Source organism: Arachis hypogaea, chromosome 12 (genome assembly GCF_003086295.3).
Source record: "Arachis hypogaea cultivar Tifrunner chromosome 12, arahy.Tifrunner.gnm2.J5K5, whole genome shotgun sequence".
NCBI lineage: Eukaryota > Viridiplantae > Streptophyta > Magnoliopsida > Fabales > Fabaceae > Arachis > Arachis hypogaea.
The window spans coordinates 6,664,324-6,736,412 of NC_092047.1; the positions used below are offsets into that span (position 1 = coordinate 6,664,324).

General features: G+C 32.7%; 4 protein-coding genes and 2 pseudogenes across 5 annotated transcripts; 1 reads left to right on the forward strand and 5 right to left on the reverse strand.

Moving 5' to 3' along the window:
* Positions 1 to 8,430: 8,430 nt before the first annotated feature.
* LOC112729577 (uncharacterized) lies at positions 8,431 to 10,377 on the reverse strand. The gene is made up of 4 exons (XM_025779750.2): positions 10,366 to 10,377; positions 9,156 to 10,022; positions 8,821 to 8,967; positions 8,431 to 8,652 (listed from the first exon to the last, which is right to left on the reverse strand). The coding sequence occupies exons 1-4, from the start codon at positions 10,375 to 10,377 to the stop codon at positions 8,431 to 8,433; spliced, it is 1,248 nt and encodes a 415-aa protein (XP_025635535.2).
* A 15,367-nt stretch (positions 10,378 to 25,744) lies between these two features.
* Positions 25,745 to 35,955, reverse strand: LOC112729579 (uncharacterized). Its single transcript, XM_072210429.1, has 7 exons — positions 35,307 to 35,955; positions 35,095 to 35,201; positions 34,760 to 34,906; positions 34,504 to 34,591; positions 26,384 to 27,102; positions 26,049 to 26,195; positions 25,745 to 25,840 (listed from the first exon to the last, which is right to left on the reverse strand). Exons 1-7 carry the CDS (start codon positions 35,953 to 35,955, stop codon positions 25,745 to 25,747), a joined length of 1,953 nt encoding a protein of 650 aa, XP_072066530.1.
* Positions 35,956 to 37,454: 1,499 nt separating this feature from the next.
* On the forward strand, positions 37,455 to 40,914 carry LOC112726602 (protein CURVATURE THYLAKOID 1B, chloroplastic). The gene is made up of 6 exons (XM_025776051.2): positions 37,455 to 38,215; positions 38,634 to 38,737; positions 38,965 to 39,051; positions 39,187 to 39,249; positions 39,859 to 39,896; positions 40,624 to 40,914. The coding sequence occupies exons 1-6, from the start codon at positions 38,050 to 38,052 to the stop codon at positions 40,679 to 40,681; spliced, it is 516 nt and encodes a 171-aa protein (XP_025631836.1). The 5' UTR covers positions 37,455 to 38,049; the 3' UTR covers positions 40,682 to 40,914.
* A 4,854-nt stretch (positions 40,915 to 45,768) lies between these two features.
* On the reverse strand, positions 45,769 to 50,883 carry LOC112726604 (cathecol O-methyltransferase 1). Of its 2 annotated transcripts, none has more exons than XM_072210128.1 (5): positions 49,935 to 50,883; positions 48,774 to 48,939; positions 47,383 to 47,690; positions 47,029 to 47,093; positions 45,769 to 46,327 (listed from the first exon to the last, which is right to left on the reverse strand). In XM_072210128.1, exons 1-5 carry the CDS (start codon positions 50,254 to 50,256, stop codon positions 46,031 to 46,033), a joined length of 1,158 nt encoding a protein of 385 aa, XP_072066229.1. In that variant the 5' UTR covers positions 50,257 to 50,883; the 3' UTR covers positions 45,769 to 46,030. The 2 variants fall into 2 exon arrangements, with proteins under 2 accessions (XP_072066229.1, XP_025631838.1); XM_025776053.3 differs by having other exon boundaries at positions 47,383 to 47,693.
* On the reverse strand, positions 50,830 to 53,464 carry LOC112726606 (probable protein phosphatase 2C 76; annotated as a pseudogene).
* Positions 53,465 to 59,581: 6,117 nt separating this feature from the next.
* On the reverse strand, positions 59,582 to 60,278 carry LOC112726605 (probable protein phosphatase 2C 76; annotated as a pseudogene).
* Positions 60,279 to 72,089: the final 11,811 nt, after the last annotated feature.

A 72,089-nucleotide genomic window follows, 5' to 3' on the forward strand; every position in this document is an offset into this window, starting at 1 on the left:
TCCAGTTGCTAGGAAAGGTCTTCCTAAAATGAGAGTTGCACTCTTGTGCTCCTCCATTTTCAGCACTACAAAGTCAGTGGAAAAGGCAAATGGCCCAACCTTGACAATCATGTCCTCAATTATGCCTGATGGATATTTAATGGAGCCATCAGCAAGTTGAAGACATATCCGGGTTGGTTTGACTTCTTCAGTCAAGCCAAGCTTTCTGATAGTGGATGCAGGTATTAGGTTGATACTTGCTCCAAGGTCACATAGAGCTGTCTTGGTGCAAGCACCCTCTAATGTGCATGGTATCATAAAGCTTCCTAGATTTTGAAGCTTCTCTGGTAAGCTTTTCAGAATGACTGCACTGCATTCTTCAGTGAGAAACACCTTTTCAGTTTCTCTCCAATCCTTCTTATGACTTAAGATATCTTTCATGAACTTAGCATAAAAGGGTATTTGCTCAAGTGCCTCTGCAAATGGGATCTTTATCTCAAGAGTCCTGAGATAGTCTGTAAAGCGGGCAAATTGTTTATCCTGCTCCGCTTGGCGGAGTTTCTGAGGATAAGGCATCTTGGCTTTATATTCTTCAACCTTAGTTGCTGCAGGTTTATTCCCTACAGAGGTGGTTGGAGAAGCCTTCTTAGAGGGGTCACTATCAGCACTTGCAGGTGTCTGATCCCTCATTGGCGTTTGAACGCCAGGATTGGATGCTGGATGGGCGTTTAACGCCAGCTTCCCACCCTTTTCTGGCGTTTGAATGCCAGAATTATTCCTCTCTGGGCTCTTGCTGTCCTCAAAGGGATTTTGGACAGTGATTTGGTCATCCTCTGTCAGTTGTTCCTTTCTTGGCTTTCTGCTACTTTGAGCTGATTTATTCAATGTCTTCCCGCTCCTTAATTAAACAGCTTGGCATTCTTCTGTTATCTGTTTAGATAGCTGCTGTCTTATCTGATTCAATTGTGCTTCCATATTTTTGTTAGCATTTTTAGTGTGTTGAAGCATCTTTTTAAATTTTGCTAATTGTTTTGTCATAAGGAGTAATTGTTGATTAAGCTCAATAATTTGTTCTTGAGGATTAGGATCAGTAGTTACTGCCCTGGCCTCTTCCTTTATGGAGGACTCACTGCTAGAGTACAAGTGTTGATTTCTAGCAACCGTATCTATGAGTTCATGAGCCTCTTCAATCGTCTTTCTCATGTGTATAGATACACCAACTGAGTGGTCTAGAGATATCTGAGCTTTTTCTGTAAGCCCATAGTAAAAGATGTCTAACTGTACCCACTCTGAAAATATTTCAGAGGGGCATTTCCTTAGCATCCCTCTGTACCTCTCCCAGGCATTATAAAGGGATTCATGATCCTCTTGTTTAAAGCCTTGGATGTCCAGCCTTAGCTATGTCATCCTTTTTGGAGGGTAAAATTGATTCAGAAATTTGTCTGATAACTGTCTCCATGTTTTTATGCTTGCTGTGGGTTGGTTATTTAACCACCTCTTAGCTTGATCTTTTACAGCAAATGGAAACAGTAATAACCTGTAAACATCCTGATCCACTTCTTTATCACGTACTGTGTCAGCAATTTGTAAGAACTGTGCCAGAAACTCAGTAGGTTCTTCCTGTGGAAGACCAAAATACTGACAATTTTGTTGCACCATGATAATGAGCTGAGGATTTAGCTCAAAACTGCTTGCTTTGATGGGAGGTATACAGATGCTACTCCCATATGCAGCTGTAATAGGGTTAGCATATGACCCCAGAGTCCTTCTGGACTGTTCATTTTCACTTATGTCCATGATGGAGAAAAGGGAATTGATATGAATTGTAAATAAATTATATTTTTAAATTTTTTCTATTTAATTAAAAGTAACCAAAAATAAAACAAAATAAATGGGAGATAAAATAAAACTTTCGAAAATTAAAAGAAAATGAAATAAAAGTAAATTGAAAACTAAATTAATTAATTAATTAAAAAGATTTTAGAATTAGCAATCAGAAAGATATGATTGAAAATTATTTTGAAAAAGATATGATTGAGAAGATATGATTGCAATTTATAAAAAAAATGATTGAAAATTATTTTGAAAAAGATATGATTGAAAAGATATGATTGAAGAGATTAACAAGATTTGATTTTTGAAAAAGATTTGAAAAGATCAATTTTTGAAATTAAAATTTTGACTTGACTAAAAAAAGATATGATTTTGAAAATCTTTGACTAATTTAATGCAAAATTTCGAAATTTATGAGTAAAATAAGGAAAAGATATTTTTTTGATTTTTGAATTTTAATGAGGAAAGAGAAAAACAACAAAATAACACTAAACTTAGAAATTTTAGATCAAAACAAAGAGAACAAACAAGAAAACTTTGAATGTTAAGATGAACACCAAGAACACTTTGAAGATCAAGATGAACACCAAGAACAAATTTTTGAAAATTTTTTAAGTAAATAAAAGCACAAGGGACACCAAACTTAAAATTTTTAGAAAATCAAACACAAATTTTTGAAAATTTAAAGGAAAACACAAAGGAGACACCAAACTTAGAATTTTTAAAGATCAAGAAACAACTAAGAACATGCAAATTCGAAAAATTGAAAGAAAATAAAAGCATACAATTGACACCAAACTTAAAATATGAAACTAAACTCAAATAAAAGACTCAAATTTAGTGACTCTAAACCAACAAAAATAAATTATTCCTAATCTAAGCAACAAGATAAACCGTCAGTTGTCCAAACTCGAACAATCCCCGGCAACGGCGCCAAAAACTTGGTGCATGAAATTACAATCACACTTTTGCAATTCCGCACAACTAACCAGCAAGTGCACTGGGTCGTCCAAGTAATACCTTACGTGAGTAAGGGTCAATCCCACAGAGATTGTCGGCTTGAAGCAAGCTATGGTTATCTTATAACTCTTAGTCAGGATATCAATAATTCTCAGATTTAATTGTAAAAAGTAAAAGAACATGAAATAAATACTTGTTATGCAGTAATGGAGAACAGGTTGAGGTTTTGGAGATGCTCTATCTTCAGAATCTCTGCTTTTCTACTGTCTTCTTCTTCACACGCGCAAGGCTCCTTCCATGGCAAGCTGTATGTTGGTAGATCACCGTTGTCAATGGCTACCATCCGTCCTCTCAGTGAAAATGGTCCAAATGCGCTGTCACCGCACGGCTAATCATCTGTCAGTTCTCACTCATGTTGGAATAGGACCCATTGATCCTTTTGCGTCTGTCACTACACCCAGCACTCGTGAGTTTGAAGCTCGTCACAGTCATCCCTTCCCAGATCCTACTCGGAATACCACAGACAAGGTTTAGACTTTTCGGATCTCAGGAATGGCCGCCAATAATTCTAGCCTATACCACGAAGGTTCTAATCTTAGATTAGAAACCCAAGAGATATGCACTCAGTCTAAGGTAGAACGGAGGTGGTTGTCAGGTACGCGTTCATAGGTGAGAATGATGATGAGTGTCATGGATCATCACATTCATCAAGTTGAAGAACAAGTGTATATCTTAGAATAGAAACAAGCGTGATAGAATAGAAAACAGTAGTAATTACATTAATTCATCGAGACACAGCAGAGCTCCTCACCCCAACAATGGGGTTCAGAGACTCATGCCGTAGAAGATACAATATGAAATGTGTAGAGTGTCATGAGGTACAAGATGAATCACTAAAAGTAATTTTTATAGTAAACTAGTGACCTAGGGTTACAGAAAATGAGTAAGCTAGAATAGTTAGTGTAGAAATCCAATACTTTTTATTATCATATTCATATAATTTATTTCGCATATTTTTTGGTTAAGCCAATACTCATAAATTAAAGATGAGTGAGAAATAATCATCGGTCTCTTGTTATAGGTTGACCAAGTATCTATCTCATAGTTAACTCGAGCAGATAAAATTCATTGCAGAATTATTTATTTTTATAAGTGCCGACATAAGAACCTAGCTAAGCTTAGGGCTCACTATATCATTATTCGCTTATCTTTTTCCCGAGTTATAATTCATTTTATTTCGAAGCTTAGCCTGGATCATATGATCGATAGACAAGGCTTGGGGGCTATGATCCGTTACCTTATAGCTAGACCTTTATTGTGCATTATGAGTCATAACTCAATTTTATTTGCTTCATTCTAAGTTTGTAATGGACGATCCCATTATTCCAACTTAATGACCAATGGTCACAACATCAACTCTATTCATCAAATCTATACCTATAAAAGGCACCTATTTCTATATCTCAAGGAGGACATTACATGATAAGTTTTACAAGTTTTATTTCACACTTGATTTGTGAACCTTATTTTAAGGTTCTCTATTCATTAATATGGTGACACATATAACAGATTAAAACAGGACCGAACCGCCAGGTTCGACCGAAAAACCGAATCCAATACCGATTCGGTCTAAGATTAGGACTGTTTAAAGTAGAGAATCGCCACAAACCGGTCAAACCCAGACTGAACCGACCAAAACCGGTCAAGTTGGACCGGATCGAACCGCTCATTCCAGTTGAAGGCAAATCTACGACGCACCACAGTTCTGCAAGTCCACCATGCTCCATATGTTCCAACGCTGCCAAGTGTCAAGGCTTGTGATTTATAAATTTTTTTTTAAAGTGCTTGACATGGGTTTTGAACCCATTAACCCAAAGTTGCAACAAGGACTCTCTTACCACCAAGCTGGCAATGCTTGTTGCCAATATATATACAAATTATGATACATATAGTAATCTTTTATTTTACTTATATTCAATTTATTTTAATGTTAAAGTCACTCATTTTTAAAACAATTATATTTTATTTAACTATAAATTTTATTAAATATATATAAATTAAAAAGATAAACAAAAAAAAATTATTAATCACAATTTATTTTTTCTTTTCATGATTATATGATATCTATTAATATTATTTTTTCAATAAATACTTATAGTATATAATAATAGGTAAAGACTTGTAACACCCTAATATTCATATCTTTATACTCGAGTCATAAGTCAATGATATTACGGTGGTACAACTTTCAGGTGGATTATAATACAATTATAAGTAAAAGTGAAAGGAAATATTAAACGAGAAGTCTGAAAAGGAGTAAAATAAAAATCGCGAAGTCGTATCGCTCACGTATCGACAACTAAAAGATAAAGCGTGAAGTCGAAAGCGATATACAGATAAAGGCATAAAGGAGAATAAGAAAAGAACAGTATATAGATATATAACATAAGTAAATAGCCACTAGTCGCGACCCACGAAGTTTAGGCCGGCTAGGGTACAGTATAATAGTAGTTGACAATAGTATCTCCTAATCTCTCCCAAAAAAACATAAAAACCTCTATAGGCAAGTTCAAAAGAGCTCAATACATAATATAGGCTTTTCAAAATAAAGGTGGAGAGATTCTAAGCAAAATATAAAGTAGAGAATATAAAGATCTTTGCCATCTCTCAGATGAACCACAGCTCACTTCTGAGCACCTGGACCTGTATCTGAAAAACAAGAGATATATACGGAATGAGAACCCCCAACCCATGGGTTCCTAGTACGGTAAAAATGCCAAATAAATACAATGCACTATAATAAAAACTCACTAAGCATTCTAAACTTCCTTTCATCAAATATTCATCCTATGTTCTCGCTAATCCATAAATAGGCAACTGTCCTAAGGGAATACTAAATATAATTCATCTTTCTTTTAAACTTCCCAACATCCTAAATCTCCAACAAAACAAAATCAAAATCTTAAACAAAACCATCACCCGCTATTCTGTCTTGACAATTCTATGTCAATACCTCATATCTGCACCTGGAGCAAGTGAAATTACTTCACTGCGCCTACCCAGGGAACTCAAATTACCTCATTCGATAATCATCATTTTAAATTAATCATATCGTTATTCCATCTCAACAAGAACAACCCTCAGCATCAACCGACACCAACATAAAGGACCTCTCAGTTGTACAAACACAAGCAATACAGACAAGTAATACACAATTAAAGTACAAGTAAAGCAAGTAGCATTTAATCAGGTAGCACAACATATATGCATGATTTGGCAATCCAAAACAAATAGGCAAACCCAAATAAGTCAAACCCTAAACCCTAAACCCTAAACCATCATTTTAAAAAATAGAAATGATGAATGCCTACCCTATGGCTGATGATATCATTTGTCGGTTACATAGCCAACCCGAGATGTCCTGGTAGCTAACCACGGACAGAAACACCCATGCAGAGCAAGTGGGCTTGAGCTACAACCCCTTTACTGCTACCCGCTTAACCCAGAGCCAGTGGAAAAACCACTACTCTGGCTACTACCCAGACGGGTATTTAAAAGCTCAACCTGGAGCGAGTGAAATCACCACTACTGCCGTTACTACCCAGGGGTCACAATATCTGACCTGGAGCAAGTGGGACGAACCACAACCCTTGCTACTGCCCAGGATCTCAAAACATACATTCATTTAGTTTAAAAAAAATTAATCATCATTGTTATCAAATCTCAAACATTAACCTGGAGCAAGCGGAACAAACCGCAACCCTTGCTACTACCCAGGTATCACAAATACACATTCATTCATAATCACTCTTCATTATTACCAATTCTCAAACAATGACCCGGAGCAAGCAGGACGAACCACAACCCTTGCTACTAGCCAGGTATCACAAATACACATTCATTCATAATCACTCTTCATTATTACCAATTCTCAAACAATGACCCAGAGCAAGCGGAACAAACTACAACCCTTGCTACTACCCAGGTATCACAGACTTACATTCATTCAAAAACTTCATAATTAAACTCATTTATCATAATTCTCCTTCCCTATCTCATACCCGGAGCAAGTGGACAACACCACTGCCTACTACCCTAGCTTCTTCTCTTTACTAGGAATACTATAAAAATTTAGGACTTAAAAGATGAAAATGGAAGCTTAGAAGTCTAAAAATTCAGCTTTAAAAACTCAAAAATTAATTTTTGTTGAAAACAGGGTCACACAATTCTCAACCCAATTATTAATTCACATTACATATCAACTATACATAATAGTACCAACCATTTATACAATCCAAACTTAATCCTAGGGGCATCTAGCCTAGGAATTCTCATCACACCACACGGTACTTAAATGAAACTTAAACCAATTCTTCTCTTGTAGCTAAAATAATTGAGCTTCTTCTTGCAAGTCTCCACCAACCCTTAGCTCCAAGCCTCACCAAAGCTCCACAAGCAATATGAATCTTCCAATTGTGCACCAAAATCACCCAATACTCTAACATAATCAATTTTCACACTTATAATCAACCTAGGGTTCATGAAATTAATAAATCACAAGAGTTAGAGGGTTCCTTACCTTAACCCATGAAATTGGTTAATGGAACTCACCAATAACTCATACTAGAGCACTCCTAAACAATCAAAACCATAAAATCACTCAACACCCATAACCAAATTTGAATTTAAGGAGAAAAACAAAAATTGGACAGAGGACAGTGGAATACTCACCACAAAACTTATATAAAATTGTAGAGGATGAGAAGAGCGAAGCATGGCCACAAACGGCTCGTTAATCGGAGTTCCGGAGAAAAAGTTTTGGTAATTTGAAGTTTCAAGGAGGCTAGGGTTTCTCTCTTCTTCTCTCTCCTCTCAAATTCCGGATCTCTCTCACAAATGGGAGAGTATGGTGGCTGAAAGTGTGCTTAATGATGTTATATATATGTGGGCTTGGGTCCACTTGGGCCCGGTTCACTTATTTTAGCCTGTTGGCCCAATTTTGGGCAAAAACCTTTAAGATTAGAGTTTTAAATCGTAATTTAAATATTTCTAACTTCCCAAATTATAAATTCTTATTTCTTAAAATTATTCACTTCTAATTAATTTTTTCAGCCACAGTACCGGACAGATCGCAGCCGGTATTGCCGGTCAAATTTCCAGTGCGCATTTTTTTTAGAAAACTATATTTTCCGACTCAGAAAAATTCATTGAGTCCAAATATCATATTTAAATTATCAAATTTCGATTGCTAGATTTTCTAACCATATTCACTCCTATTTAATTTGTTATTTAATTAATTACGATTTGACCAGATTTTACAAGACTCACATGTAGTTGTCTTCATATGAAGTTGATAGTTGAAAATTGTTATATGATATTTAGCCAAACTTGTCAAATCATCTAACTATTTTTAAATATCAACTTCACATGAAAATAACTGTATGTGAGTATTTTCCTATAATAATATAATAATACAATAAATATAAACTAATTAATAAAGTATTAAAATTTAAAAATGATAATTATTTTTATAAATACAAAATAAAAGTACTTATAATAAAGAAAAAATAATTAAAATTTATATAATTATTTAATTATACCGGGTTAACCGGTTCGACCAGTGACTCACCGGTTTGATCACCGATTCGGCTCTGACAACTATGGTAATTCTTCTGTCAAATACACATAAAAATGTCCCATAAGTCCAGTATTATATTTGTTTTCATGTATGAACTCAACAGTTAATATTTCGCCATCCTGAATCTTGATAGAGCCTGGTTTTGGATAACAACCAGACATTCCAACAACATAGCCTTTTTCATTTCCTGGCTCTTCTCCTGTGCCGTATGTTGGTTGAACCGCACATAATACCTTTCCATTCTGAAGAAAAACAAAAAAATAAGGACAAAGATATTTTAAAATATTTTACTTCTTAAGAAGATGAAAAATTAAGAAATAATATTACTTAATAAACAAATATAGAATGGTCAGCTAACAAAATAATTTATACGTAGTTGTAAAGACTATATATGAAAAATTGATAATTACCTCCCCATATAAAGTTGCATTAACGATTCCTGGATGCACGTGAGCTGTAGAGTAGATTAGATTACCACCCTTTTTCATTGGGATCTTTGTCCTTTTAATATGATAATGTCCAATATCAGTATTTTGCGGAGTGATAGAATACTCTACCTGCAACAAATTAAAAAGTTTTTATCAATCATTTACTATATAACTAAAAAAGAGATTAATACTCACTTCATTTCATAAAAAATATTTTTTGGCTAATCTAATTACCTATGATAAATTATGTCACCATGTGAAATACATGAATCATGCATTTTAGCATTCAATTGAAATGAAATATACTTGTCACTTACCATACAATTATGAATTGGTTCGGAGCCATTATATGTCACTTGATCAGTAACATCAAGTATGTAAAACTTAATAGGTACTTGGTATTGATCCCAATCAACCCATGTTATTGTATATTTAAGGGAAGCTTTTCTCTCTTGTCTGTTATTATATCCTTTTTGTAATTTGCATTGAGAAGTCTTTTCACAACAAAAAATTCCTCCTTTATAATCACTAGACATTGGTTTCCCATCAATACCGGTTTTGCTTACAAAGTCTTCACTTTTGACATTATAATGGTCACATCTGCATTCGGTGCAACCTTTTTTGTCTTCTGTACCACGTGTGTCAATAACCATGATATTGAATAACCATTTCTCTTCATTATACTCCTTTGGGACATTCTCAGGGTGCGTACCTACTTCTATTCTAAATGGATCTGGTAGTTCTAAGCTAGTTTTTCGTGCATCAACTCCAAGCCCCCAGGAATATGAATTAACACTACCCTGGCATACTCCATCGTTTCTTCTAAAATACTTACCGTATATGGGCTGACTTTGATTAGCTTGACGTGACATGGTGACATTTTCAAAATATCTTAAAACAAAATAATGGTGTAGGTAAGCTTCATATAATGGCAAAGAATTCCGATGTTCATCAACTAACTCGGCTTGAAAATTCTTGATTCCGATGTGTCCTCTTGGAAACTCAATATCGAATAAATCTGTTATCGTAACCTTTCCTGGTTCCAATACAAATTGCTCACTATAAAAAGTAGCCGTCTTGATATGATTTGAATTCTCATATTGTCGTGCGAATATGATGCTTGATTGCAACAGTATAATTGTTAATGATAGTAATAACACTTCAGGTATAAACTTCATGTTTTTCTGCAAATCGTCATATTTATATGATCATCAATCATATGTTTATATGTTAAACTATGGAAATATCAATCATATGTTTATAAATTAGGAAAACATGTTAAGGAAGACAAATAAAATATTAAACCATGTGGAACTTGAATAAGATATATGAAATTGAAATTCACATAACATGTCAAAAAGACAAGTACCTTGTTGGAGATTCAATTTTTGATATTTGAAAAAATAGTGGAAGTTGAATTTGTATTGATATGAAATTTTTGTATGTCTACTGCTTTTATAGTAGAATCTAATGCCAATTTTGTTGAATTCTCAATGCTAGATCCCTATTTTTGGTGGGCTTTCTAACTATGTGTGCCATTTGTTAAAAAACCTTGTTTGTTATTAGTTTCCAATTAATGTAACAATATTTTTTATTTTTTTGGTATACATTAAGAAACAACTTAATTCCAACTCAACTATGAATTCATCTTAGTTGCAAAATTGTTTAGATAATAAGATATTTTTTTAGATTTTGTCAAATTTGTTTTTTAACCTTATCCTCTTCTTATGCGACTCTTTTGATATTTTGGCCAAAAACAAATCCCCATGAATTTATGTTATAGTTCAAACTAACACAAAATTTGAAAGTTAAAAGACTTAATAAAGTATAAAAATTATTTAGTAAATTAAATACGATACTATCTTGGTATTGCGTATATTTAATATTCCTTTTATAATCTATTAATCTGATAGATGAATACCCACTTTCTATTTTCTTTGTATTTTTTTTAAAAATGACCTACTTAGCTCAGTATTTAGAGTATTGCTTTTATACGGCAATAGTTCAGCAATACCATAATGTGAAATTCAAAATTTTTTATTTATGATAAAATAAAATTTCTTAAGTTACAAATAACTTCAATAAAAATTTTATTTATTTTTTTGGAGCTTTATGAAGACGATTTCCTCTAATGGGGCATCTAAAAAAAGCACGTTTTACTTTTACTGATTAAAAAGTCTAAACTTTTTTTTAATAGATTTTTTGTGTCATTAACTGAAAATTTATATATCACTTTTGTTTTTATTAAATTAATTGTATGATATTGAACAAAAAAGAAGATGATGATGATGACGATAATGATGATAATGAAGGAAGAGTAAGAAGGAGAAGGATCGGAAGAGGTGGTGGTAAAGGAGGAAATGGTGATGATGATGATGATGATGATAATAATGATAATGAAGGGGGAGAAGGAGGATGAGGATGAAGAACAACGAGAATGAAAACGATAACGATAACATAAACGCTCGTATATAAATTTAACTTGGTTGAACTTAGTTAAAAAGATACTTGATTGTCTAAGATTTTGATGTGTAAAATTTTCGCACTAAAATATACATATTTTAACTTAACTATTGCCTATTTTTACTTACTTAATTATTACCTATTTTAACTCCTATTATAAGTGAAAACTATTTGATTAATTTAAATAATAATATAAAATATATTATTATTATTATTATTATTATTATTATTATTATTATTATTATTATTATTATTATTATTATTATTATTATTATTATTATTATTATTATTATTATTATTATTGTACTAAATTTTTATTTGCTTTTAATATCTTATTACATGCTATTAAATATTTAACTCATTACAAAAAAATTGAATTCAATTTTTTATATATATTTCATGACTAATGTAATAAATTTATTTATTTTTAATATTTTATTAATAATCATGAATATATAATGGTTATTAATAGGTATTTTTAGCAAAATAAATTGAAGTGTATGTTATTTTAATTCTTGAGAAAAAGAGAATATATATTTTCTAAATAGATAAAAGAGATTATTATTTAGAAAGAGAAAAGTGATCAATTTATTTTAATATATTATTTTTTTCTTTCTTTTTGTTATATTTACTTTTACATTTTAAAATTTTGCCTATATACCACTATGATAAGAGATAATGCACTACATCAAGGTTCTGAAAACCGAACCGCTCTAGACACTGGTTCACTGGTTCATAGGTTCAACCGATTTGACCGTGGTTGAACCGTAAAAACCGTTTTATAATAAAATAATAATTAAAATATAAATAAGCACATGAAAATATAATTATAGTCTAATCTAAACTTTAAAATATCATTCAAATTAAAAGTCCTACATAAACCAAATGTTATAATCTCATTCAAATACAAATTCAAAGTTCAAAAGTCAACAAACAACCAATCAAACATAACATAGCAGCATCAAAATGATCCAAGTTTGTCATCAATCATCAAAATCCTCCATAATTTGCTGCAGATTTGCCTCATTGATTTCATCACCTTCATTTCCACTAATCTCAACTCAATATTACCAGCAATCCAACCCAATAATCTCAACTCTCAAGTTCACAATAAATGAACAAACAACATCCAAATTTCAAAATCAGAGTATACAAACAACTGAACAAGTACAACATCTGAGGTTCAAAAAATTCTTATAAAAGAAATGTCACAAGTGCACATTAATTATTCTTACAAAATTCAAAACTAGTGGTACAATTTCTTATAAAAGAAATGTCACAAGTTCAAATAAATAAATGGAGATGCTCAACAACAACTGGCACACAATTAAAAAAGAAGACTCAATGAATTGAAGAACTGAACATAATATAATGTAGCCATTCTTATCTTTAATTTGTCGATCCAACCACAATTTTAATTTTCTCTTAGTCCTCACTCTGTTGTACACTGAGAAAATGAGAAGCATTATTTCAAAACTTGTTCTTATTATTTTTGTAACTGTAACACTTGATCATCATGTTGTGGAATGCCGCACTCTTAAGTCTTAACACTCTGAACAAGTACATCTCAGGTTCAAAAAATTCTTTGTTCACAAAAGCATCACAAAATCAGTTCATATTTCATCACAGTTTTATGACTTTCATCACAGTTCACAGAGTTCACAGTTTCATGACTTTCATCACAGTTCATAGTTCACAGTTCATCAGAATCAATGAAATCACAAAATCAGTTCATAACACCTTCAGAGATTAGATACTCAGAGTTCAGTTCATCAGAGTTCAGTTCATCGGAATCAATGAAATTACAAAATCAGTTCATAACAGTTTCAGTTTTCAGAGAGTAGAGACTCAGAGTTCAGTTCATCAGAGCACAGTTTCATCAGAATCGGATTGCATCACAAAATCATGTTCATAACTAAATTAAAAATTACCTGGAAATGAGGAAATCTGTTGCTTTCTCTCAGAGCTCGAAGGACAACGCTTCAACGCTTCTCTACTGCTTTCTCAGAGGCAGAGCTCGTCGGAGGTGACATGCGAAGTGGCTGAGGGCGCGACGGCGCTGAGCGCGCGGCGGAGCTGACGGCGGGAAGGTGCTGACTGCGCGAGGTATCGGAAGGCGCGACAGACCCAACGGCGCCAGGGAGCTGACGGCGCGACGCTGGTGACGGCGTCACCGTGCTGAAGGCGCGACGGAGGTGAGTGTGTTGAGGTGAGTGCGACGGCGGTGAGTGCGTTGAGGGCCTCCTGGAGTCGTGGGTAACTGGGTGGTGTTCTGTTCTGTGGGAGGCTGGAGTTGAGAACTGAGAAGATGGAGGAACGAGGAAGTGGAGGCTGCGAAGGAGAAAACTCCTCTAAGGGAATTAGGGTTCCCTCAGCACAAAACGGCAGCGTATTGAGGCAATGTTAAAAACCGGCCGGATCCCGGTTCGTCGGTTCAAGTCCGATTTTCAAATCCTGCGATTTTTCTTATTATCCGAACCGCTACAGCTACCGGTTCACGGTTCGACCGGTTCGACCGGCCGGTTCGAACCGGTTTTCAGAACATTGCACTACATGTAGCATATGAAGACGAGTTGATTTGGGAAGAAGTTAAATCACACGGGAAAAAAACAATTGTATGTACAGTGGGGACTTTTAAAAAATGTATTTTTTGTTTTCTTTTCTTCCGGCAATGTATATGTTCGATGTAATATTAGGAAGATAAAAAAGTCAGAACTTGTTTTATTTTGTATTTATTAATTATTATAACAATTAATGAATGATAATTAAAGTAAGTTTTGGCTATTTTTGGTTTTTTTATTTTGGTTCCCAAATATTTTCGACATATGTTAAGATTTTTCCTAGAAAAGAGATAGAAATTATTATTGTAATTAAATTTTTATTTATTTATATGAAATTATGATTGTTCCTACCAGTTCATAAACTAGAAAAAACATCACTATTGTTAAACAAGCAGTTCAATCAAAGAATAATTATATATCAAAACAACATTTTTGCGACCTTTTTTAATGCTTGGTGACAGTTTTAACCGTCAATAAATATTTTCACTATGGTTAAAAAAAGCATCATATATTTCAGCATCGACGGTTGACAGTAATAGTTTTGGACCACCGTTGGTAAAAAGTGTTGCTAATTTTGTGACGATTTTTGAAGTATAAAATCGTCAATAAGTTGTAACACTTGTTAAAGTATTTTTTATGTTGCATTTCGCGACGTTTTGAAACTGTTATTAAAATACTAAATCCTATGACAATTTTTTTCTTATATTGCATGACTATTGTAAGCCGTCATGAAATTTTTAGCGACAACTTAAAACTGTCACTAAGTTATTAGTTTCTAGTACAGCTTTTTTGTGACAGTTTTTCGATTTGAAACCATCACTAAATTACTAATTCTTGTGACAACTTTTTTCCTGTATTTAGTGACTGTTTTAAACTATCATAATCTCTCCAACATCAAATCTTTCTTTTATTAATTATTACAAAAAAAAATTTCTATTATATATAATAATTTATATGTCTATCAACAAAATAATATTTTATCTCTATTATCAAAAGTTGAATTCTCCAAAAATGGCATTGTATTTCAAACAAATCCAAACTCAATCCCACAAATTTTACAAAATGGCAACAATGTATTTCAAAAGTTGAATTCTACAAGTGTTATATAGTCATAATTCATAAGATGTATATTCAAAAAATCCCAACTTAATGCCAAGTTTTGTATATTATGGGAAAATTATTGAAATTACTTGCAATGAGCCCCAAAACACCTCCCAAGAGTCCACCAGATTCTCTAATTGGCTGACCACTTCCATTCCATTCTGTAAGAACTCGTTTCTTACTATGATAAAGGAAAAATACATCCTTTACCCTAAGATGCATATTCTTTTTAACTTCTTGCTCATCTAAAGAGAAAATAAAAGAGAAGTGAATCACTTTAGTTGGCATTGTAATATTTTAAGTATGTACAAATTAAGAAAAAATAATATACCTACAATAATAACAGATCATGTGGTGTTCCACTTCTTTCTAGAAATAGCAACCACATCCACCTCTTCATCATTAAAAAAATCAACATCTGATAGGCTATGACTATGAACTTCATTTTGAATAGATGAACTTTGAGCTATATGCTCTTGTTGACTCGTGCTTTTAGAAGATGTTGACCTAGAATGACTTGCAAGATGTTTTTTTTTCTCGAACCAAGATAACTTCAAAGTAAAAGGATTAGAAACTTAATGAAAGAGGCAATAACTACAATAGATCTAGTATGCTAAAAGAGGAGAGAGTTACCATTTTCATCATTTAAGGGATGAACATTTTCTCTAGCATATACAACATTTGGTTCAACATGTTCATCTTCTTCCTCTTCGAATTGTACAAGCCTTCTAATTTTAATACCTACAATAACATTAAAAAAATAAGAGAAAATAATATTAGGGGATGACACTTTAAGAATTGGATAAAATTGAAAACTGAGATATGAGAATTTTCTCTTACATTAGGGGATGAAACTAATCTAGCATTTTCAGCATCATTGAGGGATTTTTTAGGACTTTGATACTTCTTTATTAGCCTTCTTCTCTTCATACCTGTAAAAATATAAAAGAAATAAGAGAAAACCATATTACTTAAAACAAAGAATAACAATCATGTATAAATTCACACTTTATTAGTCTTCTTTTCTTCAATGAGTTTTACACAAGCATATTCTCATTCTGTCCACGTCGTTTTGGGGAAAAAAATTGCTAATTTGTCCTGTAACAATATTGTTTGGATTGAATCCTAATTACCAAATTTATATATCCTACATATATAACTTACAATTATTTACTCACAGCAATAACCAAATTAATACACAATCCTAATATACCATGATATCTATTCTTACGCATACTCATGCACAAGTTCTTATATGTATGATTGAATGTGTTTTGAAGGTAGAGAAAAGCCTCCAAAGTCATCCACGAGCAGTTAGAGTAATTCTTACTCACTAATATGGAATTCATGTCGGTAATTCTAATTTGGCTATGAATTTTAACCCCACAATGCAGAGGATTTAATCCTATTGGTTCTGGTCTATTGTTATGTGTAGATTTTTAGCTGAACTAGTCAGTCCTATAAACTTTATTTTTTCATTCCCATTAATTGTGTTCGGTTGAAAAAGGTAAGGCATGACAATGAGAAATGGCCTCCAATCCCAAAATGAAAAATAATAATAGAAACAAAAAGAAAATGCTTGATTTATAATTCCTTAACCATATTTAGATGTTGTAACACCCTACCATACGGAGTCTTATGCTTAAGTCATAAAAACAGAGATGGCAAGGTCTTACGACCTCTAAAATAAAATTTAGTACGTATAGTAGTGTGAAAAATGATTATAACTAGGAGCTTTTGAAGAAAAAGGGGTAAAACAAAATCGTTAAATTGAAAAGCGCAACACTCCGATCCACAACATAACGAAACCGATAGAGGAATAAGCTAACGCGAGATTATATATATACAAAGGAGTACCAAAAACATGAATATCAAAACTCAAGATCCGGTTGCGAAGATAATCGATCCGAGCATAGGAGTATATACATAAATATATAAAGCAAGGAACCCAAAGGGTGAATTACAAAACCTGCTCTCCAAAATAACCTCTAAGAGGAGTCAACACAGTATGTATTATTAGTGGAGATAAAAGTATCTAAGAGGAAACATAAAACCAAAAATAAAGTTCCGAGAACCAAGGATCTTCGCTAATCCAAAAGTCTCCAGCATGCATCAGCGAGAAGCCTCACGACCTGCATCTGAAAACCACAAAATTCGCATGGGTGAAAACTGGAGGTTCTCAGTATGGTAACAGTACCCACATATCTAACATGTAATGTCCTGAGAAAGCTGAAGGCAATCCTAGAACTTCCACCAGATAAATCAAAGCTTATAAACAGACTAAACCATAATTGGCAACTGACTAAAGATCTTCAGTCTAACTAACATTCCCCTTTCCAATTCCTGCAGATCTCCCATCCACCAGCAGTAACATAATATGGCAAACACAATTATATCAGATAAGGAGATATACAAATAGGAAACAGATACAGCATTTAGACAATTAGCAGGTAATATGCAGTCAATTAGGCCCTTCCAAACATAATTCACATAATATGCATATGATGTATGCCTATCCTAATGGCTAATGAGTCTCATCTGTTGGTTATAAAGCCAACCCAAAAAGTCCTAGGAGCTAACCATTGGACTGTCCCTCTATTGTGCATCCCCAACTCGAGTTATACTCAACATAATCATAATTCACATCCAACACCCTCAATGGTGTATATTCACAGGGGCGATCTCATCCGGAACTTTCACAATGTCCGGCCACACTTACGACATACGGTCAGCAGAGTATCGAGTCTCCACCTGGAGCACGTGGTAGCTAGCTATTGCTTTCACCCAGAGAAACTTGTATCTCAGAAAGTGGAAGTGCAACATTCACATTTCATTCAATAAGCATATATGCAATCATATCCAACCATAATTCAATATTGGCTCCACCGTAATACGGCAATAACTCAGTCATCTGGCTCATAATTCAATCCATAACTAGCCACTTTAGTACAAATACAGCCCTTCGGCTCGTGGCACATAAGGCACTTCCACCGCCATCCTTCGTATCTCATAAATCATCTTTGATCATTATTGATCATTAATTCTCCCCTTTCTTCATTTACAAGTTACCACATCCCCTAGCTCTTTTCCCATAACTAGGCATATCATAATAATTTAAGACATAAGGGGTGAGATCAAAGGCTTAGAAGTATGAAATTTGGCCTTAAAAACTCAAAAATCAATCTTGGGGTGAAAACAAGGTCACGTGCACGCGCAAGCGTGGAGAGCCTCTGTATCGCCCACGCGCAAGCGTGGAAAGCCAAACAACCATAGGGACGCGTATGCGTCGCCCACGCGTACGCGTGGATGGGGAAAAAGTAAAGTGCCGCCTACGTGTCCACCACGTGTACGCGTGGGTGCGTTTTGTGCCCCACGACCAAAACCAGCACAATTCCCGCACAACTCTCGGTAAATTTGGCTGGGCAATTAAATTAGCCCATCGACGCGTACGCGTAGGCCACGCGCACGCATGGGTAGTGAACATTTGAAAACGACGCGTGCGCGTCGGCCACGCATACGCGTGGGCGTGCTTTCAGCAAAAAAAAAATTACTAAGTTAAAAGCTGCAGAATTTATAGTTTCAAACCCCAATCTTCCGACTGGCATAACTTATTCGTTTCAAATTATTTTTCGGCCGTTTTCTTCAAATGGCATAAACATCCCGGATCCAATTTTATTTTTATTCAAGTTTGGCACAAATCGGAGATCCGGAGTCCAAGTTATGCTCCGTCAAAGTATGCCCAAAAACCACATTTTCATACAAAACCACAAAGTGTAATTTTTCAAAACAAACCAATTTCAACCCTTTTTAAAATCAATCTAAACATACCAAAATTAACTTCAAGCCTCCTCAACTCATGCATTAACATGTTTATCAAAATCACCAAAACACCATCCCATCATTTTAACCCATCTCACCCAAACAACTCAATTTCAAACACATTTTTATGTCATATACTCTTTCTCATCCCAATTTCCAACACCATTTTCAATCAACCATCATTACATATAATCAATATCACCCTCACCATCAACATGGTTTCACCCACGATTCAACCTCAATCAATCATCAAGCATATATCAAACATGCATATTTCTCATGCATCATACCACCAAAACATCAATATTTATAATCACATATATGACCATACAATATATCTCAACCATTCAACAACATCAACAATTCAATTCCTATCTTAGGGCCTCTAGCCTAAGTTTTCACACCACATTACATTTTAGATACAGAAAACCGAGACCATACCTTAGCCGATTTCCCCGCTCAACCCGGAGCACTTCCAAATCACTTTTCCACAAGCTCTCAAGGTTCTAATACCTCCAAGAACAGATTTTTATTACACCAAAGCTCTTTTTCAAGCTTTCCAAAATCCCAATCAGGCTTCAATATTCACATACACACTACCTAAGCCACAATTATCATATCCAAATACAACAACTCAATACCCAAACATCATAAACCAACAAATCCACTAGGGTTGAGAATCTTACCACACCCAAGGATCAAGAAGACAAGATTAATCTTCTCCTTCAAGCTAGTTGGACCCTATAATATCGAAGAGTCCAAAATCTCAACACTTTTCACCCAAAAATTCGAAATTAAGGGCTGAGTAACTGAACCAAAATCGTGGCTTACCTCAAGAATAAAGTAAAGGATTTTGTAGAGCCTATCGCGGTGAACGCGTGGATGCAAACGGTGCGGCAATCGGAGCTCCGGATCAAAAGTTATGGTAGTTTGAAGATCAAGTGAGAGATAGAACTTTGGAAGAGTGTTCTTCTCCCATTCTTGCCTCATTTCAGCGTGTTTGAGTGTCTAGAGAGAAGAGAGAGTGCTGTTTTTAGGGTTTTAGGTTTAGTTTGATTGGGGCAAGGGCCCAATATAGGTCCTGTTGGCCCGGTTTGGCCCGTTCGGTCCAATCTTGGACCGATTTCTATAAAATTGGTATCTAAATTTTTGTTTCAATCTCCTCTATCATATTAAGCAATAAAAATCACATTTTTGGCCTTCTAGAATAAATTTTCATTTATAGATTAATTAGTCATTAATTAACCAGATTTTACAGATGTAGCTAAAGTATAGTTCGTTATTACATGAATTAATGCATATGTTCCTAAACTTCATCCTAAAAGATGTTGCCTAAGAATGTTTAGTATTAAACAGGACTTTAACAGAAAATGAATTGCATTCATAAACACCAATACAAAAAACCAAGAAAGAAGAGAATGCGAGTAAATTAAATACATTAAATTAAAATCAATTGAAAAAAATAAAGTCACTTTAGAAAGAAGAACAAAAAAAATTTATATAAAATTACAAGATAATACATCAAAGAAGAGAAATCCTCTAAACTTAAAAGGGTGAATAAAGCAAAGAAATATTAACATGAAGATTACAAATACTACTATAACAATTAATTAGCAATGCGTAACAGGTTTAATACCATCTCCTGAACTAAAAAGTTCATCGTACTACTCATGTGCCAAATTGCTTTGGACCAACGAAAAGTAATTACAGAAATCAAATTAAAATTGAAGATATTATTTCCTCGCTCACCGAAAAGTAATAGGCTAATAGCCCCTTTCTTATTCAAGTAGTGCCGATCTGTAAAAAAATTGAATCATCACTACGGCCAAACTACTTATAGCAAATGCATTGAACATGAAACACAGATAATGGATGAAAATACTTGGACCGGAAAACTTTTTAAAATGATTGAACACCACTAATGTTGATTTGTCTGCTCTATGTTAGTACAATATTAAAAATGTTTGTATGGTCACAAATGTAGCAGAAATGTCAAACACAATGAAATTTATATAAGGCATAATTGTGATGTATGTATATGATTGCATATTAGTTTGTTATAAAAATCCATCAAATATATTGAAATAGAGCTATATTACTACAATGTACTTTAACTTTTATGAGTAAGATGTATAAAGTTAAATAGAAATATTTTGTAATAACTCTAATTTTTGCACTAATACGAGATTTTCTTAAAATAATATTTTAAAGTGATTAGTTTTATTTTGATGAGTCGACTTCGAACCCCGAAATAAAATAAATGGTAATATAATTTTATTATTATTTTATTTATTTATTTTACTTGCTCTAATTATAATGGAGCCTAGATAATAATATTAATACTATTAGCAAGTCCAATTTTTACCGATAAAATTAATTATTGGTATTTTTTGATGAACTTAGAATTGCTAATGCTTCGTTAAATATCTTTTAATTCTTAAGTTACTAATGTCATTTATATTAGTAACTTATACATATTTAACTTATTATTATTATTATTATTATTATTATTATTATTATTAATGACCGAAAGAAGAAAGAAAAGAAGGAATAGAAACGTGAATCACATTAAGCAATGTTATCCCATTAATTATTAACATGCCTTTCTTTTAATTCAATGTGACCGAACTGGAGAAAGAAAGAAAAGAGAGATTTCAATCCAAAACCACCTAGTGATATGACATTGACACATAATCCTTCAATTGACAACTCACCCTTCCACTAATATCAAAAATACTTCCCTTAATCTTTCATTTGCTGAACATATTGCATGAAGAAAGGGTAAAGTGACCGAGAGCTTTCATCAAAGAAATCGTAACCCTCCACCATTTTCTTTCTTTGATTTCACTTAATCCGTAATCCTAATAAAAAATCTAATCTGGTAAAAATATTCGTATCCTCTTCCTCTACATGTTGACATTGCTTTTGTCCGGTGGAAGTCAACGGTGACGTAGCTCCCCTAGCCCTTGAGTTCGGCCAACTGGAGTTCTAGGAGGCACAGACAATTCCGGACATTTTCTTCTTCGACGGCTCGATCAGAAGGCTTCTCCGGAGCTTCGAGTATTTTGAATTCGTACAAAGTTAGGATTTTGGTAAATTCTCACCGATTAAATTGATATTGGACAAGTGAATTGATGTCGTGATTACTTGTTGATTGAATTTATATTGAATTTTGTAATATATTGATCTTTGTGATAAGTTTGAGGTTCGGAGGGTTTTAGTGCAGTCCGGAACTGAGTTATTCTGATGAATTTGATTTCTGGATTACGATAGGATAATTTGAAAATGTTGAAATTTTTCTGGTTTGATCTATTTGAAAATAGTTTGAAAAGAGTGTGAAAAATGCTTTGGATGGAACCCGAGAAGGGTGGCAAAGTCCGGGTTTTAGGGAAAATACCGCCGAAATTTTGTTTTAAGTCTTAAGAATTTATTTAAAATTTTATTTAGAAGAAAAAGATTGAGTTTAATAATATAATTATATAAGTTTTTCGAGTATTTTGGGAAATAAATAAAGTTTAGGGGTATACGAGTATTTTATAAAAGTTCAGGGTTATTTATATAAATATGAAACAAAGTGAAGGTTTAAATATAATTTTATAAAATATTAACGAATTCGTGATTTAGAAAGTAATTAATAAAATTTTGAAAAATAAGGTTTTATAAAATAAGTTTTAAGAGTATTATAAATATTATTTTAAATATTAGTTTAAAATTACTCATTTATATTAGAGTAAATTATTATTACAAATTATTATTTATCAAGATATTATTTTATAAAAATATTATTGTATATATTATGAAAAATAAAACCGAGAGTGGTAAACAAGCAGGTTTTTTCTAAAAGCTTTAGAAAGACAAATCTAAGCTAAGGATCTCATGATCCCCTCTTCATAAAACATTTAGGAAAAGATGAGAAAATAGTGTGAAGATAGTTTTTGATGTTAAAAGTAAGGAATTAAAAGAATGATGAGAAAAGACAAGAAAGGATTATATTAGTTAAAGGAATTTCTGCCACAGGAGAGCAGAGAACAGAAAAGAAAAGAAAGAAATAATGACTTGAGATGATTGTCTACCTGCTGGGAACGAGTAGAGATATGGTGGTGAGTCCACCGAGATTTGCTTTCCAGAGATACACCGGCGAATCCAGGGGATGGTCGCACCTGTAAGATAGAGGTTGCTTACAGAAGTTATCAATACATACATTGGCCAGAGAGAGCCTCACCTGTAAGACAAAGGTTGCTTACAGAGGTTATGTTTGCATACATCGGCTCAAGAGAGTCGCACCTGTAAGACAGAGGTTGCTTACAGAAGTTATGACACTGGAAACCAAACTCAGACAAAGGTTGCTAAGTTACGTCGGGAGCAAGTCGAAACCGACAGATGAGCTCATTACCTGCACTAGGGATAGACATGCATCATGATTGATTGAGCATATCTTCTATGAATTATGTTTTCCGTGATTGTGTATGTGTTGTGTTTGTTTTCTCTTTATATTCTTTAGTTATTGTGTTTGATGCATGATTCGGTTGTTGCTACTGACTGGGTATAGTATTAAATCGAACTTAATTAACCACCGACCCTACTAAGAACTCTCCAGTTCTTACCCCTGCTCTTCCCCCTTCAAATGGAAACAGGAACTCTAGTTAAGATTTTATATATATATATATATATATACGAGGACCCAGCAAAGGATGCGAAGGTGATAGAGAACTCGTCTTTTGGCTGCATGGATCGATCAGAGACAGTAATAGTTGGTAACGTATTTTGGGTGGCGCCTACAGTATAGCCTAGATATTTTGAATTAGTCTCTCACTTTTGGATAGATCCACCGAGAGATTAGGAGCTGTAAATATTGGTTAGGCTAGTTTCGGGTGCCAGCTTAGGGGCTTCCTATATGGACCAGGGCCCGGAGCGTTAACTATGTATATAATAGCAAGATATGAAGAATTGTACGCTAACTCATGCGATATATGGTAGTACCTTTATATGTATGTATGATCTATGCTATATGATATGTTGATATATGATGTTGGCCTTGTGTATGTTTTATTTGATTCCCTATTATGACTTGGTACGTTTAATTAGTTGTCCTCGCAAATCTTTTTATAAAGTAAAAGTCTTTCCAAAAACTCGATAGTATGCTAACCCGATTACAGGCTTAATAATAAATAGTAAAATTTTTAGGTGAATAAGTTGGTGACACTTGATTTCTAGTATGATCATGACTTACTGGGAATTGGGTCGTTACATGTTTGGTAACAAAAAAGAATTAACCAAAAAGAGCCAGAACTTACCTTATTTAGCATTCATTAATTGTTATTTATAACAATTAATGAATGCTAAATAAGGTAAGTTCTGACTTTTTTTAGTATTACCAAAATTAAATATGAGGGTTCTTGTCTTTAAATATTTCATTATTTCTTATGAAATTTTTATAATATTTACATCATAAATTCGCCTAAAACTTTCGTATTATGAAAACCAATATAGTTGTCTACCATATAGTTGCTCTTTTGATTGCTTATTCAACAGTGAAATAAATAAATAAATGAGAAGTAATGGGTGTAAGACCCTAGATATCCTTGAATATATAAAAATAATGGTTCATGCCTTTTAATATTTTATGATCTGTAATACCGATTTACTAGGTAACATACTATTAGAGTAAAGCAATTTATTTTGAAATGATTTATTATGATTTCATAGTAAATCATTTTAAGTTATATCGATTTATATAAAGATATTTTTAAAACAAAATTTAAAATAGGACAATTTAGTAATATTGATAGTCAAATAATTTAAAAGGATAATTTATCCAATTTATTATATATAGTATACAATAATTATAAATTTATCTAAAAATGTTATCTTACAAAAATCAACGAAATCAAAAGGATAAAAAAAGTCAATAGAGTTGTTTGTTGTCACAACACTAAATTGACCATATAGTTACACTTGATTTGTGAACCTTATTTTAAGTTCTCTATTCATTAATATGGTGACAGAGATAATGGATTAAAATCGGACAGAATCAGCCGGTTCAATTGAAAAACTGGTAAACCAGATCCAATACCGATCCGATTCAAGATTAGGACTGTTTAAAGTAAAAAACCGTGACGAATCGGTCAAACCCAAAATGAACCGGTCAAAACCGGTCAAATTGGACCAAACCGAACCGCTCAATCCAGTTGAAGGCAAATCTACGACGCACCACGGTTCTACAACTCCACCCAAAGTTGCAGCAAGGACACTCTTACCACCAAGCTGGCAATGCTTGTTACCAATATATATACAAATTATAATACATATAAAAATCTTTTATTTTACTTATATTCAATTTATTTTAATTTTAAAGTCACTCATTTTTAAAACAATTATATTTTATTTAACTATAAATTTAAAAGATAAACAAAAAAATTATTAATCACAATTTATTTTTTCTTTTCATGATTATATGATATCTATTAATATTATTTTTTCAATAAATACTTATAGTATATAATAATAGGTAAAGACTCACATGCAGTTGTCTTCATATGAAGTTGATAGTTGAAAATCGTTAGATGATATTTAGTCAAACTTGTCAAATCATCTAATTATTTTTAAATATCAACTTCACATGAAAATAACTGTATGTGAGTTTTCACCTATAATAATATAATAATAAAATAAATATAAACTAATTAATAAAGTATTAAAATTTAAAAATGATAATTATTTTTATAAAAACAAAATAAAAGTACTTATAATAAAGAAAAAATAATTAAAATTTATACAATTATTTAATTATACCGGGTTAACCGGTTCAACCAGTGACTCACCGGTTAAACCAATAACACAGTAACCTGATCGGTTCGATCACCGGTTCGGTTCTGACAACTATGATAATTCTTCTGCCAAATACATGTAGAAATGTCCCATAAGTCCAGTATTATATTTGTTTTCATGTATGAACTCAACAGTTAATATTTCGCCATCCTGAATCTTGATAGAGCCTGGTTTTGGATAACAACCAGACATTCCAACAACATAGCCTTTTTCATTTCCTGGCTCTTCTCCTGTGCCGTATGTTGGTTGAACCGCACATAATACCTTTTCATTCTAAAGAAAAAAAAAATAAGGACAAAGATATTTTAAAATATTTTACTTCTTAAGAAGATGAAAAATTAAGAAATAATATTACTTAATAAACAAATATGGAATGGTCAGCTAACAAAATAATTTATACGTAGTTGTAAAGACTATATATGAAAAATTGATAATTACCTCCCCATATAAAGTCGCATTAACGATTCCTGGATGTACGTGAGCTGTAGAGTAGATTAGATTACCACCCTTTTTCATTGGGATCTTTGTCCTTTTATTATGATAATGTCCAATATCAGTATTTTGCGGAGTGATAGAATACTCTACCTGCAACAAATTAAAAAGTTTTTATCGATCATTTACTATATAACTAAAAAAGAGATTAATACTCACTTCATTTCATAAAAAATATTTTTTGGCTAATCTAATTACCTATGATAAATTATGTCACCATGTGAAATACATGAATCATGCATTTTAGCATTCAATTGAAATGAAATATACTTGTCACTTACCATACAATTATGAATTGGTTCGGAGCCATTATATGTCACTTGATCAGTAACATCAAGTATGTAAAACTTAATAGGTACTTGGTATTGATCCCAATCAACCCATGTTACTGTATATTTAAGGAAAACTTTTCTCTCTTGTCTGTTATTATATCCTTTTTGTAATTTGCATTGAGAAGTCTTTTCACAACAAAAAATTCCTCCTTTATAATCACCAGACATTGGTTTCCCATCAATACCGGTTTTGCTTACAAAGTCTTCACTTTTGACATTATAATGGTCACATCTGCATTCGGTGCAACCTTTTTTGTCTTCTGTACCACGTGTGTCAATAACCATGATATTGAATAACCATTTCTCTTCATTATACTCCTTTGGGACATTCTCAGGGTGCGTACCTACTTCTATTCTAAATGGATCTGGTAGTTCTAAGCTAGTTTTTCGTGCATCAACTCCAAGCCCCCAGGAATATGAATTAACACTACCCTGGCATACTCCATCGTTTCTTCTAAAATACTTACCGTATATGGGCTGACTTTGATTAGCTTGACGTGACATGGTGACATTTTCAAAATATCTTAAAACAAAATAATGGTGTAGGTAAGCTTCATATAATGGCAAAGAATTCCGACGTTCATCAACTAACTCGGCTTGAAAATTCTTGATTCCGATGTGTCCTCTTGGAAACTCAATATCGAATAAATCTGTTATCGTAACATTTCCTGGTTCCAATACAAATTGCTCACTATAAAAAGTAGCCGTCTTGATATGATTTGAATTCTCATATTGTCGTGCGAATATGATGCTTGATTGCAACAGTATAATTGTTAATGATAGTAATAACACTTCAGGTATAAACTTCATGTTTTCCTGTAAATCGTCATATTTATATGATCATCAATCATATGTTTATATGTTAAACTATGGAAATATCAATCATATGTTTATAAATTAGAAAAACATGTTAAGGAAGACAAATAAAATATTAAACCATGTGAAACTTGAATAAGATATATGAAATTGAAATTCACATAACATGTCAAAAAGACAAGTACCTTGTTGGAGATTCAATTTTTGATATTTGAAAAAATAGTAGAAGTTGAATTTGTATTGATATGAAATTTTTGTATGTCTACTGCTTTTATAGTAGAATCTAATGCCAATTTTGTTGAATTCTCAATGCTAGATCCCTATTTTTGGTGAGCTTTCTAACTATGTGTGCCATTTGTTAAAAAACCTTGTTTGTTATTAGTTCCCAATTAATGTAACAATATTTTTTATTTTTTTTGGTATACATTAAGAAACAACTTAATTCCAACTCAACTATGAATTCATCTTAGTTGCAAAATTATTTAGATAATAAGATATTTTTTTAGATTTTGTCAAATTTGTTTTTAAACCTTATCCTCTTCTTATGCGACTCTTTTGATATTTTGGCCAAAAATAAATCCACATGAATTTATGTTATAGTTCAAACTAACACAAAATTTGAAAATTAAAAGACTTAATAAAGTATAAAAATTATTTAGTAAATTAAATACGATATTATCTTGGTATTGCATATATTTAATATTCCTTTTATAATCTATTAATCTGATAGATGGATACCCTCTTTTTATTTTCTTTCTATTTTTTTTTTTAAAAATGACCTACTTAGCTCAGTATTTAGAGTATTGCTTTTATACGGCAATAGTTCAGCAAAACCATAATGTGAAATTCAAAATTTTTTATTTATGATAAAATAAATTTTCTTAAGTTACAAATAACTTTAATAAAATTTTTATTTATTTTTTTTGGAGCTTTATGAAGTACGATTTTCTCTAATGGGGCATCTAAAAAAAGCACGTTTTACTTTTACTGATTAAAAAGTCTAAACTTTTTTTTAATAGATTTTTTGTGTCATTAACCTAAAATTTCTATATCACTTTTGTTATTATTAAACTAATTGTGTGATATTGAACTAAGAAGCAGAAGATGATGACGACAATAGTGATGATAATAAAGAAAGAGGAGGATCGGAGGAGGTGGTGGTAAAGGAGGAGATGGTGATGATGATGATCATGATTGTGATAATGATAATGAAGGGGGAGGAGGAGGAGGATGAGGACGAAGAACAACGAGAACGAAAACATAAACGCTCGTATATGAATTTGACTTAGTTGAACTTAGTTAAAAAAAGACTTGATTGTCTAGGATTTTGATGTGTAAATTTTTCGCACTAAAATATACATATTTTAACTTAACTATTGCCTAATTTTACTTACTTAATTATTTCCTATTTTAACTTTTATTATAAGTGAAAACTATTTGATTAATTTAGATAATAATATAAAATATATTATTATTATTATTATTATTATTGTAATAAATTTTTATTTGCTTTTAATATTTTATTACATGCTATTAAATATTTAACTCATTACAAAAAAATTTAATTCAATTTTTTATATATATTTCATGACTAACGTAATAAATTTATTTATTTTTAATATTTTATTAATAATCATGAATATATAAAAGCTTTAAATTAATATTTTTATAATGACTTAAAATATTTTATGTTATGTGATAAAATATTAAAACAAATAAAATTTATTACACTAATAACAAATATATATATATATATTTTAAATTATATAATATTATTGTTATTTAAATAAACCAGATAACTATTACAACTTACATATATAATTATAATGGTTATTAATAGGTATTTTTAGAAAAATAAATTGAAGTGGATGTTATTTTAATCCTTGAGAAAAAGAGAATATATATTTTCTAAATAGATAAAAGGGAGTATTATTTAGAAAGAGAAAAGAGATACAATTTATTTTAATATATTATTTTTTTTCTTTTTTTGTTATATTTACTTTTATATTTTAAAATTTTGCATATATACCACTATGATAAGAGATAGTGCACTACATGTAGCACATGAAGATGAGTTGATTTGGGAAGAGGTTAAATCACATGGGAAAAAAACAATTGTATGTAGAGTGGGGACCTTTAAAAATGTATTTTTTGTTTTCTTTCTTCGGACAATGTATATGTTCGATGTAATGTTAGGAACACAAAAAAAAGTCAAAACTTATTTTATTTTGTTTTTATAAATTATTGCAATAATTAATGAATGATAATTAAAGTAGGTTCTAGTTGTTTTTGGTTTTTTATTTTGGTTCCCAAATATTTTTGACATATGTTAAGATTTTTCCTAGTAAAGAGTTAGAAATTATTATTGTACTTAAATTTTTATTTATTTATATGGAATTATGATTGTTCCTACCAGTTCATAAACGAGAAAAAAACATCACTATTGTCAAACAAGCAATTCAATCAAAGAATAATTATATATCAAAATAGAATTTTTGCAACTTTTTTAATGCTTGCCGTCAATAAATATTTTCACTATGGTTAAAAAAAGCATCATAGATTTTAGCATCGGCGGTTGACAGTGATAGTTTTGGACCACCGTTGGTAAAAAGTGTTGCTAATTTTGTGACGATTTTTGAAGTATAAAATCGTCAATAAGTTGTAACATTTGTTAAAGTGTTTTTTATGTTGTATTTCGCGACGTTTTGAAACTATTATTAAATACTAAATCCTATGACAGTTTTTTTTCATATATTGCGTGGCTATTGTAAGCCGTCATGAAATTTTTAGCGACGATTTAAAACCGTCACTAAGTTATAAATTTCTAGGACAACTTTTTAATGACAGGTTTTCATTTGAAACCATCACTAAATTACTAATTCTTGTGACAACTTTTTTCCTGTATTTAGTGACTGTTTTAAACTGTCATAATCTCCCCAACATCAAAGCTTTCTTTTATTAATTATTACAAAAAATATTTCTATTATAAATAATAATTTATATATCTATCAACAAAATAATAATTTATCTACATTATCAAAAGTTGAATTCTCCAAAAATGGCATTGTATTTCAAACAAATCCAAACCCAATCCCACAAATTTTACAAAATGGCAACAATGTATTTCAAAAGTTGAATTCTACAAGTTTTACATAGTCATAATCCATAAGATGTATATTAAAAAAATCCCAACTTAATGCCAAGTTTTGTATATTATGGGAAAATTATTAAAATTACTTGGAATGAGCCCTAAAACACCAAGAGACCATCAAATTCTCCAATTGGCTGACTACTTCCATTCCATTCTGTAAGAACTTATTTCTTACTATGATAAAAGAAAAATACATCCTTTACCCTAAGATGCATATTCTTTTTAACTTCTTGCTCATTTAAAGAGAAAATAAAAGAGAAGTGAATTACTTTAGTTGGCATTGTAATATTCTAAGTATGTACAAATTAAGAAAAAATAATATATCTACAACAATAACAGACCATGTGGTGTTCCACCTTTTTCTAGAAATAGCAACCACATTTACCTCTTCATCATTAAGAAAATCAACATCTGATAGGCTATGACTATGAACTTCATTTTGAATAGATGAACTTTGAGCTATATGCTCTTGTTGACTCGTGCCTTTAAAGGATGTTGACCTAGAATGACTTGGAAGATATTTTTTTTCTCGAGCCAATATTACTTCAAAGTAAAAGAATTAGAAACTTAATGAAAGAGGCAATAACTACAATAGATCGAGTATGCTAAAAGAGAAGATAGTTACCATTTTCATCATTTAAGGGATGAACATTTTTTCTAGCATATACAATATTTGGTTCAACATGTTCATCTTCTTCCTCTTCGAATTGTACAAGCCTTCTACTTTTAATACCTACAATAATATAAAAAAATAAGAGAAAATGATATTAGGGGATGACACTTTAAGAATTGGATAAAATTGAAAATTGAGATATGAGCATTTTCTCTTACATTAGGGGATGACACTAATCTAGCATTTTCAGCATCTTTGAGGGATTTTTTAGGACTTTGATACTTTTTTATTAGACTTCTTCTCTTCATACTTGTAAGAACATAAGACAAATAAGAGAAAACCATATTACTTAAAACAAAGAATAACAATCATGTATAGGTTCAAACTTTATTAGTCTTCTTTTCTTCAATGTGTTTTACAAAAGCATATTCTCATTCTGTCCACGTCGTTTTGGGAAAAAAATTGCTAATTTGTCCTGTAATAATATTATTTGGATTGAATCCTAATTACCAAATTTATATATCCTACGTATGTAACTTACAATTATTTACTCACAGCAATAACCAAATTAATACACAATCCTAATATACCATGATATCTATTCTTACGCATACTCACACACAAGTTCTTATATGTATGATTGAGTGTGTTTTGAAGGTAGAGAAAAGCCTTTAAAGTCATCCACAAGCAGTTAGAGTAATTCTTACTCGCTAATATGGAATTCATGTCGATAATTCTAGTTTGGCTATGAATTTTAACCCCACAATGCAAAGGATTTAATCCTATTGGTTCTGGTCTGCTACTATGAGTAGATTTTTAGCTAAATTAGTCAGTCCTATACACTTTTTTTTCTTCATTCCCATTAATTGTGTTTGGTTGAAAAAGGTAAGGCATGACAATGAGAAATGGCCCCCCAAAATGAAAAATAATAATAGAAACAAAAAAAATGGTTGATTTATAATACTTTAACCATATTCAGATGTAGCTAAAGTATAGTCCATTATTACATGAATTAATGCATATGTTCCTAAACTTCATCTTAAAAGGTGTTGCCTAAGAATGTTTAGTATTAAACAAGACTTTAACAGAAAATGAATTGCATTCATAAACACCAATACAAAAAACCAAGAAAGAAGAGAATGCGAGTAAATTAAATACATTAAATTAAAATCAATTGAAAAAAATAAAGTCACTTTAGAAAGAACAGCAAAAAAGAATTTATATAAAATTATAAGATAATACGTCAAAGAAGAGAAATCCTCTAAACTTAAAAGGAGGAATAAAGCGAAGAAATTATTACAATGAAGTTTACAAATACTACTATAACAATTAATTAGCAATGCATAACAGCTTTAATACCATCTCCTACACTAAAAAGTTCATCGTATTACTCATGTGCCAAATTGCTTTGGACCAACTAAAAGTAATTACAGAAATCAAATTAAAATTGAAGATATCATTTCCTCACTCACTGAAAACTAATAGGCTAATAGCCCCTTTCTAATTCAAGTTGTAAACCCCGAAAAATTAGCGAATAATTAATCAATAAATTAATTTTAAATAAAAAAATTAGAAATATAAATTTTATAGTAAAATAAGATAGAGCTAAGTAAAATAAGAAATTTGACACTAATTTCAAAGAATTCGGCCCAAAATTGGGCCGAACGGACCAAATCGGTCAAACCGGGCCTATGGGCCCAACCAATCCACTCATTTAAGTGAGCTTCAGCTCACTTATCCCTCCTATGCATGCAAAGAACGCTGAATTGTAAGCCTTAGAACTTGGTGGAAGTTGAGTGCTTGCGCTTTGGTGATTTGGGCTTGAGGGGCTATGTTGGTTTTGGTGATTTTGCCTTGGACAATCTGTGAAAATTGGCCAAAGTATGATTTAGGTTTCACGTATTTAATATATAATGTTCTGCGAAAACTTAGGCTAGATGACCATAGATTTGGCTGGAACGTATGAGTATACTTAAATGCTTAGTAACCTCGGTAAGAACTGTGATATGAATTTGGTGCTTGTTGGATGAACTATGAATGATGAATTGAGGATGCTATCTGTATGCATGTATGTGTTGAATAGGTGAAATGATATCCTATTGATGTATTGAAAGGTTGAGGTATGATGTTGATAAGTTGAGAAATGGTATGATTGTGAAGATTGTTGTGATATTGATGAAGATATGTTGTATTGATGATTACAAGCATGATGAGTTGAGTTGGAGCGTGGAGGTTTTGAGGTTTGTGTAAAAAAAAGTTAGCTTTTGGCCAAACTTTGGTGAGACATAACTCGGCTTCCGGACCCTCTAATCATTTCAAATTGGTTTTATATAAAAATTGGGTCCGTGAAGTTTACGCCGTTCGAAAAACGGAAGAAAAATTATTTTAAACGAAGAAGTTATGTGCATCGGAAGTTGGGGTTAAAAAGTTGGAATTCTGCAGCTTTTCAAACTTATGCAAATTTTTGAAAAAACGTACGCTCACGCGTACGGGTGACCTGGCAATTGCGTACGCGTTTAGCTGCTCGCGACGTGACCAATCCTTTTGGGTTGGGGTTCTCACGTACGCGAGCAAGGAGCTTGCATACGCGAGTAATAACTTTTTCATGCCCACGCGTACCCGTGGCTCACGCGTACGCGTGATCTGGGATTTGCGTACGCGAGCCTGGGTTTTGAACCGATTAACCCAAAGTTGCAGCAAGGACACTCTTACCACCAAGCTGGCAATGCTTGCTACCAATATATATACAAATTATAGTACATGTAGCAATCTTTTATTTTACTTATATTCAATTTATTTTAATTTTAAAGTCACTCATTTTTAAATCAATTATATTTTATTTAACTATAAATTTTATTAAATATATATAAATTAAAAAGATAAACAAAAAAATTTATTAATCACAATTTATTTTTTCTTTTCATGATTATATGATATCTATTAATATTATTTTTTCAATAAATACTTATAGTATATAATAACAGGTAAAGACTCACATGCAGTTGTCTTTATATGAAGTTGATAGTTGAAAATCGTTAGATGATATTTAGTCAAACTTGATCTAACTGTTTTTAAATATCAACTTCACATGAAAACAACTGTATGTGAGTTTTCACCTATAATAATATAATAATACAATAAATATAAACTAATTAATAAAGTATTAAAATTTAAAAATGATAATTATTTTTATAAAAACAAAATAAAAGTACTTATAATACAGAAAAAATAATTAAAATTTATATAATTATTTAATTATACCGAATTAACCGGTTCTACCAGTGATCCACCGGTTAAACCAGTAATTCAATGACCAATAACCTGACCGGTTTGATCACCGATTCAGCTCTGACAACTATGGTAATTCTTCTGCCAAATACACGTAGAAATGTCCCATAAGTCCAGTATTATATTTGTTTTCATGTATGAACTCAACAGTTAATATTTCGCCATCCTGAATCTTGATAGAGCCTGGTTTTGGATAACAACCAGACATTCCAACAACATAGCCTTTTTCATTTCCTGGCTCTTCTCCTGTGCCGTATGTTGGTTTAACCGCACATAATACCTTTCCATTCTGAAGAAAAGCAAAAAAATAAGGACAAAGATATTTTAAAATATTTTACTTCTTAAGAAGATGAAAAATTAAGAAATAATATTACTTAATAAACAAATATAGAATGGTCAGCTAACAAAATAATTTATACGTAGTTGTAAAGACTATATATGAAAAATTGATAATTACCTCCACATATAAAGTTGCATTAACGATTCCTGGATGCACGTGAGCTGTAGAGTAGATTAGATTACCACCCTTTTTCATTGGGATCTTTGTCCTTTTAATATGATAATGTCCAATATCAGTATTTTGCGGAGTGATAGAATACTCTACCTGCAACAAATTAAAAAGTTTTTATCGATCATTTACTATATAACTAAAAAAGAGATTAATACTCACTTCATTTCATAAAAAATATTTTTTGCATAATCTAATTACCTATGATAAATTATGTCACCATGTGAAATACATGAATCATGCATTTTAGCATTCAATTGAAATGAAATATACTTGTCACTTACCATACAATTATGAATTGGTTCGGAGCCATTATATGTCACTTGATCAGTAACATCAAGTATGTAAAACTTAATAGGTACTTGGTATTGATCCCAATCAACCCATGTTACTGTATATTTAAGGGAAGCTTTTCTCTCTTGTCTGTTATTATATCCTTTTTGTAATTTGCATTGAGAAGTCTTTTCACAACAAAAAATTCCTCCTTTATAATCACTAGACATTAGTTTCCCATCAATACCGGTTTTGCTTATAAAGTCTTCACTTTTGACATTATAATGGTCACATCTGCATTCAGTGCAACCTTTTTTGTCTTCTGTACCACGTGTGTCAATAACCATGATATTGAATAACCATTTCTCTTCATTATACTCCTTTGGGACATTCTCAGGGTGCGTACCTACTTCTATTCTAAATGGATCTGGTAGTTCTAAGCTAGTTTTTCGTGCATCAACTCCAAGCCCCCAGGAATATGAATTAACACTACCCTGGCATACTCCATCGTTTCTTCTAAAATACTTACCGTATATGGGCTGACTTTGATTAGCTTGACGTGACATGGTGACATTTTCAAAATATCTTAAAACAAAATAATGGTGCAGGTAAGCTTCATATAATGGCAAAGAATTCCGATGTTCATCAACTAACTCGGCTTGAAAATTCTTGATTCCGATGTGTCCTCTTGGAAACTCAATATCGAATAAATCTGTTACCGTAACCTTTCCTGGTTCCAACACAAATTGTTCACTATAAAAAGTTGCCGTCTTGATATGATTTGAATTCTCATATTGTTGTGCGAATATGATGTTTAATTGCAACAGTATGATTGTTAATGCTAGTAATAACATTTCAGGTATAAACTTCATATTTTCTTGCAAATCGTCATGTTTATATGATCATCAATCATATGTTTATATGTTAATCTATGGAAATATCAATCATATGTTTATAAATTAGGCAAACATGTTAAGGAAGACAAATAGAATACTAAGCCATATGAAACTTGAATAAGATATATGAAGTTGAAATTCACATAACATGACAAAAAGATAAGTACCATGTTGGAGATTCAATCTTTGATGTTTGAAAAAACAGTGGAAGGTGAATTTATAGTGATATGAAAATTTTGTCTGCTGCTTTTATAGCAAAACTTAATGCCAATTTTGGTGAATTCTTAGTGTTAGTTATGCCTATTTTTGGTGGGCTTTTTAACTATGTGTGCCAATTGTTAAGAAATTTTGTTTGTTATTAGTTTCCAATCAATTAATGTAACAATATTTTTTTATTTTTTTAGTATACATTAACTAACAACTTAATTCCAATCCAACTATGAATTCATCTTAGTTGCAAAATTGTTTAGATGATAAGATATGTTGTTATATTATGTCAAATTTGTTTTTTAACCTTATTCACTTCCTATATGGCTTGTTGATATTTTGGCCCAAAAAAAAGTCCACATGAAATTTAACTAAAATTTTAGTAAATACAAAACAATCGACAAAACCATAATATGAAATTTAACTTTTTTTTTATCTGTGATAAAATAAAATTTCTTAAGTTACAAATAAATTTAATAAAATTTTTATATATTTTGTGTGGAGCTTTGTGGAATACAATTTTCTGTAAGGAAGGAAGCATCTAAAAAAGCTTCTTTTTTTTTTATATAGTGTAAAGTGAAAATTAGGTCTCTAAAAATTTTGATTTCGGACTAATTAGTTCCTAAAAATATATCAATTCGGTCATCCGCGATAGCAAACGAGGGACACGTTATGTCCTTCTATCAGTTCATCACGTAAAACTTAATGATAGTGCTTATATGTATCATTAACTACTGTGGCGTATTTATTTATGAAAGATTGTTATGTAGATAATAATTTTAGAACAAAACTTCACCTATTATAGTATGATTCGTGATAAATAGATAATAGTTCATAAATGTTATATGAAAACTTAAAAGATAAAGAATGTTTCATTGTCCAAAACTACATCATTTTTATACTCATGTGGCAGCAATAGAACACGCACCAAATACATGAATAACTCCGTTTTATTCGCCCTATCCATTAACAGAAAGACATATATGTCCACTGTTTATTATTGTGGAGAATTTAATTGATACTTTTTTTTCTTTCTTCAACAACTAATTATTAGTCTTAGGTCGAAATTTTTAAGGTTACTCTTTTATATATTAAGAGACATATGATTTGTCACTTGAACTAAAGCCTCAATTGCACCAGTAGACTTGTTAAAAAAATCTAAAGTTTTTGTTCCATGGATTGGATGGACTTCATATATAAATGAAAATTTAAAAGGCGTACCCAATATGAAAGGTATAAATAACCCAATTAATTGAATGAGATATGTTAAGAACTTCGGATATCACCTAATTCCTTATTGGGCCATAAGATTTCCATCAATGCCCATCCAAACATCCTTGCCGCCCTATCATTTGGTGGTTGCTGGCCCAGGATAATAATAATAATAATAATAATAATAACAATAATAATAATAATAATAATAATAAAAACTGAACCCTAATTACAAAAAATTAAGGTTTGCAATTAGAACATGTTTGATCCTTTCAGTATTTTTAGGGTTTCAAAAAGGCCCAACCATGAAACTCCTATCCATTAGAAATACCATTAAAGCCCTATCTTGCTGCCACGTCAGCACACTATTATCTTCATGAAAGCAAATGAATGGTTCAGCTTCAGCTTCATATTGTGGGAAAAGCATCTCCACATTCATTTCACAAATTATCAAACACTAAATTTTAGACCAACCAAGAAAAATTTAGAAACATAGAAAAATATACCAATATCTTATTATTAAGTCATTATTCCCTAATAGTAGTAGTTGTAGTAGTGGACTCATAATTGTTTTTGTTCATATCACGGTAAAATTATTATAGTCTAAGAACAAATAAAAAAAAAAGGTTTCACTGGGAAATTGCAACAACAATGGCATCAACCTCTTCCTCAACTCTTACAATATCATCTTCTTCCACCATTTTTGATGGCAAAGCTCTAAGGAATTCAGCAACTTCACCACAATGTGTGAGCCTTCCAACTCTCCCTCCTCCAACTTTGCAAGCTCAAATTCGCCAATGGAAGCCCAATGCTTATTGTAAGTTAATCACTAATTAAAAATGTTACAAATATATAGAATTGTAACATGTATATGTTGATTAAGTTTCGAGTATGGTTTGTAAAGTTCCACATCGGTTAAATTTGGATTAAATAAATAATGTCTATATAAGATATGGTTTAGTAGTTAGTTTATTAGTCTGTTAAAATAAGTGTCAGGAGTTTGGATCCCAATTTTTGCATACAAACAATTCATTAGCCAATGAAAAACTTTTAAATGGAGTTTTTGCGACGAATTAGTTTTTGAGCTGTCCAGTTACTGTGAAATGCTAAAAGATGGGGTGTTTAACATGTTATATTTTTTCATTTAATCTATTAATTCGAATAATTTCGATTTTTCTTTTTATTTGCATAGGAGAATTTATGGTAATGTTGTCAAATTGATGATGAATTTTTAGGCCGCAAGATTGCTAGGAATGTTATGGCAATGGCCACAGGAGAGGCACCATCAGAAATTGCCACTACTGAAACTCCAGAAATTGTTAAGACTGTTCAAGAAGCTGTAAGAATATTTGGTTCCTATTTTTTGTTTTTTCAAATAAATACATAAACTAACTTTAGGGTAATTTTATTGTTTATAGATTTTGTTTTGAGATTAATCTCTTGAGTGTGACACTATTAACAAATATTTAATTCTTTTAAGTAATTTATCTAAGATGGTAAAGGTGATTATTTATTTATTTATCATTTATTATTTAATAATGATTTTTGTTGCATAAATATATATAGTGGGATAAAGTTGAAGACAAGTATGCAGTGAGTTCACTAGGGGTAGCTGCTTTGATTGCATTGGTTGGCTCCACTGGTTTGGTCTCAGTAAGTTATTTAAATAATTCAATTTGAATTTATTTGTTTATTTTCATTTCATTATTCACAAATAATCATAATATTTATTTGTTATTATTTAATTGACAATTTTTTTTTCTAAGTAATGATTATTATTTGTGTCAGGCAATTGATAAGCTTCCTTTGATCCCTGGGATTTTAGAGGTTGTAGGCATTGGTTACACTGGGGTAAGTCAAATACACTCTTTTTATTTTTATTTTTTAAATTTCTTTTTTAGTACATAGTAAAAAGTTTACTTGGTTGATGAGATTAGTTACACAAGAAATACTTGTTTAATGTGTATTATAACATCGAAAAATAAGTAATTATAAATATTCTTAAAATATGTATTAAATATATTATAAGATCATATAAATATTTCTTTCTGTTATTTCAGTTAACAAATCAAATAAAAATATAGACTCTAGTTACTTTATAATATATTTTTACCCTTGGTTTGTGTCATTCCATCTTTTTAACACTTTCTTGGGTGCAAATTAAAGTTACTAACAAATCAAGTATGTAATTTAGTTCAATTAATCAGGATGAGGCATAACTCAACAACCAAACCAAGAGGGAAAAAAAAAAAAGAAAACATCCTAAGATACTTTTTAGAGTGAAAATCACAAAAGACAGAAACAGAGTATATATATATATATATATATATATATATATATATATATATAAGAGGGAATTAAACAATTGGAAATTAATAAGAATTGTTAAATGGAATAATAACTTTGGATTCACTAATTTGGAAAACCTGTTATTCATATCCTCTATTTCTTTCTTGGCAGTTGTTTGTTTACAAGAATCTAGTATTCAAGCCAGATAGGTAAGCTTGATTCTTCTTTTCTTGATTAATATATTACACTTTGTTGCATGGATTAACTTAAAGTGAAATGTGCGAATACTAAACTTTGAAAATTTGCAATTCAACACTTTGAAGTTGTTAAATAATGCAAAAAGACTTGTTAACCTTTTCTTTTTCCTCCCAAATTATTCTTGATGTGTTTTATTTACAAAACAAGGGTAATTTTGGAAGAGAAGTTGATAGGTAGCCTTTGAATAAAGTATGTTTTTGTCTTTAATATTTGTTAAAAAATTTTAAATTTTTTTAATATTTAATTTATTTTAATTTTATTTTTAATGTTTAAAATAAGTTTAAATTTTCATACATCTAAATTTAGCATTTCAATACTTTGAAAATAATTTGTCCTTATTACTTTCTTCTTTTCTGAGTTCTGACCCATCATTATCACTACTCTTTGAGAAAATATATTTTGTATATTTTAAAAGTTTAGAATATGTGACTATTTATAGGAAATTATTTTTATTAAATAATAATTTAATTAAACATATCAAATTATTTAATAATTTTTACTTATTATTTTCATATAAAGACAATTTTACATATAGGTCATCTTAAGAATATAAAATCTGAACTAGGATTAATTGTATTATTTTTCTTGATATAATGATTTTTTTTAAGGGGGGAAAAAACTTTGCAATGAATAAAAGTTGTATGTGTTTTAAACATGTTTGTTGGACTAATTAAACAGGGAGGCATTGGTGAGGAAAATAAAAGAAACATATGAAGAAATAACTGGAAGCAACTAAAATGTGATGATGAGTTTATTGTTGAGATGCTGTTGACTTTGGAAGACTTCAATAATCTTTGCAACACATTGTTGAAGATGTCAGCATGATTCTTCTTTTTGAGGCCAAAAGCTTCTGACCAATAAATACATTATCCTATATATGGAATGTAATATGTCCAGAAAAAAAAAATTGAGTGTAACTTTTTATAAATATTAATCCACCGTCTGAGACAATCTCATTAATCTCCTCAAGTATATATAGTAGTACGTCTCCAAATAACATGATCGGTTTGATTAACTAAAGTTTTTCACTATCAACTGAGTTAATTGTGTTTAAGTTCCACTTTTTTCCATTCACTTAATACCTTTTTTTTTTTATTTTGATTCAGTGGAATAGGTTTTGGTTAATGCATCGCTAAATGATTCCTTTAGGCTTTTGAAAATCTCAGTATCACTCTTATTGTGAAAGCAATAAACAAATAACAACAAACTCTTGTCTTACTAAGTGGGATCGGTTATATGGGTCAAACGACGTTATTGAGTTCTATTATATATCATATTTTTAAAGAGATCGGTTACATATAGATCTCGTTTTATCACCTCATAGATGATCTTTCTATGTCTTCCTCTACCTTTCACTCCTTATCCATTTTCCATCTCATCCACCTTTCTAATTGGGTGCTCTACTGTCGATCTTATTCTCACATGTCCAAATCACCTGAGATGCGATTCTACTATCTTTTCCACAATAGGTGCTACTCCAACTCTCTCTCTTATATCTTCGTTCCTTATTCTATCCAATCGCGTATGACTACTCATCTATCTCAACATCTTCATCTCTGTCACACTTAACTTATTTTCGTGCTTCCTTTTGACCGCTCAACACTCTATACCATAAAGCATAGTCAATCTGATAGTAGTGTGATAGAATTTACCTTCAAATTTTAAAGGCACTTTTTCGTCGCATATAAAACCAGACGCACTCCGCCATTTTGACCAACCTACTTGGATCCTATTATTTACATCATGTTCAATCTCTCCATTATCCTGTATGATGCACTCAAGATACTTAAAACTTTTAATTTTTTGTATGATGTTTTCTCTAATCTTTACCTCTATATTAGGGTTTTCCCTTCGGCAACCAAACTTACATTCCATATATTCCGTCTTGCTACGACTCATGCGCACACCATACACTTCTAGAACTTCTCTCCATAAATCCAACTTTTTATTTAAGTCTTTCCTTGACTCTCCTATAAAGACGATATCATCAGTAAAAAGCATGCACCATGGCACAGGCTCTTAGATATGCTTTGTGAGTACTTCCAAGACTAATGTGAAAAGGTATGAACTTAAGGATGATCCCTGGTGTAATCCTATACCAATAGAAAATTTCTCTGTTACACCACCTTGAGTCTTCACACTAGTTGTAGCCCCGCCATACATATCTTTAATTGCACGAATATGTGCGATCATTACTCTCTTCCTTTCCAAAACCTTCCATAAGACCTCCCTTGTCACTCTATCGTACGCTTTTTCCAAATTAATAAACACCATATATAGATTCCTTTTATTACTACTATACCTCTCCATCATTCTTTTTAACAGGTATGTAATTTCAGTAGTGGATCTGCCTATAGCATAAAACTAAATTGGTTCTCTGTTACTTGTGTCTTTTATCTCAACCTCCATTCTATCACCATTTCTCATAACTTTATGATATGGCTCATGATTTTGATCCCTCTATAATTTTCGCAACTCTGTATTTTTCCTTATTCTTGTAGATAGGTACCAAGGTGCTCTTTCTCTACTCATATGACATCTTCTTTGACATTAAAATCTCATTAAAAAGCTTGGTTAACCAACTGATACCCTTCTCTCCAAGACCCTTCCAAATTTCAATCAGAATATTATCGGATCCTACTGTCCTATCATTTTTCATCCGCTTTAGAGCCTCTTTTACCTCGAAGTCTCGAATCCTTCGATAGTAGTCGAAGTTTTGATCTTCTTCCCTCGTGCATAATCGACCAAGACTCGGAAGAGTCTTCTGTGCTTCATTAAATAATTCGTAGAAGTAGCTCGATCTTCCACCTTTTATTAATCTTTTCATCTTGAGCGAAAAGCTCTCCGTTTTTATCCTTTATGCACTTAACCTGATCCAAGTCTCTCGTTCTTCTTTCACGATTCGTTGCGATTCTATATATACCTTTTTCTCCTTTCTTCGTGCCTAAAAACTGGTAGACGCCCTCATATACTCTTGTTCTTTCTTCACTTGCAGCCACTTTTTTCTATTTCTTAACAGCCTTATATCTTTCTCAATTATTTGTATTACGGCCCAAAGACCACTCTTTAAAACACACCTTTTTACCTTTATCTTTTTTTGTACACTCGCATTCCACCATCAGGACTCCTTATCTCTTGGTCCTATCCCTCTAGATTCACCAAAACTTTCTTTTTCTATTCTTTTAATAACTTCTGCCATCTCCCTCCACATCTCTTCCGCACTTCCATCCCCTTCTAATTTTGCCTCTTTTCCTACCTGTCTTAGGAAGCTTCTTTGTTCCTCATCTTTCATCTGCCACCACCTCGTCTTTGGATTTTTCGTATGATGTCTTTTTCTCAATTTTTTTGTCAACACGAAAATTCATAACGAGCATCCTATATTGTGTTGTTAAACTCTCTCCCGTAATAATTTTACAATTAATGCAAAATTTTTGGTCGAATCTCCTCAACAAGAAGAAGTCAATTTAAGAGCTTTTCATGCCACTCATATAGGTTATAAGATGTTCGTCTCTCTTTTTAAAACATGTATTTGCGATGAGAAGGTCAAAGGTTGAAAAAATTTCTAAAATAGTTTTACCCTTGGTATTGACCACCCCGAAATTATGGCCTCTGTGAATACATTCATACCCACTCACTTCTCTTCCAACATGGCCATTTAAATCTCCTCCTAAGAAAATTTTATCTTTCAAAGGTATGTCTTGGACCAAACTCTCTAGATCCTCTCAAAACCTTATCTTGTATTGCTCGTTCGAATTCACTTACGATGCATAGGCGCTAATCATCTGAAAAGTACCTCCTTCCACCACAAATTTGATAGAGATGATCTGATCACCCACCCTCTTGACATCCACTACGTCCTTCTTTCACTGCTTATCTACGATAATACCTACCACATTCTTATTCTTCACCTTTTCTATATACCAAAGTTTGAACCCGGAGGTATCCAACTCCCTAACCTTCACGCTGACCCATTTTGTATTTTGTATGCACACGATGTTAATCTTTCTCTTTGTCATGGTATCCACCTCGTCTATGAATTTTTTTGTTAGAGTACCTATGTTCCATGTCCCAAATCTCAACCTTATGCGCTCCGACCTTTACCTTTATCTTTTTCTTTGTGAACTAGCTTATTTACCCTCGTCCATTCACAAAAACTCAAGAATTCTTACTCATTTAACACTACATACCCGGGCACCGATGCAACCGCTCTTGTTCATTTGACACTGTACGCAAGCCATACAGCGCGTTGCTTCCGGGAAATGACCTAGGTTTAGCACAATAATATCTTTGATCCATATCTTGAAGATTCGACTAAATTTTTATATTGGTTGTTGAAGGCCTAACACAATCCTCTTTCTTTATCTGGACTTGGAACCAGTTATATACCGCAAATATAGCATAGATGGAGTTTGTGAAAATAATAAAGATAAGGTTTGTTACGGTGGGTAACCGGAGATTAATGGGTTGGATGGCGTTGGTTGGCCCAAACGGATGAAGGAGGTGGCTTTCGAGTGGATCCGTTATTCGGCGTTCCTCCGTCCGACTTGTACGTGCGAGAATGGGGGGTGGTACCTGCAAAGACACTCCGATGCCTAAGTTAGCAAGAGTGTGAGCAGGTTAGAGAGTATTGGAACTTAGAGATACCTGAATGGTGTCAGTGTATTTATAGTGGTGAACCAATAACCACCGCTGAAGTAGTGCCACCTTTTTAGGTGGATAACCGTTCCCATATCTTAGGGAGGTTAAGATATGGCTCTATGAAGTAGTTAGAGAGTTTCTAGGGGCAGTTACTCATTCGAATGAGTGTTATCTGCCAGCTAACCCTCGTATCCGACTTCTTTGGAGCAGGTCGTGTTCAGTACCGACTTCTGGGGATGAAGGCTGGTACTGGGTGAGGGCCAACCCTTTGGGTTGGGCCTCTTTGCTTGGATCCTGGACCTTTATTATTGGGCCAGGGTATGAACAAGGTTAAAAGATAAGAAAGAAAGATAATGACTTTCTTATGGATAATTTAGTTATTTACATTAATTTTTTTTTTAAAGTATAACTATGATTTAATTATTTTTATTTATAAAATTATTTATTTATTGTCATATCAGTAATAAATTTTAAAAATAAAAAATGTATAAATTTTATTTTAATAAAATATTATTATATAATTTTGATATTAAAATTTTTTATTATTTCCAAAAATTCTATTTAATGTTGCCAGAGAAGGTATTTTGAGGTTTTGTTGGGTTTGCAATCCAGTAGTTGTTAGTTGTATTTTATTTGATATTTTAATGTATGTTATTATTAATTTAACTAACAATACATATATATGGACAATATATCTATAAAACAATAAAAGTATAAATACAGAAATAGATAATAACTTTGTGTTAAGATAATTTATCTAATATTTTATTTATGTACTAAAATCCTTAAAATAATATACTAATAGAGAGATATAACTTTTTATTTTATCTATATCCAAACATCTAAATTATTCAATATTTTTTATTGGTGTTTATTTCTATACATATTACAAGTATATGAAAATTCGGAAAGAGAGAGAAACTCGCTTTTTAATTTTCATATGGCGTTGTTGGTGGAGTAGGCCACACATATGGGATGCATGTGAGTTATACTGGGGTGTGGTGTTAGGCCAACTGAAATCAGACGGTGCGACAGAAGAAAGGTAAAACGGACAATTCGATTTGCAGTTTCTCACCGATTAATATTAGTCAAATCAAAAAACAAGCAACTCGGACCCTCCGAATTCATTTTCAGAAAAAAAAATGCTAATCGGACTCTCCGATTGGTTTCTTAACAAAGGAATCAGACGGTTCGAATTTTCCCTGCCATTGTTTGAAAACTTCTATCTCACACCTGTGTCTAATATCATTGTATCCCATAACTAAGCACAACTCACACACTGGTAGCATATAGAAAAAAATGAGCCGAGAGAAACTACTATGCGAGTTTTTGTTTTCAAGGAGAGCCTTTTGTATTTTATTTTATTATATACTATTTTAATCCGTACGTGAGTGTTTGTCTTTTTTTATTATATACTATATATAGGACTCTAGATACATATTTGTCTCTACTTGTAGAACTCCATAACCCAATATCCAGAGACAGAGCACACAAATTTGATGGAAGAAAATCCAGAAAGAGTGGCCAAATGAATGAAGTCACGTTTGGTTCTCTCTTTTCCTCCAATGTTTTGAGTCATCATCAATAAGTCAGCTTTGAAAGCAACCTTAGCGGCGGTTGTATTCCCCGGCAAAACCGGAACCATTATGTCTACAACAATCACTTTTCCATCTTCAGGAATGGCTTTATGGCAATTCTTCAACACCTTCAAGCAATGTTCATCACTCCAATCATGAAGTATGCACTGAAATTTTTGGTTTCAAAAATAAAGTCATGTCACATGTCCATATGTAAAATATGAGAAAAATATACAATTTTGTCTTTTCCCCTCCTTATTTTTGTATGTTATATATAAAGTAATAAGTTAGATAAAATATTATAATAGTAAAAATAAAATACTTCTTTTATTAATATAACAAATGTAATTGGTTTTAGTATTTAGCCACATGATAAAAAATACTTTAATTGCTACAAAAATATCTAATTTAATATTTTTCATATATTCCACTATAAACGATATAACATTTAAAAAAATGCAATTATATATTATGAATAATTTTTTATAGGGTAAAGTATATTTTTTGTCCCTAAAGTTTGACAAAAGTTTCAAAAATATTCTTAAGTTTTATTTTGTTTTAATTTTGTCCCAAAATTTTTCGATTTGCATCAAATATACTCTTGACGGCTAATTTTTCAAAAAATTTAAGACCAATTCAACAACAATTTCATAAGAACAAGCTCTTAACACAAATAAATCAAGTATAAGTTTCATGCATTATTGTTAGATTGGTCTTAATTTTTTGAAAATTTAGCCGTCCATAATATATTTGATGCAAATCGAAAATTTTTTGGACAAAATTAAAATAAAATATAACTTAGAGGTATTTTTAAAACTTTTGATAAACTTCAAAATAAAAATTATACTTTATCCTGTATATATATCACCTTCATGAAAATGGCATCTCCGTTAGGAACACTCTCAAACATATCTCCTCCCACATGTTTCACACCTGCAACATCATTCACAGCTTCAATTGGTAAAGGATTGTAATATATCTTTAATATATATCCTCCTTTTTTCAGTTATTATTATTTTTTGGTAACCTTTAAATTAATGTTTACATTAATCTAATGATGTAATTTAAAAAAATCCAAATCTATTGATTTAAAAAAATATAAAAAATAATAATAACAAATCTATAAAAAAACAAAATAAAAATAATATATAATCATAATTTAAATACATTTTAAATTGTATAATCAAATGAAAATGGCAATAATAATAATAATAATATATACCGGGATAGGTGAGGGCATGTTGAATTACATGAGGCAAGTCAAAGTTAATAGCATTGATATTTGGATATTTGGAAGTGATCATTTTGAGATTGATACCAAGACCACCACCAACATCAATTAGAGTGTTAATGTTGTTAAAACCTTCATAGGACTCAAGAACCCTCTTCATCACTATGGTTGTGTGGCTTATCATAGCTTTGTTGAAAACATCATTGAACCTTGGATCCACACTTGGGTACTCAAATGCATGCATCCCATTAACCCTAACAAATGGCACACCTCCTTCCAATATTGCTCCTTTCAGTTCACTCCTTTATTTCAATTCAAAAATAATTCCGTTACGTTACCAATGCAACAAAAATTCTATTAATTTTTGCCAACTTTTATTTTTAATTATGTTTAATGAAAGTGTCTTTTATAGATGTATCTAATAAAAATATCTTTTTTATGATTGTATCTAATGAAAGTGTCTTTATAGAAGTATTTTCTAGATATGTCTCCTTATATATATATTTAAAATATAATAATTAATTATTGTTCACAATAAATTGACAAATAATATATTAATGTTCTATACTTTTCCATACATTCAAAAATCATTCAACATCATTATGTCACCTAAAAATTCATACGAATTAAAAATAAATAAATAAAGTGGGAAAAGGACAAAGAAAAAACACACATCTACATCTTATTGACGACGTCAACTTAAATTTCCACTAAAGTCTTTAATATTTTATGACTATAGAGATATTCTTTCGTTTTTCTATTATGTAAAAGATTCTTGTTTGTTAGGGACTTAATATCTAATATATACTAGAATGAGTAATATATACTAATATTTATGATAAAAAAAATATTTAAAAAATAATAAAAATTAATCCAAAAAATTAAAATTATTTTATTTTATATTTATTAATTATTAATTATTTTAATTTTTATTAATTACTACTAAAATAATTTAATAATATTAAATATAATAAATATGTAATTATAAATATTACATGCATTAAATTATAAATATTAAATTAAATTAAATAATTTTGAATGATTGTGTTCCTACTTCCTACCAATACGACTATACGAGTTATGACAAAGGAATAACGTGCAATACTCTTACTCTTTGCTGAAATTGATAGTATGTACGTAAAACAAAAGATGTTTCTTTTTTTTTATATAATTTTTGAACATGATGGTATGTATATTCGTAAATTCTAGAATGATTATATTATGATAGTTATGGTGACTATTCAAATATTATTAAAATTAAATTTATATCTTTTTTAATAACATTTTTAAAAAACGTTACTTAATAATAAAAAAACGTTAGTTTAATTTTAGTCACACTTTCTAAAACACTTAAAAGTTCGTTAAGTTTTGGTAACACTGACCAGCTTTCCAAGAAAACCTTATCCAGAATCAAGCTCAAAGTGTGTCCAAAATTGACACCATCATCATCAGTCACAAAATATTTGGAAGCAGCAGCTGTAAGACTATACACAATCTTTTGAGGAGATGCAATAAGCTCATGTTCTTGATCATTTTCATCTTTGGTGACTGAATGCAGAAAACATGTGGTAATAATAAGAGCAAATAAAATATGAGTTAGGAAAAAATAAGAGGAGTGCTAGGGGCAGCAACTTTTGTGTTTTGTAATCATCAATTGGCCATCAATAGTGTTTTTAATGGTGTGAGATTAAATCTAATTGTGAGAAATCACTCACTTTTCTTTTGATGATTAAGTGCTGGCCACAAAATACAAAAGTTGCTGGCCCCTAAATTTTTCTTTTTTATAATTTGATTAATTTTTTATTAAAAAAATTAAGCACATTTAAGTTTATTGGTCACATTCATTTAACTTGAGACTAATTAAACTATGTATTTAAACTAATTAGGCTAACATATTCAACATTCTTAATACATACATAATAAAAAAATTTAAGTAATTTTTATCTTAATACAAAACAAATATAATAGATAAACACTACACCAATTCCAGTAGATAGCGGTCGTTATAAACCATTACAAATTGTTTAGTGGTGATTATTCTAACAATTTTAAAAAATTATCCCAAAATTAGTTTCTAACTTCTTAAAGAAAGATATTTGATTGCTGTTAAATTTAGTAGCAATTTAAGACCGTTACAAAATTAAAAAAAATGCCACAAAAATACTGACCGCAGTGCAGTGAAGTGAGAGTAAAATAAATAGAGTGAATACCCAACTTGGTCCCTCACAATTACTTCGAAAGGACTACGGGGCTCTTAACAAATAAAAATACTCAATTCGGCCTCTAAACTTTACTTTTATGGGACTGATTAGCTCATGTGCCAAAAAAAAAAAAACACTGATACAGGGGCTAATCAGTCCCATAAAAGTAAAACTCAGGAGTTGAGTTGTGTATTTTTTTTGTTAAAGGCCTCGTTGTCTTTCAAGATAATTGTCACGGCCGTTTAAAGTTTTTCTCAAATAAATATGTATAAATTCGTGTATATCCAAATCAACAAATCCAAAAGCTTTAAAAAGGAATACATGGCCGCTACATATATATACCTTGAGGAAGTGATGAACAAGACAACAAAGAATGACTTGCAAGGAGCCTAAGAAGGCGATCCACCATCGATGGTGCATTAGGGTTTATGCTACCAATCTGTGATGCAATGTCTTCAGATGAGAACTTTGCATGTTCACCACCTTTGGCTATTATGTCGAAGATTCCAAGCTCAAATGCAGTCTTAACAGCCATTGGAAACGCCACTAAAACCCCCAAGTCCATTGCAAAAAGCATTCCATCTTCTTCTTCTTCTTTAAGAAGATTCTTATTGGATTCAGCATCAATAACAACATTTTTATTGCTCTCTAATGATGGAGCCATAAAAATGATATATATAGCAATGGGTTATTCCTAGATATATAGAAGATGAAGATGTTCTATATATTACAATTGAATAATAATGTATGTTGGTTTTGATTCATGAATTGTGTGGTTATATATATATAATGGAGGATTTGTATCAAATAAATTTTAATTACTTGATTTATTTTTGTCTTCATTAGCAAATTTTGCTTTTATTACTAGTCAGCATAATCACATTATTAGTCAAATAAAGAAGTGATAGCATTCAAATGTCTCTTAGAAAAATCGTCATATTTCATAGTCAATCCTCGTGGCATGAAAATCAAATAATGTAGCGAAACATGACTTCAAGATTAGGTAGGGCAATTCTTTATTCACCAAATTAAACAATTTTAAAACACCAACATGTAGAAAAGCAATCTTATGCACGAGTTAATAAATAGTTAAACACACTTATTAGTTTGAGGTGTAACACCCTCACTATCAGAAGTCACACTTCCGGCAGCGCTACTCTGATAGCAAGAAGTATTACGACTACTTTACAAACTAAATATTAAAATAGAAGCCTATGACTCGACACTGTATCGCTGATTTCTTTTGAAAAACAAGAAATAAATACTTTATCTTAAGAAAAATACAAACAAGCATAGATTCATATACAAGACTCCTTACATAATAATTCAATATATTATACATATAAAACATACAATTCCTATCCCTCTTACAAACTTGTAATAACAAAGACGAGGGAAGAAAATAATCTAATTAATGCAACAGCATATAAACTAAACACAGTATAACTCTTCTTAATGCTTCTTCATCCGATTCCTGAAAAGGTAAAGCTGTAGGGGGTGAGAACCTAACCACACGGTCTCACCACGGAGTTTCAAAGTTGTCATAAGAAGATATTTAATAAGAGTTAGGGTTTAGGGTTTAGCGATTATCATTGCCTTATGAATCTTTTAAAACCAATAGAAAATTGTTCAAAACTTTTTCAAAGAAACAATGTTTAATCCTTCAGAAATCCGAAAACCTTTCCTTTCTTATAAGAAAAACTCAATCAGAAACCAACCACGCAATCAAACAACACAGTCATTAATTCAGCACCAAAGTTCACTCTCAAATGTAGCATGCCAGGACAAACACAGGCAAGACAGACAAGGAAAGCACAAGTAGGTAACAGTTACAGCAAATAGTTCAAGTAGCAGTTAAGAACAGTTTAGCAATTAGGCAAACCAAAACAAGTTCAAACCCAAGCAAAGCATACAAATGCATATGATGCATGCCTGTCCTATGGCTGATGAGGCTCATCTGTCGGTTATCCAGCCAACCCGACAAGTCTGAATTGTCCTTAAACTGTCCCCCGACGTGCATCCCCAAGAGTCTGAATTGTCCTTAGCTCAATGGGGGTAACATTCCCGGGAATTTATATAGTGCCCGGTCACACTTACGTCGTAGGGTCAACAGAGTATCGAGTTTTCAACCTGGTACACGTGGTGGCAAGCCACGGCACTTAATCCAGGGAACCTCGTATCTCAGATATTTCAAATTCATAAGCCATATAAATAATTCATTCATCATTCATCAATATCTAAGCCATTCTCAATATCATCATCATTCGTCAATCCATATCCCATTTCCAAATTCATTCAAAAATCATATTTCAAATCAATCATCATCACCCTTCTTTCCGTTAATCAACAATCTCAATCCCAAACAAAATTCTTTCTTTGATAAATAAAGTAATCTTAAACCACATGATAATGCTTAAAATTAAACCTTTTTAAAATAACTACTTCAAATGAAACTTCTAATTTTATAAAATTTCGGCAGCATCTCCTCTAAAACTCGGATTCAGCCACCCTTTTCGGGTCCCAACAAAACCATTTCTCAAACTCCTTTCAATTCAATTTCAAAATCAGACCAATTTCAATATCTCAGACCATTTTCAATTTAAACTCATTTTTCAACAAATCAAACTTATTTCTAATGTTATAATCCTTTCCAGATTTCAATTCATTTCCAACAAAGCCAACCAACATTTACTCAGACCCTTTTCAATGGTTTCAAATCCGAGTCATTCACAAATCTCAAGCCGTTTTCCAAACCCAAATTAACTCTAACATCAAATCATTTTCCAATTCTCAAATTATACTTGATAAACATTCAAATCAGATTTTCAAATTAATCTTCTACTCACTATCTCAATACCAACTCAATATTCAGAAATAGCCACAATCAAGTAAGCAATCACATTCATTCAAGGCAATTCAATTCAATTCATAAGACTCCATAATCACTAAAAATATTTATTTGCTTAAATATCAATTTATAACAACTCTTAAGAATAAAAATGAGTTCAATGAAAACGCCCCTACCTCAATTTAGTTTAAACGCATTAATTCCTCTTTCGTTCATCCCTTCTATTTGGCCCATGATCCTCACAGAGAGCAGCCTTCGATATTATAGTCCTATAATCTCTAACATTAGCAACATAGAGATGGTTATCAATCAAAACAGCGGTTCAAGCAGTAGAGCCATCATCCCAGAAAATGTCTTTTTCAGAATACAAAAATTGAGAATTAGTACCTTGGTACGTTTCACTTATAGCCAATTTGGCATCAGTAAAAATTTTGGATGCTTCATGAGATTATCAAAGAGATGCTCTTTCAAATACTCTGCAGCACGAGAACCACCATGACCATCAAATATTCCAAGTAAGCATACTGAATGACCACCAGTTTTCAATGTTTTAATATCGTGAAAATCCTCCATCGATACTTTCTTCCTCTCTGAAGCTTGAATACCCACAGCTAAGCCTTCCATCCTCACTATTCCATCCTCCTCTTGCAAACCGGCCATCATCATCTTTCTCTGGCATCATCACTGTGAATCAGCACTTCTTGACACGGAACCCGTATCCACCATCATCACTGTGAATGTCTTGAATTGGTGAGTAGGCGAATAAGAAATACTAGGGACAGCTTGCAAACTCCTCCTAGTGTTGTTTATTCTCACTAATTTGGCAAAGGTTCCAGCTTGAACAACCCAAAGACCTTACACAATTGCTGCATACCATCTAAACGACCAACCAAGAAGACAAGGGTTTTGGCGGCAGCAGAACAATAGCGGCTTCAACGGTGGTTCTCTGGCGACAACGGCGCCATTTTCCGGCAATAGAAGCACGGCTACAGCAACGGCGGTGGCAGAACAGCAACTCCAGGAATCCAACCACTGAACCAACCTTCACCAAATTCCAAACCTTGATTTTGGAAAACCCAATCTACGAATCTTCCTCATCAAACTCCGATGACATCGTGCAACTCACCGGCGTCCATGGCAGCGGCTGAGATGAAGCACGGCAGTGAGCTGCTATGTACATCGCATTTTTTCCTCTCTCCTTCGTCCCATGGCAACGACGACGGCAAGGTGCGGCGGTGGCGACGAGGCAGCAGTAGTGTGTGACGATGGTGGTGCGAGCTGGACAGCGGCGACCTCTTCTCCTCCCTCTCCATCCTCGGTTCTCTTTTCCCCTTCGTTCTCCCTCTTCTCTATTTCTGTTTCCCCCTTTTCTCCTTTCTTCCCCCTCTCCGTTTTTTTCCCTTTCTCCTTTTCTTTTCTTTTGTTTTTGCTGAAGGCTGAGGCGTAAGGGGTTAGGGGGTGGCGGTGATAAATTAGGGTTAGGATAAGGTAGTTTAGATAATTTTAATAAAATTAGAGGTACAGAGTATTAATTAAAAATTTAATTTAATCCCTCAAAATTATTTTAAAATACTAGTTAATTATAAATTTGCTAATTAACTTATAATAAGTATTTTAATTTAAAATTAGAGATAATATAATTTATTTTCTTTGTTTATAAAATTAAAGTATTAAATTCTGAAATCTCAATTATTTAAATTAAATCATATAAAATTTGTATCCTTTTATAACTGTTAAGTTGTATAATTTAAATATAGAAAATGACTCAATGATTATGAGATTAAGTAAAATTTTTAATTTAATTATCAAAACTTAATTTAATTACTTTTAATAAAATAATTTTTAAAAATAAAGTCTTTAATAAATAAATTGAAACTAACTCATAATAATATATATATATTTTTTTAAAAAAAACTGGGTCTTACATCCTATCCACCTTATAAAAATTTTCGTCCTCGAAAATTAAAAGAATACACAAGGTAATACAAAGAATCAATACTCTACTGTCTAAATGCTTTTTAAATAAGTAAGAAAATTTAGCATATTACAGGAAATATTACATGGTTTTAATACCTTTCTTTTGAATACTTTAGGAAAAAAGAAAAAAAAAATTTGGTATATATAAATTTTCAAATAGCAAATAAACCATAAGACTTAGAAATAAAGGAAAAGCATGGTGTAAAGTAGAAGTTACAAGATAGGCTCAAAAGAAAAGGGGTTACATGGTGTCAACCTTAAGGGTTTTAACATAGCTCACTATCACAACTCCCTTTGATATCACATACTTACAAGCTTCACCTTTCACATTCACGAACCGTGTCCTAAAGAACTACCGTGTTATAAGTTTCACCTTACGCTTATCTATCTCACGTTGCTCTGGTCACTTAGCTAACTTGTTGCGAGTTGTCATCTTATACGAATTGAGCTACCGAAAACTTGAATATCTTCTCAACAATACTCTTTTCCCGAAATTTAAACGTCATAACCTATGGCATTTTGAAACTTGCCAAAGTTCATCTCATTTACTAGTCATTCCCTGAAACACTAACGCTTCAATTTTTGTTTTCTTGGGACCACGTGTGACATTGAGATATGCGTCAGTATATTCAAGGAGTTACAAATCTAAGGAAAAGGTGAATAAGTGACGAGGATAAAATTCGTATAAATTCAGGAGGATGCGTAAGATTGCAACTAAGTAACGATTTACAGGAACGAGAAAATGTTCTGGAAAGAATCATTTTGCATCTAAATAGGAAATTTGAATCCAGGAACTCCATAAGAAATAAGAAAAGTAGTGATGATTTAAATTGAAATAAGTTTAAGCCAGAACAGAGGAACACTAAGTTCACAAGCGAGGAATAACTAAACTAACGACATCATTTGCAAAACTCAAAAGCATGGGAAAATCTAAGAAAGCATGATTTTCTCATTCTAAAAAGAAAAGATATGAAATAGATATCCTTCAAGAGAGGTAACAGAAGCGTAAATATTGAGTTATGTTAAAACAAATTCAAGTTAAATTCGATTTGTGCAAAACTTGAAATAATGAAAATTAATTGAGCTAAGAATATTGAAAAATCTTAAAAGATCATAATCAAACAAGAATATGTATAAAAATTTACATCAATCTTAGAGGTAGAACTAAATTCTATTCAGAAGGGAAAGTCCGAGGTAAATTAGTGAATAAAAGAATACTTGGTACATTACAAACAAATAGGTTTTGATTGCATAGGAAAGTTTTAAAGCTTCATATCAGTGAACATATGCTAAGTTTCAAAATGATTTTATTGAAATTTAAAGTAAGGCTACGGATAGAATCCAGCAAAAAAATGAACTGAATTGAAACTTCTTCAATGGAATCCAAAACAAAAACCTTAGAACGAGATTATAAAAAGTGGTATGTTGCACCAAAATAAGTTTGAAGTTTACTCAAAGGAATACAAATTTTGATAAAGAAGAATAAGCAACCAAAATGGTGTTTCACAAGAACTTGGAGAAACGTTTGAAATTATAAGTAAGCAAGGATGTACAAAAACAAGAAGACGTACCGAAAGGGAAAATCAAGTTGTAACCCTATGAAGGAATGAATTCACTTTCCCAAAATAGTTATTAGAAGTTTTAATAAGGTATTGCATCAAAACAATCCAATTTAAAATAAATTATATGAAGTTTGTCAAATAGAGATTAACTTGAATAGAAGCAAAAATCTCTTATCAAGAATCTTGAGTACATAATCAAGTAAAGACATGTATAAAAATTTGAGTAAATATTAGAAGAGAATCAAATTATGTTCAAAAAAAGAAATCTAATGTAAAGTGTTCCTATATGGTTAATAAGGGTATAGATAGTACCTTTAAAAACAAGTATGTTTTTAGCTACATGAAGGATTTATTTATTTCTTGTAGGAAAGTACATGTAAGATCAGAGATAGTCATATCCAGAATTCAAAGAATGGTTACAGACAAGATCAAATAAAATAAAAGATCAAAACTCTTCTCAACAAAGATTCCAAAACAAAACTTCGAAAGAATATTACTAGAATTGTTATCTCATACCAAGACAAACTCGAAATTTTTACCAAGGAGAGTACTTTATTCATTTAGAGGAAAACAGGATCGAAAATTGTAACCTGGGCAACATACGTATAAGTTGTAGAAGGCGAAGTAGAAGAACCAAATCACACAATTAGCTTGCTCCGAATCGTAACTCTCACGGTTTCGAATCATTCAAGTATTAAGAATTATGTGTTACGCTAGAACAGATTTAAGATCGAATAAAAGGGCACATAATTTATGAAGAAATACATAAATAATGACAATGATGGATAATCAAATCTGGTTCCAAAAAGAATTGAAACAAGGAGCGAAAAAGATGATAAATCGAAGAATAAGCAACACGCGCATCATGTGGCATGATTAAAGTACCTATCTTCGGTGTAAACTAATCAAGGAATAACATCTAACATTTTTCAAAGAATTAAGGACCATTGTCATGCGAAACAAGTTCAAAACCAACTCAAAAGAAAAACTCATGATTCGTAGAGAGAAATATGAGCAACATCAAGGATAAAGCTTCTAAATGATTTCAAGTGAATAATCAGGATTATAATCAAGCAGAAATATATATAGGAACGAATAAGTATCGTTAGGAACAGAGTCAAATCATATCCTAAAAGGAAAAATCTAAAACAAGGAATTCCAACATAACCAATAAAAGAAAAAACGGTGTGCTAAGCTACACGACACGAACAAGATTATACGTCAGAACAGAACTAACTTCAAAAATTAATTTCTAACGCTCCCAGAACCCGTGAACCGCATCGCTTATTAATTCTACTTTGTCCATGATAACTCATTAACTTTACCGTACACATAAACCATCAACATTAAGCTGGCCAGACTTAACATCAACAGATATGCAATGGTAAGCTAACAGCGTTAATCAAAAGACAGTCATGTGCATAAAGCTCTAATTCTCGTCATTCGGACAAGACCTATAACATGACAGACACTCAGAGTATGCAATGAAGTATAGTCAGTTCATTCCCAAGGCTCTAACAGGAACGAACTGCTCTGATACCATAATGTAACACCCTCACTATCAGAAGTCACACTTCCGGCAGCGCTACTCTGATAGCAAGAAGTATTACGACTACTTTACAAACTAAATATTAAAATAGAAGCCTATGACTCGACACTGTATCGCTGATTTCTTTTGAAAAACAAGAAATAAATACTTTATCTTAAGAAAAATACAAACAAGCATAGATTCATATACAAGACTCCTTACATAATAATTCAATATATTATACATATAAAACATACAATTCCTATCCCTCTTACAAACTTGTAATAACAAAGACGAGGGAAGAAAATAATCTAATTAATGCAACAGCATATAAACTAAACACAGTATAACTCTTCTTAATGCTTCTTCATCCGATTCCTGAAAAGGTAAAGCTGTAGGGGGTGAGAACCTAACCACACGGTCTCACCACGGAGTTTCAAAGTTGTCATAAGAAGATATTTAATAAGAGTTAGGGTTTAGGGTTTAGCGATTATCATTGCCTTATGAATCTTTTAAAACCAATAGAAAATTGTTCAAAACTTTTTCAAAGAAACAATGTTTAATCCTTCAGAAATCCGAAAACCTTTCCTTTCTTATAAGAAAAACTCAATCAGAAACCAACCACGCAATCAAACAACACAGTCATTAATTCAGCACCAAAGTTCATTCTCAAATGTAGCATGCCAGGACAAACACAGGCAAGACAGACAAGGAAAGCACAAGTAGGTAACAGTTACAGCAAATAGTTCAAGTAGCAGTTAAGAACAGTTTAGCAATTAGGCAAACCAAAACAAGTTCAAACCCAAGCAAAGCATACAAATGCATATGATGCATGCCTGTCCTATGGCTGATGAGGCTCATCTGTCGGTTATCCAGCCAACTCGACAAGTCTGAATTGTCCTTAAACTGTCCCCCGACGTGCATCCCCAAGAGTCTGAATTGTCCTTAGCTCAATGGGGGTAACATTCCCGGGAATTTATATAGTGCCCGGTCACACTTACGTCGTAGGGTCAACAGAGTATCGAGTTTTCAACCTGGTACACGTGGTGGCAAGCCACGGCACTTAATCCAGGGAACCTCGTATCTCAGATATTTCAAATTCATAAGCCATATAAATAATTCATTCATCATTCATCAATATCTAAGCCATTCTCAATATCATCATCATTCGTCAATCCATATCCCATTTCCAAATTCATTCAAAAATCATATTTCAAATCAATCATCATCACCCTTCTTTCCGTTAATCAACAATCTCAATCCCAAACAAAATTCTTTCTTTGATAAATAAAGTAATCTTAAACCACATGATAATGCTTAAAATTAAACCTTTTTAAAATAACTACTTCAAATGAAACTTCTAATTTTATAAAATTTCGGCAGCATCTCCTCTAAAACTCGGATTCAGCCACCCTTTTCGGGTCCCAACAAAACCATTTCTCAAACTCCTTTCAATTCAATTTCAAAATCAGACCAATTTCAATATCTCAGACCATTTTCAATTTAAACTCATTTTTCAACAAATCAAACTTATTTCTAATGTTATAATCCTTTCCAGATTTCAATTCATTTCCAACAAAGCCAACCAACATTTACTCAGACCCTTTTCAATGGTTTCAAATCCGAGTCATTCACAAATCTCAAGCCGTTTTCCAAACCCAAATTAACTCTAACATCAAATCATTTTCCAATTCTCAAATTATACTTGATAAACATTCAAATCAGATTTTCAAATTAATCTTCCACTCACTATCTCAATACCAACTCAATATTCAGAAATAGCCACAATCAAGTAAGCAATCACATTCATTCAAGGCAATTCAATTCAATTCATAAGACTCCATAATCACTAAAAATATTTATTTGCTTAAATATCAATTTATAACAACTCTTAAGAATAAAAATGAGTTCAATGAAAACACCCCTACCTCAATTTAGTTTAAACGCATTAATTCCTCTTTCGTTCATCCCTTCTATTTGGCCCATGATCCTCACAGAGAGCAGCCTTCGATATTATAGTCCTATAATCTCTAACATTAGCAACATAGAGATGGTTATCAATCAAAACAGCGGTTCAAGCAGTAGAGCCATCATCCCAGAAAATGTCTTTTTCAGAATACAAAAATTGAGAATTAGTACCTTGGTACGTTTCACTTATAGCCAATTTGGCATCAGTAAAAATTTTGGATGCTTCATGAGATTATCAAAGAGATGCTCTTTCAAATACTCTGCAGCACGAGAACCACCATGACCATCAAATATTCCAAGTAAGCATACTGAATGACCACCAGTTTTCAATGTTTTAATATCGTGAAAATCCTCCATCGATACTTTCTTCCTCTCTGAAGCTTGAATACCCACAGCTAAGCCTTCCATCCTCACTATTCCATCCTCCTCTTGCAAACCGGCCATCATCATCTTTCTCTGGCATCATCACTGTGAATCAGCACTTCTTGACACGGAACCCGTATCCACCATCATCACTGTGAATGTCTTGAATTGGTGAGTAGGCGAATAAGAAATACTAGGGACAGCTTGCAAACTCCTCCTAGTGTTGTTTATTCTCACTAATTTGGCAAAGGTTCCAGCTTGAACAACCCAAAGACCTTACACAATTGCTGCATACCATCTAAACGACCAACCAAGAAGACAAGGGTTTTGGCGGCAGCAGAACAATAGCGGCTTCAACGGTGGTTCTCTGGCGACAACGGCGCCATTTTCCGGCAATAGAAGCACGGCTACAGCAACGGCGGTGGCAGAACAGCAACTCCAGGAATCCAACCACTGAACCAACCTTCACCAAATTCCAAACCTTGATTTTGGAAAACCCAATCTACGAATCTTCCTCATCAAACTCCGATGACATCGTGCAACTCACCGGCGTCCATGGCAGCGGCTGAGATGAAGCACGGCAGTGAGCTGCTATGTACATCGCATTTTTTCCTCTCTCCTTCGTCCCATGGCAACGACGACGGCAAGGTGCGGCGGTGGCGACGAGGCAGCAGTAGTGTGTGACGATGGTGGTGCGAGCTGGACAGCGGCGACCTCTTCTCCTCCCTCTCCATCCTCGGTTCTCTTTTCCCCTTCGTTCTCCCTCTTCTCTATTTCTGTTTCCCCCTTTTCTCCTTTCTTCCCCCTCTCCGTTTTTTTCCCTTTCTCCTTTTCTTTTCTTTTGTTTTTGCTGAAGGCTGAGGCGTAAGGGGTTAGGGGGTGGCGGTGATAAATTAGGGTTAGGATAAGGTAGTTTAGATAATTTTAATAAAATTAGAGGTACAGAGTATTAATTAAAAATTTAATTTAATCCCTCAAAATTATTTTAAAATACTAGTTAATTATAAATTTGCTAATTAACTTATAATAAGTATTTTAATTTAAAATTAGAGATAATATAATTTATTTTCTTTGTTTATAAAATTAAAGTATTAAATTCTGAAATCTCAATTATTTAAATTAAATCATATAAAATTTGTATCCTTTTATAACTGTTAAGTTGTATAATTTAAATATAGAAAATGACTCAATGATTATGAGATTAAGTAAAATTTTTAATTTAATTATCAAAATTTAATTTAATTACTTTTAATAAAATAATTTTTAAAAATAAAGTCTTTAATAAATAAATTGAAACTAACTCATAATAATATATATATTTTTTTTTTAAAAAAACTGGGTCTTACATGAGGCACTAAAAATAGTTAAACAAATAAGTTTCTTTTTTTCATAACAAGATGTAGATATTTTGATTATTTTCCATATGTCATATATGGAAAAAGATTTATATTACTATTATATTTTGATACAAGACTTTTGAAGTAGCTTTCATACGTACCATCTATCATGCATTATTCTAATTTCTAAGGTAATAAAATGTGGCTGCTAAACCGGGCCGGCACCGTATATGATGATATATGTATTATGTGTGTTATAAGTATTGCATAGTAGATGTTTTAAGTCTCAAATCATTGATAGACTCTACTGACTTAGAAAAAGTAGTTAACTTGTTTGCATAGCTTTCTGTTTTTAAAGTTGGTTACTTTTCTAGTGTAGGAGTCAGTTAAGAGTATGTTAGGTGTAGGAAGCTTCCACTTCAAAAAATATGTCGAGTAGCCATCAGATTTATTGACAGAAAATAAAATTAATCTGCTAATAATAAATTTATCGTCAGATTTTAGTTCAGTTCTAATTCGACGATATAAATCTCACCGGCAACTTCCGATGAACTTAGCGGCGGATTTAGTTTTTAAACTATAAATATCTGGTGTCAGCTATCGGCGAATTTTTTTCGACAGTAAATTTAGCACCAAACTTTTTATGTTCCCGCATCTTTATCGTTGGATATTTTCGCTGGAGAACCTAACGGTAAGTTCAATTTTTTTAATATTTTTTATAAAATTAGTAGTGAAATTCTAAATTTTTTATTTAAATTTATTTTTTGCACAATTAGTAGTCAAATTCTATATAATATAATAGAAGCCAAATATATTAAATTATTAAGTGCATGAATAAAAAAAAGTCAAATAACAGAGGATATTATACAATCATACAGTGTATAAAAAAAACCCTAGTCACTAAAAGTCATCGTTATCGTCGTCGTTCTACTAGTCCTGCTGCTAAGGCGGCAGCCTAGGCGGTGATGTCTGTGCCCCTCCAGCAGTGCCACTGCCACCAAGAGTAGCGCGGCTACCACCGGCGCGCATCTGATTGTCGTATGGTGCCATGTTCCATCCGCTCCATCCGTTGAAGTCACTCCAGCTCCCGCCTCCATTCCAGCCTGAGGTCATATGTGTCTGTCATGTGTGAGAGGATCGCCTAATACCTCTCCTCAGACTCTCACAGCAGTTGAGCTTGTTGGTGAAGGCTTTGGGTGAGGATCAATGCCCCTTTCCCGTAAATTGACGCCGTCCTCGGGATCGACGGGCTGACTGGTGGCAGAGGGGGATGAATGTCTCAACGTGGATGTGCAGAGGTTGTCGGCAAAGAACGATCCCAGTCTGTACACGCAATTCTGGTATGGCGGAGTTGCTGCCTTTGTCTCTGTACACTGGGATTGTTAGGTTCCGGCTTCTATTCTCTGCGTGTAGGAGTTTTGTGTAACATATTTTATTATTAGGGTTACAGTTAATTTAAAAATGGTATATCACATGATGTTTACTCACGTAATGATCTGCGACCTGCTAATTGGTAAATCTCTCCTTGTTGTCCTTCAACGTATAGGTATACTTAAAGGCCTCCGCCATCGTCGCCTCACGATCCAACGACTTAGACTACACATTTTGACATCACATGTTAAGTCAAGTAATAGTGACATTATATTAATACTAAACAGACTTAATAACAAAATGAAACAAGTTACTTACCAGCCTGGCCTTAGTCTTCATGAAGTTGCTGACCCACCGGTATACTTTGATGACTTGGCCAATATCTTGTTAGCTCTGTTGGTGAGATGTCAATGCTTGAATCCCTCATCAATCTCCCAATAGACGTATAGTAACTTCTTAATGTCCGGACAGAACCAAATGGTGAGGTGGTCACAGTGCTCACATACGTTCTTCAACATCTGCTGAAGCTGCCTAGCCATCCGATGGTCAAAGATCATCTTAATCATAAGATCATGAGTCTTGTCTCATATAAATTTCTCCTGTAGAAAGAACATTTAGGACAAGTTAATCGAAATTAAATACATAATTAAATAAAATAGAAGATATAAACTAACACTAAACCATCACTCTCTGGTCTCAGCTGGGATCTTCTTATAGTTCGCCCATAGGTGGTCGTAGATCATCTTGATCACATTAGTACACTCCTGTGTACATGCATTGTTATTTGGCGCAAACCTATCAATAAAAAACTTAGATTTTTTAGAAATTTCGACAGAGTTTCATCTATAACTTGAATTTAATAAACCACTACAACCATCAACAATTCATATAAATAGCAGCATCTAGCAACAATAAAGAATTATCAAATACAATAAGCAGTTCAAACCTACTAAATTAAATCGAACCTATCCTAACAACCTAAGTCCACTAAAACTAGTTAAAATAAGTATAACTAAATTAAACTGACTAACTAAAATGGTTTGCATATAAAAGACTTAAAATAATACTCACGCTGAAGTTCCATCAAGCAAAATCATCATTCGGACGATGGGAGGTGGTGGAGGGGCATCTCGCTGCGACCCGTGAGAGGATTCCAGCGGCGCGGTGTCGGTGGAGGAGTCCAATCTGATGAAATAGACATACGACTTCCTGGCTGTGGGGGTGGTGCAACAATAGGAGCCACGTATTTAGGATTAGGGACCATGATGAATGGTTAGTCCTGTGCACCCATTGCCTGTGACATTACAGGGGTAGTCGGTGTAGAAGGGGACAACTGAAAAGTCTCAGGAGTTCCAGTAGAATCCCTCCCTCTACCACGATCATGTGGTCGATCCGTAACACCTCTACCTCTCGTCATGTCTTCATAGAGAATATCAATTAACACTAGTCACAAAAAGAATGTAATAGCAAAGATAAAATTCATAGACACTTTAAATCACATAAATCAACAAATACAACACAAATTCTGTGTACATTCATATTTTTTGAAAAAAAAATTTGGCATAACCTCTCCTAAAGTTTGACATATATCCACCTTTATGGTGCACACAAATTCAACCAACCTCAATTATGAATTAAAACTTACATACAGTCACAACATATCCGAAATAACCTAATCAGTTAACTAATTAGTTTAGTTCCTAACCAAACTTATGATAACAAATCAGAACTAAACTTATAACAACAAATTGGAATCAAATAATGAAGACAATTATAATAACACTCAGAACCAGAGTAACAAATTAGAACCAAAATTATAATAACTTATAATAATAAATTAAATTAGAACCAAATAACGAATACAATTATGATAACAAATCAGAACCAAACTTATAGTAACAAATCAGAATCAAATAACAAACACAATTATAACAATAAACTAGAACTAAAATTATAATAACTTATAATAACAAATTAGAGTCAAATAACAAAAACAAAATTATGATAACTAATCAAAATCAAACTTATATAGTAAATCGGAATCAAATAACAAACACAATTATAATAACAAATCAGAACCAAAATAACGAACACAAAAGTATGATAATAAATTAAAACCAAATATAATAAAAAATCAGAATCAAATAACCAACACAAAATTATGATAACAAATCAGAACCAAATTTATAATAACAAATCGAAATCAAATAACAAACACAATTATAATAACAAATCAAAACCAAAATAATGGACACAAAATTATAATAACAAATCACAACCAAAATTATAAGAACAAATCAGAACCAAATAACGAACACAAAAGAAAAGTTTGTAAGCATTACTTGAGCATTAGTGCCGAGAAGAAGAGGATGGCAGAAGTGGCGGCAAAAGCAACGGTCACGAACAGTGCCGACAAAGAAAAGGCTACCGGCCGGCTCAGAGGGGGCTGCAAGAGAGATGAAAGGGGTAGAGAGAGTGGGAGGCGAGAAGGTCAAAGAGAGATTCAAATGAGGGGAAGAGGGTTCACGATTTGAATTTAAGGCATAATTACCGTCGAATTTACTGGCGAAAAATGCAACGTAACATGTTGCGGGTTACCAAAATGCAGCATTCTAATAAGTGGGTTTACCGTCATAATTTTTTTACCGTAAATTTGAACATAAATTTCATGCCTATTTCCCTGTTTTCCCTCCCATTATTACTGGCAAATTTACCGTTGGAAATGAGAATCCACCGGTAATATTTTGACACTACGAATTTCATGCCTAATCTGCCGGTAAAGACGCTTCTATTCTGCGACGCTTAATCTAATGGTACTCAGCATTTTTCTTGTAGTGTTTCCTTAGGTTCTAGAATCTGTTGTGACTATAAAGCAACAACTCTCTCATTGTACAACTCACTTCACTATTACACATCACTGAATCACTGGTTCTCTGATTCAGTTTCTCTCTCTTTTCTCCTTTACTTCTGATCTCTCTTTTGTTCTTAGTTGTGTTAATACACCTAAGTTACTGATACCTATTGTTTTAGTATGTTAAGTTCGTTTTATCTTTGGTTTTTAAGCTAATTGTCACTTGATTTAACCTATTATTTCAACGCGTACAGTCTAAGTTATTGGATCATGAGGCGATGATGGAAGAGATCTTTAAGTATACTCACACTTTGAAGGAGAATAAAGAGAGATTTGTCGATCAACGGTTTGTAGATTATTATGTGAGTAAGTGATGAGCGGATAATTTATACGCTTTTTGGCATTATTTTTAGGTAGTTTTTAGTATGATTTAGTTAGTTTTTACTATGTTTTTAAATAAAAATCACATTTCTGGACTTTACTATGAGTTTTTGTATTTTTCTGTGATTTCAGGTATTTTCTGGCTGAAATTGAGGGACTTGAGCAAAAATCTAATTCAGAGGCTGAAGAAGGACTGCAGATGTTGTTGGATTCTGACCTCCCTGCACTCGAAGTAGATTTTCTGGAGCTACAGAAATCCGATTGGCGCGCTCTCAATTGTGTTGGAAAGTAAACATCCAGGACTTTCTATCAATATATAATAGTTCATACTTTGTCCAAGTTTTGACGACGCAAACTGGCGTTCAAACACCAATTTTCTGCCCTATTCTGGAGTTAAACGCTAGAAACAGGTTGCAAACCAGAGTTAAACACCAGAAACAGGCTACAACCTGGCGTTTAACTCCAAAAAGAGTCTCTACACATAAAAGCTCAATGCTCAGCCCAAGCACACACCAAGTGGGCCCGGAAGTAAATTTCTGCATCATTTACTCATTTTCTGTAACCCTAGCTACGAGTTTAGTATAAAAACTACTTTTAGTGATTTATTTTATATCTATGGTTAGTATTTGAATAATTTTATGTTCAGAGATCACGTTTAGGGGCTGGCCATTCGGCCATGCCTGGACCTTCATCACTTATGTATTTTCAACGGTAGAGTTTCTACACACCATAGATTAAGGTGTGGAGTTCTGCTGTTCCTCATGAATTAATGCAAAGTATTATTGTTTTCTTATTCAATTCAAGCTTATTCCTATTCTAAGATATTCGCTTGCACTTCAACCATGATGAATATGATGATCCGTGACACTCATCACTATTCTCAACCCATGAACGCGTGCCTGACAACCACTTCCGTTCTACCTTGGATTGAGCGTTTATCTCTTAGCCTCCATTCTGAAAGATCAGAGTCTTCATGGTATAGGCTAGAATTATTGGCGGCCATTCCTGAGATCCGGAAAGTCTAAACCTTGTCTGTGGTATTCTGAGTAGGATCTGGGAAGGGATGACTGTGACGAGCTTCAAACTCGCGAGTGTTGGGCGTAGTGACAGACGCAAAAGGATCACTGGATCCTATTCCAACATGATCGAGAACTGACAGATGATTAGCCGTGCGGTGACAGCGCATTTGGACCATTTTCACTGAGAGGACGGGAAGTAGCCATTGACAACGGTGATACCCAACATACAGCTTGCCATAGAAAGGAGTATGAATGATTGAATGAAAGCAGTAGGAAAGCAGAGGTTTAGAAAGAACAAAGCATCTCCATACGCTTATCTGAAATTCCTACCAATGAATTACATAAGTATCTCTATCTTATTTTCTATTTTAATTATATTTTAATTACCAAAAATCCCATAACCATTTGAATCTTCCTGACTGAGATTTACAAGATGGCCATAGCTTGCTTCAAGCTGACAATCTCCGTGGGATCGACCCTTACTTACGTAAGGTTTATTACTTGGACGACCCAGTGCACTTGCTGGTTAGTTGTGCGAAGTTGTGAAAAAGAATTGAGATTATGAACGTGCGTATTAAGTTTTTAGCGTCGTTGCTGAGGAATGAACAATCACGATTTCGTGTACCAGTAAGCGTCATGGTTTATTTCATAACATATATTCGTTTTCAATTAATTATCATCCTAATTACTTTTGCATATAATATGGTATAGAAAATCTATACGCAGAACTTAAAGATCACAACCTAGCATTCTCAACAGAATGGAGGGGGGACGAGAACAACTAAACCGCAGAACTTAAAGATCGCAACCCAGTATTCTCAACAGAATGGAGGGGGGACGGGAACAACTAACTCTTCTGCTTTTTTCATCGATCCTGATGCGGTATAGTGCCAGACCGCATCCGAGCCGTACAAGAATCATGTCCACAGGTTGGGGTCGTTCTTTGTCAGAAACCTCAGCACCTCCACCTTGAGGGCTTCGTCTACCTCGGCCACAGCATTGCCGATCCCAAGGATGTCGATTTGCAGGAGTAGGTTCACAGCCTCACCCAGGTCCTTTAGGACCAGAGTCACTGGATGCATCTGGCTGAGGAGAGGTATAACAAGCTCCTTGCACGCATGGTAGCAATGGATGCTCGTGATGCAGAGACAGAGTCCCTGAGGTAGGAGCTCAGGTAGGAGCTAGAGTAGATTGAGCAAATGCGGACCAGATGGCGGTGTACTGTGATCAGATATGCATTGGTGGTAGCGCCATTGCTGGAGGGAGCTTCTCGTCCTCTGCACAGGATCCAGGACAGGCACCAACACCACTACCTAGACTGCCACCTCAACAGAACAAGGGAGATAACAGAAACAATAAATATCAGGACCTATAAGGATTATGGTTTTGTTTTACTTTGTTTGACAATATTTTATCTCTGAGTTTTTATTTTGTACATTTGTTATTTAACATTATATATAGTTGATTGTTTTCATTAAATATACTACTTGATTTTCACCAATTGGAATTTGATTATTAATTGTTGACATATTCATGATGGTATATTAAGTTTGATAAACCCCATTTTTAGGGTTTATCTTGTGTTGAATTTAGTGGATTTTATCAACTTATCTCACATTTATTCAATGAAATAGAATAGTTTTGTGAACTTCTCCTGATTTGTGCTTAAGAGTGAAAACACACTTTTTAGGCCCTTAAATTGCTAATTTTAATTCACTTTAATTTTATTTGATGCCTTGATATGTTTGTTAAGTGGTTTCAGGATCATAAAGGCAAGGATTGGGTGGAAGAAGTGAAAAAAAAGCATGCAAAGTAGAGGATTCATGAAGAAATGAGGATTTGGTGGATTCAAGACCACACGCACGTGTCATCCACGTGTACGCATGAGAGAGAATTTTGCTAAGCGACCCACACGCGTCACCCGCGCATACGCGCGACACTGTCCACGTGCCCTCATTAAAGGAACACGCTGGGGGCGATTTCTGAGCTCAAGGAGGCTCAAATCCAACTCATTTCTGATACTTTTAAACCAAAGAATTGGAGGAGAATGAACCAAGTAGTCATAGTTTAGTTTTTTATCATGTTTTAGGTTAGAATTCTAGAGAGAAAAGTTATCTCTTCTGTCTAGAACTTAGGGTAGTTTAGGTCAAATTTTATTAGATCTAAGTTTTAATTCTTGCATTAGTTCAATTCCCCTTACATTTCCTTGTTCTATTGTCTTAATCCTCTTAACCTTCTAACCTTCCGGCTTCGATTTCTTACGATCTGTAACTGCAATAAAAAAATCTAATCCAGTAAAAGTGTTCGTATCGTCCTCCTCTAAAAGTGTTGGTGTCACTTTTGATTAGTGTAAGTTGACAGTAACGTAGCCCCCCTACCCCTTGAGTTCGGCCAACTGGAATTCTAGAAGGCACGAACGATTCCGGACGTTTTTTCCTTCGGTAGCTCGGTCAGAAGGCTCCTCCGGAGCTTCGCATATTTTGATTTCGTACGAAAGTAGAGTTTTGATAAATTTTCACCGGTTAAATTGATTTTTAATAAGTGAATTGATGTCGTGATTAATTGTCAATTGAATTTATATTGATATTTGTGATAAGTTTGAGGTTATGAGGGTTTAAGTGCAGCCAAGAACTGAGTTATTCTGATGAATTTGATTTCTAAATTATGTTGGGATAATTTGAAAATATTAGAATTTGTCTAGTTTGATTTGTTAGTATTGAATTGTGATTTGAAATGATTGAAAAGAGGTTGAAAATGGTTCGGTTGGGACCCGAAAAAGGGTGGCAAAGTCCAATTTTAAGGGGAAATACTGTCCAATTTTTGTAAAAATATATGAAAAGTGATTTCATTTTAAAAATATGATTTATAAGCTTATTTTTTAGAATAGATTTTGTTTCAAGTTATGTCTTGAATTTGATTTATTAAGTAAAGGGACCTCTGCCACAGAAGAGTAAAGAGTAGAAACTAAAAAGATATTGAGTGTTGTTGGGCCTTAGTGCCAAGTGTCTAGTGAGGACGGCGATACATAACGCTCACTTGACACAATAGAGACGGCTCAGTGAGAACGGCGATACGTAACGCTCACTAGAAGTCGTGGGCCTTGTGTGTGAATGATTGTGCGGGGATGCCCGTGTGTATGGAATGGCTTCCAAGAAAAAGTGGCACATGCTTCAGCCGAAGAATCAGCGCCTGCAAGTACTTGCAGAGGTCATGTTTGGCATACTTCAGCTAAAGAATCAGCACCTGCAAGAGGTTGAAGCCTTGCAGAGGTTATGCTGCTGGAATGCCTTATCTGACTTGCGAGTCGGATTACGTCGGGTAAGGGGTAGAAACCGACAAATGAGCTCATTACCTGCGATAGGACTAGACATGCATCATCCTTGTTGTGCATTTGCATTTTACTTGATGCGGTAAAATTGTTTGTGATTGTCTTCCTGTGTTTATGCATTCCCTATTGCTACTTTGAATTGTGGTAATTAGATACTTCTCTTTGACACTTGTATATTTTATTGTGAATTATTTGAACTGTGATAATCCTGACTAAACTAACTACCCTCGACCCTACTAAGAACCCTCCAGTTCTTACCCCTTTTCTTCCTCCCCTTCAGATGGAGATCGGAGTTATACTTTACGAGATGTACCCTCCCTATATATATGAGGATATTGTACAGCATAGGTTTTATGTAGTAGGTGCGGAGATTAGGACCCGTATGTACATTCTGCGTGATCATCCCTTCAGTCACCCAATTGACCCTCCACAGTTTAACCCCAACATGCCCTATGAGTTCCCGCTGCAGTGGCTCCACCCGGATACTCCATTTTACCCGTTTCATGACGGGTCGGTGCCTTACCAGCATCCCGATCAGCCTGCGGATCAGGCAGACCCTGAGCCTGAGCCCATGGAGGAGCATATTCCAGAGCCTGTACAGGAGGAGGATATCCTAGTGAAGTAGATCTCAGTATCTTCATCTGATCCATCTTCTGAGGAGCCACAAACCGCCTCTATTAGTGGACTAGCGAGTGCTGGTCAGACCAGTAGCACGAGTGCCAGTGCCTCTCCTGAGATTATAGAGATTTCTGATGACGAGGATGAGGATCCTGAGGAGTGTTCTGATGTGGTTGTGATCTCCTCTGACGATGATAGCTGAGGTATGGGAGCTGCAGTTGTGCTTTTTGATAGTTTTTTGTGTTAGCCTAGCTTTTGTGTTAGTCTCTCACTTTTGGTTAGACTCACTGAGAGAGTAGGGTGTACATAGTTGACTAGGCTAGTTTCGGTGCCAACTTAGGGATTTTCTGTATGAACTAGGGTTCGGAGTGTTGATTTGTATATAGTAGTAGGATGTGAAGGGTTGTATGCTAACTTGTGATATATATATATATATATATATATATATAATATATATATATATATATGACAGTATCTTTATGTGTATGTATGATCTATGCTATGTGTTATGGTTATATATAATGCTGGCCTTGTGTATGATTTATTTAATTCCCTATTATGGTTGGTATATGTTTAATTAGCTGTCCTCGCAAATTTTTTTATAAAGTAAAAGTTTTTTCAAAAACTCGATAGTGCTCTAACCCGATTACGGGCTTAATAATAAATAGCAAAAGTTTTAGGTGAATAAGTTGGTGACACTTGATTTCTAGTATGATCATGACTTATTAGGAATTGGGTCGTTACATAATTTACTAATTATACTTTTAAAATGAGTAATTAATTAATGTATGTAAGTTGTCAAACAAAAGCTAAAAATATGTTGTGCTATAATTTATATACCATACTCTTCAACTAACTTGAGTTAGTTAATTAACTGGTCAATTTATTTATTTATTTAAATTAATATTAAAAATTCGAATCTTATTTTAAATATGTAGTAATTTATTGATCAATAATAAATTATTAAATTACATAATAAATTAATTCTAAACCTATTAAATTAATAAATGCTGTAAAAAACTACTCTTAACACCTATGTAGTATATATACTCTTAACACCTATTTAGTAATTCTCTCGGAAAAAAATATATAATTATAGTGTGACTATGTTAATGATGGTTATCATAGCTATGAAATATTAGAAATATGTAGTGACAATTTAATTTATTATTTTTTAAATAATTTATTGTTATTATATTAAAAAATTAATATAATAAAGTCTTTGATTAAATTTAAAAATTTATCATTATAATAGCTAGTAATAATAATAAGGAGAGATAATTCACTACAAGAAATCCTGTTAAAATTGACGGCCAAATCGATGGCAAAGCCGTCAATAATATTAA

What these genes read in the sequence shown, in the direction of transcription:
- LOC112726604 (XM_025776053.3), bottom strand. Translation starts at nt 50,256, where the DNA reads ATGGCTCCATCATTAGAGAGCAATAAAAATGTTGTTATTGATGCTGAA. An exon ending in TTGTTCATCACTTCCTCAAG is followed by an intron (nt 48,940 to 49,934) that starts GTATATATATGT and finishes TTCTGCATTCAG; the next exon opens with TCACCAAAGATGAAAATGAT. An exon ending in ACATGCCCTCACCTATCCCG is followed by an intron (nt 47,094 to 47,382) that starts GTATATATTATT and finishes ATGATGTTGCAG; the next exon opens with GTGTGAAACATGTGGGAGGA.
- LOC112729579 (XM_072210429.1), bottom strand. Translation starts at nt 35,955, where the DNA reads ATGAAGTTTATACCTGAAATGTTATTACTAGCATTAACAATCATACTG. An exon ending in ATGCAACTTTATATGTGGAG is followed by an intron (nt 34,592 to 34,759) that starts GTAATTATCAAT and finishes GCTTTTCTTCAG; the next exon opens with AATGGAAAGGTATTATGTGC. An exon ending in ATGCGACTTTATATGGGGAG is followed by an intron (nt 25,841 to 26,048) that starts GTAATTATCAAT and finishes CATACGGCACAG; the next exon opens with GAGAAGAGCCAGGAAATGAA.
- LOC112729577 (XM_025779750.2), bottom strand. An exon ending in AACCAATTCATAATTGTATG is followed by an intron (nt 8,968 to 9,155) that starts GTAAGTGACAAG and finishes AATTTGTTGCAG; the next exon opens with GTAGAGTATTCTATCACTCC. An exon ending in ATGCAACTTTATATGGGGAG is followed by an intron (nt 8,653 to 8,820) that starts GTAATTATCAAT and finishes GTTTTTCTTCAG; the next exon opens with AATGGAAAGGTATTATGTGC.
- LOC112726602 (XM_025776051.2), top strand. Translation starts at nt 38,050, where the DNA reads ATGGCATCAACCTCTTCCTCAACTCTTACAATATCATCTTCTTCCACC. An exon ending in TTAAGACTGTTCAAGAAGCT is followed by an intron (nt 38,738 to 38,964) that starts GTAAGAATATTT and finishes AAATATATATAG; the next exon opens with TGGGATAAAGTTGAAGACAA. An exon ending in CTAGTATTCAAGCCAGATAG is followed by an intron (nt 39,897 to 40,623) that starts GTAAGCTTGATT and finishes CTAATTAAACAG; the next exon opens with GGAGGCATTGGTGAGGAAAA.